Raw genomic sequence first — 71903 nt, 5'->3', positions numbered from 1 at the left:
GTCAGTGCCTGTCTAATCATCTCCCTTCTACCAGCCACTAAGCCCTGGTAGCCAGTGTGAAAATGCTACTGTTGATAAAGGTTAGGATTGAGAAAGCTGTTCAGGCCCCTGGTGAGAGAGCAGAGCTGGCTGGATCTCCTCTCTTCTTGGGGATCTATTAATGTAAGTAGTCCATAAAAGCATAATTTGGGGTGCAATCCAAACTTCCTGTGTGCTGGGCAGGTTAGGGGGTTGGAATGAGTAGAGATGTTCAATGCACTTGGCACAATGTGTGAACAGTCTTTATGACCAGCTCTTCAAGGCTTTCAGAATGTGTTTTTTAAAAAGTACTATTAGAAAGCTGAGATGGAGGGGAAGAGAATAGACTGGTTTGGGGAAACTGGTGGCCTCTTTTCTAGGGACAGAGACCTTGAAGTGGACCATCTCTCTAAAAACAGCTTTTTAAAAAAATATATATATATCACACAGTTAAGAGCTGTTGCAACAGTCTCTCTGCCCTCTCTTCTATTTGAATGTTTGGAAACGCTCCTAACTTGAAAGGTCAAACTGGGACACACTGAATATTTCACGGGGGGGAATGAGAAGGAGAAACAAGCAACCTTCATAGCTGATGGTGCCGATGGTGGCAGGCAGTCCGTGACGATGTAGTACAGTGAATAGAGTTTCAGATTAGGAGCTGGGAGACCAGGGTTCAAATCTCAACACAGTTCACTGGGTGATCTTGGGCCAGTCACTACCTCTCAGCCTAATCTATCTCACAGGGTTGTTGTGGGGATTAAATGTGGAGGGGGAGAACCATGTATGTCACCTTGAGCTCCGGGGGGGGGGCGGTGTGATAGTGTTGCATGCCACCCCAATCTCTGAGCATTGTGAGTTTCCAGTGGTTTGAGGAGTTTAGCCAGGGTTCAGATTCCTTGGAATGAGGAGACTGTGGTGTCTTTATGATATGTGGTTTATTTACCTCGGAAGTTGGACGGAATCCATTCTGGAAGTCTGTTTGACTTCCAAAACGTTCGGAAGCCCCATCAGACGTTCAGCTTCCCAAAATAGTTCACAAACCGGAACACTCCCTTCTGGGTTTGCGGCGTTTGGGAGCCAAAATGTTCAAGAACTAAGCTGTTTGAAAACCAAGGTACAACCTGAGGGGCTCACAACATTAACACCACAAGAAGGTCTTGTTTCTCCCATAGCCACAGAATTGGTTTCCAGCAGAAATCAAGCATTTCTGTCCCCTCCAGGCTTCCTTCCGCCAGCTGCCTGCTTCAAACTTCTAGCTCACGTACATCTCAGCCTCTGGTTTTTGTCCTTCTAACTACCAGCCAATTGAAGGAGGGAGGAAGGGAGGGTCCACACACTTCCCTCTGGCACAAATCCATTTTCTTTGCTATTTTCAAGATCTTTACTTAGGCCATTAAGTTAGCCTGGCTATTCCAACAAGTGAATCTTTGCTGGGTCCAGGCATTAGGAGGGACTTGGGCGTACGGCCTAACCCTGCCCCCAAACTCATAACATTATAAATGCAAGCAAGCAAGCAAGAAACAAACAAACAAACAAACAAACAACCTCCTCACTCTACTGCAAGGACCCGGTAGCTGTGGCTCTCCAGATATCGTTGGACTCTTAACTCTCATCAGTCCCAGACAGCATGACCCATCAGGGGCGATGGGAGCGGTTGTCCAACCATGTCTGGAGGGCCGCAGTCTCCCCATGTGTGTCCTCCGTTCAAGATTATGTCACAGTTCGCGATGGTTGCAGCTTTTCCTTTGGCCCAGATGAACAATAGCGAGCTGGGCTTCCCTTCCTCTCTGCAACCGCGCCTCCTCCTCCCTCTGCCTCCTCGCTTCTCTTCATCTATAAATTTGCCTGAGCAAACAGTTCCCAGGATCTGGCAGGAGGCTAGAACTGGGAGTGAGCTGAGAGATAGGAGAATGACAGTCTGAAATGAAACACAGAACTGCTGGGGCTGCAGCAGTCAGACAGGAGCCTGGCCCTCTCCCTTAAAGATTAGTCAGACTCCTTCGCTGGAGCCCTGTGCATTCCCCACACTCCTAGCAACAAAGTGCTGTCTCCCGGCCTCCCATGAATCATGTGAATTTAACCTTTCACCTGGCCGCAAGGAGGTTAATAAACCAAAATAGCCTCCTCCTGCTGCCCTTCCCCCACTTTATGGGCTCTGGGGGAGAGAATCAGGAAATTCAGGAAAGAAAGCCAAGTATTGTTGAAAAAGAGACACTTCTTTTATGGAAACAAGGGCAGACCCTCCAAATGTCCCTATTTTCCAGGGACAGTCCCGGATTTACAGAAGCCGTCCCAGTTTCTGATTTGATCCCGGAATGTCCCGCTTTTCCTTAGGATGTCCCTATTTTCATCAGAGAAATGTTGGAGGGTATGGAATTATCCGACACACACACACACACCCGAGGCATCTGAAGGCAGTCCTGTATAGGGAGGTTTTTTGTGTTTAATGTTTTATTGTGTTTTTATGTAAGTTGGAAGCCGTTCTGAGTAGTTGGGGCAACCCAGTCAGATGGGCAGGGTATAAATGGTAAAATTGTTGTTGTTGTTGTGTTGTTGTTGTTGTTGTTGTTATGGAATAGAACCTCCCTATTTTCATTACCACTGTATTGTTTTTAACTCTTGATTGGGAGCTGCCCAGAGTGGCTGGGGAAACTCAGCCAGATGGGCGGGGTATAAATAATAAATGTTTATTATTATTATTATTATTATTATTATTATTATTATTATTATTGCAGAAATGTTGGAGGGTATGCAAGGGTCATGGGATTCTGGAAAGCAACATCACTACAGCTTGGTTTAGACTGAGGGTGTTTTCAGACTGGCACAGTATTAGGGTGAGATTCATTCACATACCAGTAAATCTAGGTTGCTCAGTTGTAGCTGATTTGGTGTTCTTGCACAAGAAATCCACTTTCCCAAAAGACTGGAACGTTTTGCAATAAGGAAAGTGATGGAAGGAAAGCAGGAGGTGGTTCTTGCTTTGACGCCACATCGTCTAATCTCCCTGCAAACAAATCAGGATGGATGCTCACATGGGCTTAACCAGGATTTTTGTTAGGGGGGCAGGACTTGGGGGGGGTAGAACCATTGTGATTGGCCAGTTAAGTATTTCTACTGTTTTACTTGATGGGGCAGCTGCCCCTCCCTGCCCCCCTTTTGGCTACACCCATGGATGCTCAATAATGAGGTCATCTGGAAGCACCCAGATACAGGCAGCATAAGGATATCCCAGCTGTCATTTAAGGTCACATCCAGATTATCTGCTTATTAAGCATTCATTCTGACTAGTTTACACAAAGTTTGTGGGGAGGTTGGATGATGATAATAATAATAATAATAATTTATTATTTATACCCCGCCCATCTGGCTGGGCCTCCCCAGCCACTCTGGGCGGCTTCCATAAAAACCAAAAATACAATAAAATATCACACGTTAAAAACTTCCCTGAACAGGGCTGCCTTAAGATGTCTTCTGAATGTCAGGTAGTTGTTTATCGCTTTGACATCTGCTGGAAGGGCGTTCCACAGGGCGGGCGCCACTACCGAGAAGGCCCTCTGCCTGGTTCCCCGTAGCTTTGCTTCTCGCAAGGAGGGAACCGCCAGAAGGCCCTCGGCGCTGGACCTCAGCGTCCGGGCAGAATGATGGGGGTGGAGACGCTCCTTCAGGTATACTGGACCGAGGCCGTTTAGGGCTTTAAAGGTCAGCACCAACACTTTGAATTGTGCTCGGAAACGTACTGGGAGCCAATGTAGGTCTTTCAAGACCGGTGTTATATGGTCTCGGCGGCCGCCCCCAGTCACCAGTCTAGCTGCCGCATTCTGGATTAGTTGTAGTTTCCGAGTCACCTTCAAAGGTAGCCCCACGTAGAGTGCATTGCAGTAGTCCAAGCGGGAGATAACTAGAGCATGCACCACTCTGGCGAGACAGTCCGCAGGCAGATAGGGTCTCAGCCTACGTACCAGATGGAGCTGGTAAACAGCTGCCCTGGACACAGATTTGACCTGTGCCTCCATGGACAGCTGTGAGTCCAAAATGACTCCCAGGCTGCGCACCTGGTCCTTCAGGGGCACAGTTACCCCATTCAGGACCAGGGAATCCTCCACACCTGCCCGCCTCCTGTCCCCCCAAAACAGTACTTCTGTCTTGTCAGGATTCAACCTCAATCTGTTAGCCGCCATCCATCCTCCAACCGCTTCCAGACACTCACACAGGACCTTCACCGCCCTCACTGGTTCTGATTTAAAAGAGAGGTAGAGCTGGGTATCATCCGCATACTGATGAACACCCAACATGATGTTGGCAGTTTACTGAGCACTCGTTCTGATTTGTTTGTGGGGAGCTTAGACAAAATCACATCAAGCAGTTGTTATCCCACACTTTCCCTGTCACTTTCCTTACTGCATTAAGTCTAGTTTGGGGGGGGGAGTGGGTTGATTGTTCTAGAGCACTAGATCCACTTTAGCTGAAATTGCTGCCACGGAACTGAATCCCACCTGCGCATAGCAACAACCTAGAAGTGTCCTAACGTTTATCCAGCCCATCACGGCAGCAGAGGCCTTCAACTGGTCCAGACCCAAGACTGGCCTCTGATTCTCAAGCTGCAGCATGGGACCAACTTTCACATTTTCACTTTTTCATTCATTCATTCATTTTATTTGTATGACACACACAATCACACACATACAGTGGTACCTTGGGTTACATACGCTTCAGGTTACATACGCTTCAGGTTACAGACTCCGCTAACCCAGAAATAGTACCTCGGGTTAAGAACTTTGCTTTAGGATGAGAACAGAAATCGTGCTCCTGCGGCGCGGCGGCAGCAGGAGGCCCCATTATCTAAAGTGATTTGTCAGCAGCCTTTGACATGGTCGATCATGATCTTCTGGACCACCGCCTCGCAGACGTGGGGATACAGGGCATAGCCCGTAACTGGTTGTGTTCTTTTATCTCTGGTCGGGGACAGAGGGTGGCACTAGGGAGGGAAATGTCATCGCGCCACTCCTTGGTGTGTGGAGTGCCGCAGGGCGCAATTCTCTCCCCGATGCTTTTTAACATCTTTATGCGCCCCCTTGCCCAGATTATCCAGAGCTTTGGGCTGGGCTGTCACCAATATGCTGATGACACTCAGCTCTATCTGCTGATGGATGGCCACACCGACTCGGCCCCAGACACACTGACCAGATGCTTGGAAGCTGTGGCTGGATGGTTTCGTGGGAGCCGATTGAAACTAAATCCTTCGAAGACAGAGGTCCTATGGCTAGGTCGGGATGGCATGGGGATGAGAGACCAACTCCCTTCTCTTGCGGGGGCCCAATTAGTGCCATTGCCTTCCGTTAAGAGTTTGGGTGTAATCCTTGACGCCTCCCTTTCCATGGAGGCGCAAGTTACAGCAACAGCCAAGGCGACATTTTTCCACCTTCGCCGCATCAAGCAGTTGGTCCCTTACCTTTCCCGCCCCGACCTGGCCACAGTGATCCATGCAACGGTCATCTCCAGGCTTGACTACTGTAATTCGCTCTACGCGGGGTTGCCCTTGAAGCTGTCCCCGAAACTCCAGCGGGTACAGAATGCTGCAGCGAGGCTCCTCACGGGATCTCTGCCATGGGAGCATATTCACCCAGTGCTTTTCAAGCTGCACTGGCTCCCGGTGGAGTACAGGGTCAGATTTAAGGTGCTGCTTTTGATCTTTAAAGCCCTTCACGGCCTAAGACCCTCGTACCTACGGGACCGCCTCTCCTGGTATGCCCCACGGAGAGCCTCAAGGTCCATAAATAACAACACCCTAGTGGTCCCAGGCCCTAAGGAAGTTAGATTGGCTTCAACCAGAGCCAGGGCCTTTTCAACTCTGGCTCCGGCCTGGTGGAACGCTCTGCCTCATGAGACCAGGGCCCTGCAGGATCTGATTTCTTTCCGCAGGGCCTGTAAGACAGAGTTGTTCCGCCTGGCCTTTGGCTTGGAGCCAATTTGATTCCCTCCCTCCCTCCCTCTCTTTCTTTTTTCTTTTCCTTCTCCTCCTGCGATGAGGCTACATTTTAATATTTTAATGTTCCATTATTTTAATGTTGTTTTTTATTTTTGTTTTTAAGTTGTAATCATTCATCTTGTTTTTATTATTGCTTGTAAGCCGCTCTGAGCCCGGCCTTGGCTGGGGAGGGCGGGGTATAAATAAAAAATTATTATTATTATTATTATTATTATTATTATTATTATTATTATTATTAAAGTGGTGCTTCAGGTTAAGAACAGTTTCAGGTTAAGAACGGACCTCCGGAACGAATTAAGTACCATATTTTTCGCTCTATAACATGTACCAGACCATAACACGCACGTAGTTTTTAGAGCAAGAAAACAAGAAAAAAAATATTCTAAACAAAATAGTGGATATATGATTTTTGTGGTTCATGCTGTGGCCACAGACATATGATCTGACAGTGAGTTTGGAGTAGCCCAATGCAAAAATGCTGAGGATCCATGTGGATCCATGATTTGTAACCACGGAGGAGGGAAGGAAGGGGAACCATGAATCCTCTGCTCACGACTGCAGCAGATCCCCCCCCCCCGCCCCGCCACCAGCAGGCATTCGCTCCATAACACGCACAGACATTTCCCCTTACTTGCTAGGAGGAAAAAAGTGAGTGTTATGGTGCAAAAAATACGGTACTTAACCCGAGGTACCACTGTACCAGTAAATCTACATTGCTCAGTTATAGCTGATTCGGTGTTCTTGCACAAGAAATCCACTTTCCCAAAAGACTGGAACGTTTTGCAATAAGGAAAGTGATGGAGGGAAAGCAGGAGGTGGTTCTTGCTTTGACGCCACATCGTCTAACCTCCCTGCAAACAAATCAGGATGGATGCTCACATGGGCTTAGCCAGGATTTTTGTTAGGGGGGCAGGACTTGGGGGCGGTAGAACCATTGTGATTGGCCAGTTAAGTATTTCTACTGTTTTACTTGATGGGGCAGCTACCCCTCCCTGCCCCCCTTTTGGCTACACCCATGGATGCTCAATAATCAGGTCATCTGGAAGCACCCAGATACAGGCAGCATAAGGATATCCCAGCTGTCATTTAAGGTCGCATCCAGCTTATCTGCTTATTAAGCATTCATTCCGACTAGTTTACACAAAGTTTCTGTGGAGGTTGGATGATGTTGGCATTTTGCTGAGCACTCGTTCTGATTTGTTTGTGGGGAGGTTAGACAAAATCCCATCAAGCAATTGTTATCCCACACTTTCCCTGTCACTTTCCTTACTGAATTAAATCTGGTTGGGGGCGGGGGAGTGGGTTGGTTGTTCTAGAGCATTGGAGCCACTTTAGCTGAAATTGCTGCCATGGAACTGAATCCCACCTGCACATAGCAACAGCTTAGAAGTGTCCTAACGTTTATCCAGCCCATCACGGCAGCAGTGGCCTTCAACTGGTCCAGACCCAAGACTGGCCTCTGACTCCCAAGCTGCAACATGGGACCGACTTTCACATTTTCACTTTTTCATTCATTCATTCATTCATTTTATTTGTATGACACTTTTACACACACACATCATGCTCAAAGCAGCTTGCAACAAGGAAACTGAGATGCATTTCAGGCAAACACTATATACACAATGTCATAATAACATAGCAAAACAATAATAATGTCATAATAAGTTAGCAAAACAATAGCAAATGTAATAACTTACCAAAAAAACCACATTCCAATGCTATAAATATACCAAGATTACTTAATCAACATGTAGCAGCCAATATCAAAAAACAACAAGCGAGATTCAGAGCAGGCTTCCTCAACCTTGGCCCTCCAGATGTTTTTGGCCTACAACTCCCAATGATCCCTAGCTAGCAGGACCAGTGGTCAGGGATGCTGGGAATTATAGTCTCAAAACATCTGGAGGGCCAAGGTTGAGGAAGCCTGCTTCAGAGTTCCTCTCCTCCCATGATGTCGCTTGCAGTCCCTCTCCCGCAACAGTTTCTTATAAGGCTTCCGAGGGCAAGGGGTACGGTAGCTGGAAACACCCCTCCCATGATTTAATGGTTGCAACAGTGCATGTTATTAATCCTAAAATCCCAATATAGTAATCCTATATTGGGTCCAATAGCAATTTACATAGGACCCAGCTACATTAGCCAAAAAGCAACGTTTTAAATGCATTATAAACATGCAGCACCAGATGGCGCTGGAGAGCACAAAACTTTTCTATGCGATTTTACATAGAGATTTTTTTCTTTTGTTATAACGATTTAATTTATGAGTTATTTATTTATAGCGGGTTTTTCCTGTGTATAGATCCACCCGTAGTGTTACCTCAGCATTCCTACTTGTTATGGACTGCTTGGACACAGAGGAATGGTGAGAGAAACCAGCTGGGGAACCCCCAAGGGATGAAGGCTCAGAGTCCAGGGAGTGGTGGTGGGATGACGACGAGTGGTCAGAGGGAGAAGAATGGGATGAGGAGGTGTTGGACGCTAAAAAGGCAACAGGACTTAGTGAACTGGTGGAGTCTGTGACAGAGAGAAGTTCGGAATCAGGCAGAAGCTGAAGCAGGAAAGGGGGAAGAGGGAGGCCAAGAGGCAGAGATGAGTCAGGCTGGTGAAGAGTCATAGGTGTAATCCCACTCCATCCACTTGTCTCCCAGAACCAGAAGAGGTATGAAAAGGGCGGATGAGAGGTTGGCTTCACACAGGCACAGTCTCTGATTGCTTGGGGAAATCCTTGGAGAGGAGGGGACTTAGACAGCTGTGGGGAGGTGGGGACTTTCATTCTCAGCAACTGGTCCATAGGGGCACGAGTTGCTCTGCTCATTAGGCCAGACACTCCACCAGGCCTGTGGCTATTTCTGCATCTCACCCAGGATGGAAGCTGAGAAAGAGCTAGGGGTGGAGGAAAATTTGATTTCCATTCCCATTTGAATGTGAACCTACCTAATTTGCACTTCCAAAACTGTATGAGAACCAAAATCCCCCAGAGATAAATAAATAGATAAATAGGTACTGCTCCAGCGGGAAGGTAAACGGCGTTTCCATGCACTGCTCTCATTCACCACAAGTGGCTTAGTCATGCTGACCGCATAACCCAGAAGCTGTACGCCGGCTTCCTCGGCCAATAAAGTGAGATGAGTGCCGCAACCCCAGAGTCGGTCACGACTGGACCTAATGATCAGGGGTCCCTTTACCTTTTTCTGGCTGCTTTTAAAACATGTTGTAAATGAGGCGGCAATGTGCTCCTGTACAACTCCAATTCCAATTCATCCCAACAGAACTTGTGCAAGACAAGCTGTTCATTGGCAGTATGCTAATGGTTCAGAACTAGGATATGAGCGTCACTCAAAAAATGCCATTTTAACATGGCTGTCAATTAAATGTAGCATCCTGCACACCATTCCAAACAAAGTTCCTTACCTCCCAATTGATATCACTGAGAGTTGTGCATAGACTGAACGCTGCAATCCTACAGACAGCATTCAGCCCACTACAGGTTTCTAGATGTATGTAGCCATCCGGGCTACATCTGCTCCACAGACAGAGATGCCCTGTCAACCGTGTTCCACCAAGTGGTGGTGATCAAAATGGGACATTCCAGCCCAGGCACAAAGCCACAAAGTGTTCAGTCAGCTTCAATAAATCCTGTAATTGCAAGTTCAGCTGTCGGCTTAAAAGCTTTCTGTAGCCTAGGCAAAATAAAGCTGGATAGCTCAGTTGGTTAGGTAAGCGTAAAGGGACCCCTGACAGTTAAGTCCACTTGCGAACGACTCTAGGGTTGCGGTGCTCATCTCGCTTTACAGGCCGAGGAAGCTGGCGTTTGTCTGCTCCGCAGACAGTTTTTCCAGGTCATGTGGCCAGCATGACTAAACCGCTTCTGGTGAAACCAGAGCAGTGCACGTACCGGAGCAGTACCTATTTATCTACTTGCACTTTTGGGTGTGCTTTTGAACTCTTAGGTTGGCAGGAGCTGGGACCGAGCAACGGGAGCTCACCCTGTTGCGAGGATTCAAATTGCTGACCTTTTAATCAGCAAGCCCAAGGCTCAGTGGTTTATTAAGTTAAGGTAAAGGGACCCCTGACCATAGGTCCAGTCGTGACCGACTGTGGGGTTGCGGCGCTCATCTCACTTTATTGGCCGAGGAAGCCAGCGTACAGCTTCTGGGTCATGTGGCCAGCATGACTAGGCCACTTCTGGTGAACCAGAGCAGCGCACGGAAATGCCATTTACCTTCCCGCCGGAGTGGTACCTATTTATCTACTTGCACTTTGATGTGCTTTCGAACTGCTAGGTTGGCAGGAGCAGGGACCAAGCAACAGGAGCTCACCCCGTCGTGGGGATTCAAACCGCCGACCTTCTGATAGGCAAGTCCTAGGCACTGTGGTTTAACCCACAGCGCCATAGTGCTAATAATGCCAAGTTTGCAGGTGACAATGTCAAGGCTGCAGGTTCAATCCCCATATGGGACAACTGCATATTCCTGCATTGCAGGGGGTTATACTATCAGGGTTTCCCAAACTTGGGTCTCCAGCTGTTTTTGGACTACAACTCCCATCATCCCTAGCTAGCAGGACCAGTGGTCAGGGATGCTGGGATCTGCAGTCCAAAAACAGCTGGAGACCCACGTTTCGGAAACCCTGGACTAGATGATCCCCCAGAGCCCCTTCCATCTCTACAATTCTATGAGCAAGACTATAAAAGCATGTCAGGCTGTATGGGATCTAATATAGAAGATTCTTAAATGAATCAGACCGGAATTGCAAATATCTCTCCCCAGCATCTATTCCACCATCCCCAAGTGGAGCAGAAGAAAATGTGAAGCAACTGAACCTTGCTTCTCATTGTCATATTTGCTGTAATATAACCCTGGACTCCTTATTCTACTGTATTCCAGCTGACCTCCATTTACAGTCAGGTTGAAGTGAAGCCCTTGGATTTAAGGCAGCCAGGCACATTTACATGAAGCTGAACCCCACTGGCTTCGATGGAATGCCCAAAAGCCTTAAGGCTGATTATTTCACACACATTCAAGTTTAGGCAAACTTTCAGAAATATGATTCAGGTTCAGGAACTTCAACAAGTTTTGGAACTTCCTTTTGAAACACATTTTTAAGGTACACTTCGTTTTGGAAAAAAAACAGAGACCCCCTTAAATCTTAGATTTTGCTGATGAATTCTTTGGCAATCATGATGCCTAACCTGCAAGGGAAAAATACATCTTGGATATAATCCAAACAAAATTAAGCATTTTCAAGTCCCATTGCATTCAGTGGGAGTCCTGTATGCATGTTCTTAACTCTCTGCTTAAAATCAATGACATTTAATAGGGTTTTGCTTTGACTGTACAGTAGAGTACTTCTTGTTCCCCATCACAGCCCGTAAAACCTTTAAATCCATCAGGACAGCTGAACATTCAGATTCAGAATTCAGATTGGAAAAGCTTTTGGCAAGCGGGCTGAGACCAGGAGAAATTGTCCTTTCAGCACTCCTCCCCACAAATTGGTTCCCCTAGAGCAAGTGAATTGTGTTCTTCGTGCCTATCACCCGAAATGTGAGCAATGCAGGCCAGCATTTTCTACTGAATTGTTCACACGGTTCTGCATGAAGCTACGCATCACCTTCAAAGTGCAATGTTCTAATTAGCAAAATTGTGGGTGAGTTTGTTTTGTGCCCCGCTCCCAAGACCACGAGTTCTTTTCCTCCCTCATCCTCCCCATCTCATATTTAGAAATGTCAGGTGGGTCATCCCTCCCAAAAAAACCGCACCACCTCTTGCCATTTTCGCGATAGACTTATTGACTTTATGGAACTGCACGCCACTAACTTGACTCCATCCAGCGAGGGTTAACTGCATTTCAATTCCATTGAAATAAACGCGGGGTAAATTCCTTAGGCTGTGATCCTAGGCACACTTACTTAAGAGCTCCCTCGAACTCGGCGAGACTTACTTCTGCGTAAACAGGCCTTTTAGGGTATCAGGCATTGGGGGAAGCGATGCTACATACTGAGGAGTTATTCCCGTTAAAATGAATGGCCCTGGATTCTGAGTAAGCGTGGATAGGATTGCGCCATGGATTTCAGAGGAGCCCTAACCTAGGCCTCCATTGAGGCTGGCTATTCGGCACGTGCGCTTAGGATCTTAGGACCTTAGACGAGCTTGACTTCCTCCGGCCTGCGGACCTTAACGTTTAAGGTGTGGTAACTAAAGGATAGTTAAAGCTATGGTTTTCCCAGTAGTGATGTATGGAAGTGAGAGCTGGACCATAAAGAAGGCTGATCGCCGAAGAATGGATGCTTTTGAATTATGGTGCTGGAGGAGACTCTTGAGAGTCCCATGCACTGCAAGAAGATCAGACCTATCCATTCTTAAGGAAATCAGCCCTGAGTGCTCACTGGAAGGACAGATCCTGAAGCTGAGGTTCCAATACTTTGGCCACCTCATGAGAAGAGAAGACTCCCTGGAAAAGACCCTGATGTTGGGAAAGATGGAGGGCACAAGGAGAAGGGGACGACAGCGGACAAGATCGTTGGACTGTTCTCGAAGCTACCAGCATGAGTTTGACCAAACTGCGGGAGGCAGTGGAAGACAGGAGTGGCTGGCGTGCTCTGGTCCAGGGGGTCACGAAGAGTCGGACACGACTAAACGACTAAACAACAACAACAAACTAAAGGATCATAGAACCGTAGAGCTGGAAAGGACCTAAGGAGTCAATCTAGTCCAACCCTTTTGCAATGCAGGAATCACAATAAATAAATTTATTATTGGCAGGAAATCCTGAGAAAGCGATCCCTGCGTTAAGACTCCCTCTTGTCCTGCGGGTGGAGGGTGAGGAAACCGGACTGAGCCCGGTCTGGCATTTGCTCACCCAAAGGGAATCCCCGCCAGCCGGAGTCAAGCAAGGCAAATAATATTATTCCCCTGCAGGGCGATCTGTTTGTTTAACCCTTTCCAGAGACGGGTTTCTCCGGCTTCCCGAGATGCCTCTTCGGCCTCCTCCCCGCCGACCCTTCTTATCTTCCTTTCCTTCCAACCAGCCCGCGAGGCTGTCCCTTTTCACTTCGCGTAACATCTCTGCCTTCCCACTCCCTTCGGGCTCCCTCTCTCGATCCCTCTAAGTCTCTCTTCTCCGATCTTTTACTGCCTTCCACCTTCCAAAATAATCTCTCCTACTTTCCAAATAAGATGCATGTCTCTCTCCCCAACCCCCAGCAATCTTCTCTCTTTTTTCTGTTGCTGCGCGCCTGGCGGAAGCGCCTCCTCGCTTGTTCCTTGCAAGAGGCGCTTGGAATCGGGACCCAAAACGCCTAGAGAAAAACTACTCTGGACAGGTAGAGAGGCGGGGGGTGTGGGTGTGGATTTGAATCTTCTCTGGGCTTTCGAGGGAAAGGTTTGCCTCCTGAACTGATCCACCATCAGGTTATGAAACTGACGTTTCGATCGTCAGGTGTGCGCTATATAGAACACGCACTCTGGGATCCTAAATGTTAATTTCGCAGCATTGCAGTCGTCTTGGCAGTTTCAGGGCTTTTGCAAGGCTACGGTCTTAAGTCAATTTCACCGCGGAACGAGACCCGCTGAAATTGCTTCGCATTGAGCTAACAGCTGAAAAACATAAAATAAGCAACTGCGACTTCCGTGATTTAAGGGGATCGCCAAGTTTTACGCGGCCTGCGGGGTTTTAATTAAAGTTAGTAGCTTTAACCAGGTTACATTTCGGGGTGGGGCGGGGTCTATTATGCAAGGCAAGGGAAGAGGCAAGAAATAATTCAGCAGCCGCCCTCGAAAACGGTTTGCCTGCTCGTACATCTTATTTGGAAGGAAAGACATTGCTAGGTTAACCTGATTATAAGGCCGATCCTCAAACAGGCTAAGCCGAAATATGTGGTTGGTGCCTATGCATACATTTAAAGCACATTATTTCCCTCAAGGAATCTTGGGAGCTGTAGTTTTCCCGCCCACATAGCTATAATTCCCAGCACCCTTTCCAAACTATAAGTCCCAGAACTGTTTGAGGCAAATAACGTGCTTTCAGTGTATACAGCCTGCGATTGCGGAGCCCTAAGTCCTTCGCTGTCCGCTTATGGAGAACAGATTTTCTTTTCCCTGGAATAATTCATCCCCAGTTCCAATCAGTGTCATTCGCAATTTGTCCCCCGGAGTCGATCTTCTAAACAAAGTGCGTGAGTTGGTGCCAAACAAGTTTATTACTCGAAAGTAAATCCCAGTAGTCTGGGACTGCGCCTGAAGAGCTGGGCAGCTGTGCCCACGTCCCGCAAACCGCTTCCTGGTTGTTTTTAATCATTTGAGAGATCATGTGTGCCTTTGAAGAAAACAAATCTCAAGGCGTTTCATCGATATATTTAATATTTTTTATTGTTGTATTTTATTAGCACCGGGGGAGTAGGGAGTGATTGGTTTACTCGATAGATCTCAGCTTGCATTGGAGCCGGTATTCACTGACTATAGATTGGACAACTTCAGGAAAAAAGGGTTTTAAAGAAAAAGCTAGTTCTTAGATCTCTTGCGCAAATAGATGGACAGACAAATATATGGCAGACAAATCGCCTCATCGAGATATAAAATCGACTGGCACACCATCCTTAATGAATACAGTTCATCAAAGCCTAATTTAACAACCTAATGAAGAACTGAGTTGCTAACTCGTCTTCGGTTAAATGCTGCGCTTCGATCCCTTTTAACACTAACCAAATATTAAACATAATTTAACCGTTGCTGAAAGCTGTAAATAATGGTTGATTTGATCTGAACGGCTAACGCAGAGCGATCCCGATCACCTTAACTTGTCAGTGGGAATCTACGAACAATAGAAAACTATTTTGTACGTTTTCCAGAGAGGCTGCAACGAACACATAAAAATGAGTTTTGTGGCACCGCAAATACTAACAGATGTATTGCCCTCTGGAAATTGCTAGTAAATCACACGAGCGCGCACGCAGCCCATTAAAAATAAAAATAAAAATCTGTACGGAATCATATAAACATAAAATGATCGTGTGTTTTTTTAAGAAGCATTTTCTATTTTGCATACCTTGTCAAGTTAATAATGCTACCCAGATGGGAAACACATCGCCGTGTAAGAGTACAGATGTAGTTGACACAAAAAGTCTTGGTATGAATGGGTGTATAGTATTTATTTTAAAGATGGCGTGCATCTTTAAAATCTAGATCTAAAAATCACTTTAAACTGCATTAAGCTATTCTAGCGGCATACTTTAAAATAGACGATATATGTCCATGAGTTGCATACGGAACAATCGTCTGATGTTCGAAGATGGCTCATAATTCACAGACATTCTGCACAGATCCAATACATATCATTCTACCATGACAAGGGAGTAATTAAGACGGGCAGAAAATTGTCACTTAAGTTCCCAGAATCCCGGACTACTTAAGAGCATAGCAATCAGGGGGAAAAAATCAGGAGATATCAAGGATCTGCATTTTGAATTTGCTCTTTGAGGTCCTGCGTGATTTTTCAGCTATGAAACTGGATTTCCAGTTTTAGCGAAGCTCTGTGCTCAGGTTTTGGCAGCCAGATTTGAAACTTACGTTAGCCAGGTTTAATTAAGCGGGATAAAGGCGGGACAAGACCCAGCCAAAATGAAGTACTTTAAAGACTGCGATCCTGCTCCACATTTAATTGTGAGCAAGCCTCATTAAAGAAAAGGGAGCTTACTTTCGAGTCGGGCAACGCATGTCCTGAGACGTGGGAAAAACACCCTTAAATCTCTTCCATGTGAAATAAGTCGGATGGACCGAAACGGCCGTTTTTCAGACGCAAATGCCGACTTTCTCTTGCCCCGAAACCTGGAAAGGAACAGCGCGACGGTTTCCTGGAAGTTCCAGTTATTTGAGGGAGAATGGACAATTTCTAGCCTTTTTATAAAGTATTATCATTTGCAAATATATATACGCAGTGTATGTAACATTGGGAACCTATGAGAAGTACCGCTAGCTCAAAAAGCGAAGTTTCGTCTAACCCAGTTTTCTGTTTCCAACGACGGACAGTCAGATGTTTCTGGTGAGGATCACAAGAAAATACCTGATGCTGAATGTATGTTATATTTCATTAGAAGCGACTCCGCTGGGCATCGCTTCCATTTCAATGGACTGAGACTTCAAGGAATAGAGGTGGAAAGTCGCCACCCCGTGAATCTCCGACAGCCGAAGCATCAGCCAACTCCTAGGGGCCGAGGGGTCTTCGCCTCCACCCCCAATAAAATATTTGAGGGGGCTGCCCCCTCCAAGCTGATGAGCATTGCCACTCAAATGGTGTGCACGCACCGTTGTCATGCGATCAGTTGTGCGGGGCGGGGCTTACCTGGAAACATCCCCCAAAAAATATTTTATTCAAGTTGGCACCCCTTTCAGAGAGATACACAGAAAGGTGGTTGTGAAAGGTCCCCTTCTTGGGAGGGAAAAGCCATGCAGCAGCGCGACCACGTCTGCAAATGCAATACACTGCAATGCAGGTTGAAGGAATCCTCTTGGGCTGACTCGCATGGTTTTCATACTACGTGGAGGAGAAGGTCGGAGCGGAGGGACAGGGGACCTGTAGTTTTCCAGGCGCTGCTGAACTCCCAGCTCCCATCCTCCCTGACCATTGGGCATGCTGGCTGTGGCTGAGATGATGGGACCCCAGCTCTCCACCAGTAGAAGCTATAGAGCAGCTTTTAAGGGGAAATTCACAGGCAGAACTCCTGGCGCTTTGAGGGGAGGGTGGAGGTTCTCTCGAGGCAACCCTCCTCAATGAAATAAAAGAAGAATCTGAGGGGTCGGCTTCTATTTGGGACTGTGCACGGTCCAAGAAATGCGGAGTAAGGGTTAAAATAAAGACTTGCTGTTTCTTAAATAGGATAAATGCGCAAATATAGGTCAGCATGATTATTACCATATCGCAGAAGGAAAGGGGTGGTGAGAGAATAAGTCGCTTTGGCATAGTAAGATCGTGGAGGAATGGAGATTTGATATACTAATGTTATTAATTTATTTCTTCATATCCTACCAAGTGCAGAATAGGCTTCTCAGCAGTTCACACGTATAAAAACAAATCACACGTGCAACAATTAAAATATACAATTAAAATTAATGCCAAATAAAATCCACCCCGTTGCAACATAAAAATAGAATCACCCCTTATTAAAATATAAACCAAAACAATCCCATTTAAATGACACAGTACTGTAATTAAAAATAAGAGAGTCGGGGCGAGAGAGCCCCCTGAATCAATCAAGCCCCTTCCTGGGGCTTCCTGAATCAAGAAACTAATTGCAAGTTAATTAAAAAAAACTAATTGCAAAATGGGGTGGGAGGAGTGGGGGTGGGGATTCCTAGTTTGGTCTAACTTAGTTGGAGATTCTGGCATCGCAGCAGGAGACACGCACAAATGTGTCTCTTCTCCCAAGGTGAGGCTGAAAAAGGAGTTAGGAAATGAGGTTAACAACCCTGAGAGTACGTAAGGCTAGCACCTGAGGAAATGAACAGCACAGGTGAGTTCAGGAAGGACAGGGTAGGAAACTTGGGTCTTTTACTCTCTGCATTCTTCCAGGCAGACGCAACAGCTTCCAGTGCAAGCTAAGTTGTATCCCAACACTTTCAGCACGCACTGTGTTGAATACCCTAAGCCCACAATGCTATACCTACTTACTTAGGAGTAAGAACCCCCGAATGCAGTGGGGATTACTTCTGGGTCAAGACGCCCCTTAAAACATGCCACAAGTACAGTCTGGTACATAGTGGTTAAAGGTAAAGGGAATCCCTGACCGTTAGGTCCAGTCGTGACCGACTCTGGGGTTGCGGCGCTCATCTCGCTTTATTGGTCAAGGAAGCCGGCATACAGCTTCCAGATCATGAGGCCAGCATGACTAAGCTGCTTCTGACAAACCAGAGCAGCGCACAGAAACGCCGTTTACCTTCCCGCCAGAGCGGTACCTATTTATCTACTTGCACTTTGACGTGCTTTAGAACTGCTAGGTTGGCAGGAGCAGGGACAGAGCAACAGGAGCTCATCCCATCACTGGGATTTGAACCGCCGACCTTCTGATCGGCAAGCCCTAGGCTCTGTGGTTTAGACCACAGTGCCACCGGGTCAGGTATAGTGGTTAGTGCATTGCCATTACAGCAGGGGACTTAGCTGCAAAATCCCCACTCAGACGCAAAGTTTAGGCGACCTTAGGTCAGCTGATGTCTCTTAGCCTTACAGGATTGGCGTGAGGATAAAGCGGAGAGGGAGACTCAGCTCTTTGTAGGAAGGAGGCATTCGAATGTTATAAATATGTACACATATCACATATCACAGACTATGCTTCTTAAGCGCAGAGTGTGGCAGGGTGTCACTGGAGGTGTAAATGATTGTTGATAGGGGGCAGTGGCGTAGCGTGGGGGGTGCAGGGGGGGCCGGCCGCACCAGGCGCAACATCTGGGGTTAGGGCAAATCCATGGGTTAGGGGGCGCAAATCCATGGGTTAGGGGGCGCAAATCCACGGGTTAGGGGGCACAAATTACTTGCCCTGCCCGGGGTGCTGACAACCCACGCTACGCCACTGATAGGGGGACAGATCTGTATTGATTTTGATTGATTTAGGTGGGGAGCTGCCCCCCTTGACTTCTGTTGTTGTTTAGTCCTTTAGTCGTGTCTGACTCTTCCTGACCCCATGGACCAGAGCACGCCAGGCACTCCTGTCTTCCACTGCCTCCCGCAATTTGGTCAAACTCATGTTAGTAACTTCGAGAACACTGTCCAACCATCTCGTCCTCTGTCGTCCCCTTCTCCTTGTGCCCTCCATCTTTCCCAACATCAGGGTCTTTTCCAGGGAGTCTTCTCTTCTCATGAGGTGGCCAAAGTATTGGAGCCTCAGCTTCAGGATCTGTCCTTCCAGTGAGCACTCAGGGCGGATTTCCTTCAGAATGGATAGGTTTGATCTTCTTGCAGTCCCTTGACTATGTCCATGTAAATTACCTTCAGATTTTGAAAAGCTGGAATCATTGGATCAAGTTCATCAGTTTTCTTGAACTAATAAAGCTAAATAACTTTAAACTGGAGTCTGAATCAATGTGAAATTAATTGTTACTGTTTTGAAAAATGCTTTTTATAGGGCAGGGTAAAAGGCACTGGAACCAAGCTGGGGCGGGGGGCAAAGTTTGGGTGCCACAGTTTTAAACGCTCAGCCCCATAGGAACCAACTCCTAGGGGCCGAGGGGTCTTTACCACCCCCCATAAAATATTTGGGGGTGCCGCTCCCCAAGTTAATAGGCATTGCTATTTAAATGCTGTGCGCGCGCCTCGTCATGTGATCAATTTGCGGGGCGGGGCTTACCTGCCCACCCACCCCCTCAATATTTTATTAAAGTTGGCACCCCTGCTAACACCCCTGTTAAAAACAGATTCGGGATTGAGAGACTCAATCTCTGAAATGTTTCCATTTTGCGGGCAGAGAGAGGCATCTGGGAAGGAGTGATGTGCGCAAGGTCCCGGATTCTCCGGGTCCACCAAAAAGACAGGATTCGAACCCAGGGCTCTTCCTAATGCCAGGCCTGTTTTCCCTTTGAGGCGGCAGTTTGATTCGGGCTCTCCCCGCCGCCGACAAACAGCCCCGGATTTAGTGGAAAGCCACCGATTCCTATTCTCAACCCCTGCTAAGGACGCCACGTGTCTTTGTTAGGGCGAAAGGTCCACAAATCAAAAGCGAAACGTGTGGGGAGGGGATGGATTAGGCGTGGGGCGTCTAAAGGGCGCCGCTCTGTCTGTCGCAGGGTCCTGGAAGAAAACTTACCTGGACAGCTCAACCCTCCTAAATCTACTCTCCCCTCCCCCCCCCTCAACCTTTGCATTCAGCCCAGCTGCGAATTATTAATACCTAGCGCTTGGAGTACTTCTGGCCGTGCGCTGGAAAATAATGCTAGGGTAATTACGGTCCTTTATCTGGCCATGCTTTTTGTAAGAGGAGCAAGATAAAGAGGGGGGAGAATGAACTATCCTACATTTGGATCCTGCACTCGTTTATTTATTTTTTCTTATCTCCGCACACACGCACTCAAAAAAATCTGGCTTATCCATGTTACCGCATGTAATTGTGTCCTGGCAATGCATGCAGTTGTGTTTTGGCAATCCGAAGGAATTTCCCCCTTGCAAATAAAAAGTGGTTTGGGGATTTGATTTCGTTTCACTTCCAACAAGTGCTTGCAGAGGCTCGGTCCCCGGAATCATCTGGCTTTCTGTGTCCTCCCAGAGACTATTCCTTCTAAGATCTGCGCCGCCGCCACCAGTTTGCTTTTTTCTTAATGCTTGTTTAAATACTTCCCTTTATCTACACCCACGAAGTCTTATACTGCCATATTCAAGAATGACTCGCAAGATTCTTCTGCAGTATAGACAAGAGAGGCTGTGCTTTTGAAGATCAGTGAATTTCTACTAGAGTTGACAGTGCACTATAGCTGTCAAGGTTTCTTGTCGTCTGTGTACATCAATCTTAAAAACTTTGTCCCTCCAGGCAGGGTCCCCAGATGTTGTTGGACTACAGCTCCCATCATCCCTAGCTATCAAGGCCAGAGCTCAGGGATGATGGGAGTTGTAGTCCAACAACATCTGAGGAGCCACAGGTTGAGAACCGCTGCCGAGGTTGCCAAACTACAACTTTCATCAGCTCCAATAACACAGTCAATGACAAAGGATGATGGGAGCTGTAGTTGGAGGACTAACCATTGCCCACACCTGATATATAATATTGGATTGGGAGCGCCTTTGGTCTGAGGTGCAGCAAGGCAGGTCTTATAACCCGTTAGGGAAATGAATGGCTGGCCGGCCTATTAATGTCCATTAAAAACACAATAGCTAAAAATAGAACTTTAATGACTGACGCATTATAATTATATTTCCAGTGTTCAAAGGAAGCATGTACTCATTGTACAGAAAAATGGCATCACTCCTGCACAGACTGAAAGAATCCCAACATACTCAGAAGTAGGGGGCGGATTGAAAGGGTGGGAAAAATGAAGGAGGGGGACCCAGAAAAACTACCCAGTTGGTATGCAACAACAGCAGCAAGAATACTTATTGCAAAGTATTGGAAGACACAAGAGCTACCCACCCTGGAAGAGTGGCAGATGAAGGTGACGGATTATATGGAATTGGCGGAAATGACTGGCAGAATCCGAGACCTGGGAGAAGAGTTGGTGGAAGAAGACTGGAAGAAATTTAAAAACTATCTTCAGAAATACTGTAAAATTAATGAATGTTAAAATGATGTTGGATTGAAAATAAGTGGCATTAGCAACAAAGTTAATAAGAATATGCAAAAATGAATTGATAATGGATGAAAATATAGAGTTATAATATGTTAAGATACAGAGTTAAGATAAACGAAAGAGGGTAAGGATTTGCTGATTTGATTATTTAAATGGGAATACAAAAAGGGGAGGTGTGAGGAGGCCAAGGAAATAAGATAATGAGTTTAAAGTTACAAAAAATGGATTTGTTTTTAATTGTTTTTTAGCTATTTGTCTTCTATTTTTATTCTTTTTTCTTTTTCATGTATTTTTCTATGTGGTTTTTTTTTGTATCTTTTTCTTTTTATATGACCTTTTTCCATTTTGTAAATTTATGTTTTTGTAAAACTTCAATAAATATCTTTTTTTAAAAACAAACAGAAAAACTACCCAGTTGGGACTGGGAATGCTCTGTGGTTGTGGAATGCTGTTAGCTCAGAAATGAGTCCCATTGAGTTCAGTGATGCTACAGTACTTCATAGTTACAGTAGGTGGGTATAGAATTACAGTGTAAGTGCACCTTTCCCCATCACTGTGAAGGGAGAAGCTGGGACCTGTCTGGGACCTGTCTGTCTCGAGAGACAGTGGAGGAGTGTGCCTTTGGGGGTGAGGTCAAGCTGTTGGAAGGTTGAAGCCCCTGCTTTGGCTGTAGGGAGCGACATGTTTTGTTGCAGCTGGGGTAGATGAAGGCACCTGGTTGTGCTATAGTAGCCCTCTCTCAGGAGAGCAAGCTGGCAAGTTTGGCTTGTTTTGAAGGAGAACGTAAAAGACTCTGCTGAATCAAGCCAATGGCCCATCCAGTCCAGACGCCAGCATCATCTTCTCATAATGGTCAACCAGATGCCTGGGGAAAACCCTCAAGTAGAACTCAAGCACAACAGAGTTCTCCCCTCCTGTGGTTTCCAGCAAACCACAGATAAGATAATCCAGAGATCAGGAGACTTTCTGGTTTAGAGGAAAGGTGAGTCAGAGGCAACATGATAGACGTGTTTGAAATTATGCATGGTATAGAGAAAGTGGATAGAGATTTCTGCCACCACACCTCCCATAACACCGGAACTCATGGACATCCAATAATAATAATAATAATATTTTTATTATACCCCACCCATCTGGCTGGGCTTCCCCAGCCACTCTGGGCGGCTTCCAACAAAATATTAAAATACAACAGTCTATTAAACATTAAAAGCTTCCCTAAACAGGGCTGCCTTCAGATGTCTTCTAAAAGTCTGGTAGTTGTTGTTCTTTTTGACATCTGGTGGGAGGGCATTCCACAGGGCGGGTGCCACTACCGAGAAGGCCCTCTGCCTGGTTCCCTGTAGCTTTGCTTCTCGCAGTGAGGGAACCGCCAGTAGGCCCTCGGAGCTGGACCTCAGTGTCCGGGTAGAACGATGGGGGTGGAGACGCTCCTTCAGGTATACTGGACCGAGGCTGTTTAGGGCTTTAAAGGTCAGCACCAACACTTTGAATTGTGCTCGGAAATGTACTGAAATGAAGCTGACGGCTGGAAGATTCAGGGCAGACAGAAGAAAGTATTTATTCACATAGCCCATAGTGACACTATGGAATTCACTTCCACAAGTGGTAGTGATGGCCACGAACTTGGATGACTCTGAAGGAGGATATGTCAATCAATTCATGGTGGATAAGCAGCTTCTATCAATGATGACTATCTTCCACTCCTGTATGCTTCTGAATACCAGTTGCCAGGAATCGCAGATGGACAGAGCACTGCTGCACTCAGTTGCTGCTTCTCATAGGCCTCTGGTTGGCTGCTGTGAAAACAGAACACTGGGCTAGTGGTCCACTGCCCTGATCCAGTAGGTTCCTATGTTCTTATTGCTCTATTAATTCATTCAATTTTTCTCCCACCCTTCCTCCTGAAGGGTCCAAGGGCAGCAGACAGAGTGATGGTGAAACATTAAACCACAGCAACTAAAAACAGTTTAAAACATTCTGAAAAACAGCTAAAACCATTCTCAACTGGTGATCTCAGCGTTGCCAGGAACAATGTTCTTCAACCATCAAATGCCTGGGTAAACCAGAATGTTTTTAAATAGCTCCTGAAAGTCAATAAAGAGGGAGGCAGATGCACCTCTCGAAGGAGGGCATCCCACAAAAGGAGAACCACCACCAAAAAGGCCCTGTGGCTGGTCGCTGCCCCCAATGTCAGCACCACCAAGAAGGCTTCATCATCTGATCCTCAGATCCAAGGTGCTTGGTACTGGGCCAAGACATAAGATATTGGCTGGAACTAGGGCCACATTTTATTAAGTCCCGGGTTCTTCCAGGAGGTGGCAGAGGCACAGGAAGCCATCTGAACTGTTTTGGGTGAACAAGGCCCTGCCAGATTTATTTACTGAACAACATTTGTATACTGCTTAACTGTAAATAAATCCTAAAAGAGGCATTCCCTTAAGCCCCACTCATTTCGAGATAGATTATGCGCCTAGAGCAGGGGTGAGGCAGCTTTTGTTTTCCTGCCCAGGGCCACATTCCCTTGAGAGTCATCTTTCAGGGGCCACTTGCTGGCAGACCAAGGCAAATGGTGGGCAGGGCTAGAATCAAAAGTGCACTTCTCCTCTTTCGTCCTGTCCCTTAATCCTCTCTTTATGTGTAACAACATAAAAAGAGAGAATGGCCCATCTAGTCCAGCACTCTGTTCTCACAGCAGCAACTTTCTTCCCCTCACCCTCTCTTTCTCCACCTGTTTTTCTTTCTTTCTTCCGCACCCTTCTCTCACACACATTTTCTACCACACCCTTTCCTCTCTTTTCTTCTGTCCCTTTCCTGGCACCCTTCTGGGCAAAGATTACTCTTGCCAGAGGTCTGGACTAATTCATTACTGAGGACTTCCCCCCCCCTCCTCCTCACATCATTCCATCCATTTTGCCCCCCTCCCTCAGTTCCTCCCCATACACACTACCATCCATCTCTCCCTTTACTTTCTACCCACTGGTGCGAAATGAGGCCAAATTCCCTCCCCCCCCCCGCCTTGTAACCTTGCCATTGGGACATCAACTTAAGCTACACAAAGGTAAAGGTAAAGGGACCCCTGACCATTAGGTCCAGTCGTGGATGACTCTGGGGTTGCAGCACTCATCTCGCTCTATAGGCCGAGTGAGCCGGCGTTTGTCCGCAGACAGCTTCCGGGTCATGTGGCTAGCATGACTAAGCTGCTTCTGGAGAACCAGAGCAGCGCATGGAAACGCTGTTTACCTTCCTGCTGGAACGGTACCTATTTATCTACTTGCACTTTGTGCTTTCGAACTGCTAGGTTGGCAGGAGCAGGGACCGAGCAACGGGAGCTCACCCCGTCGCGGGGATTCAAACCGCTGACCTTCTGATCGGCAAGTCCTAGGCTCTGTGGTTTAACCCACAGCGCCACCCGCATCCAAGCTACACAAGGACTGTCCTAATAGGGCTGCTTAGAGCAAGCAACTTCCACTGCATAAATCACAGCTTCTACGGTAAACCCAGGGCTGGCCCAAAACATTTCGGAACCTAAGGAGAGCCACAAAATGGGGAGTGGAGATTTACATCCATACCAAGCGGGGAATAAAGATCTGCTGGTAAATTGACAACAAGGTGGAAGGAGACCTGCAATGCCTCCTATTCAGCAAGACGCAGCATGAGGAGCCTACAGAAAAGGTGGCAGATCCTACCTTCAAGGAGTGTGTTGCAGCCATTACTGTCACTCGGCAATGACAGCCTTCCTTGGAGGCCATATCTGCCGCCCCTGTGAGTCCTGCTGCCTCAGGCGGTTGCCTCACCTTGCCTCATGGGTGGGCCGGCACTGAGTAAACCTAGTGGGTTTGGGGTAACCTTGGGCATAGTTCTTCCTCAGATGTCTGAGCTGAACGATTTCAAGATTGCAGGTAGAGGCTCACATAATTCAAAAATCCCCTCCACACTGAAAACTAACTGCCAAAGAGAATGGTTCCAGTCTTGCCTTCCTCCTGACACACTTGTTTTCCATGTGCAGGGAATATTTTGGTATGGAGGAGAGTTCAGTCATGTGAACTGAAGTGGTCTTCTTCTTCTTTGGCGATCACTCATAGCTGAGTAAGATTGTCTTCCCCGAACACGGTTTTCAAGTGTTCTAAAGTGGTACAGCCCAGACTCAGTTTCCACCTCAGGGGAACAAGGCAAAACAATAAATAAATAAACCCTGGTGCAAAAGGATGATGCTGGTGATTTATTCACCAAAGGTCCATCTTTCGGACTGGTGGATTGCATGCGATTAGATGGCTCATATTTTGTAAAGAAGGTTCTGTGAAGAGGAAGGTGAAGGATTCTGAGACACTGTTGGCTGGGAACCTTAACCTGGTGAACCATTAAGAACCAATCCTGCTCTTATCTGCATAACTCCACCTCTTCATTTGCATCGCAACACCCAAGGTTCTGTTTCCTGGTGACACTAGAATGTGACAGAATGCAGGGCGAGTGAGATGGGATGCTGGGAAATGGCTCTTGTAATGCAAGCATCTTGGGCTGGGGTATTGCTTATTGGAGTTTGTTGGGGAGGGTTGTTGCTGTTAATTTTATGTCTCTCTATTTTGGATCTTATATAGAGAAAAAAATTAATTCCGTTGTGTACTAAGGAGAGGGAGGGCGTATGTTCCATTAACAATTGGATGGTCCAACCTCCACTTATGATTTGGAAAACTCTGAAGCCCATTCAGTCAGTCATTAGTCCACCTGTCTCCCAGTGAGGAACTCAAGGTGGATCACAACATAAACTAAAACAGATGCAACTAGAAAGACACAGTAATTAATATAGTGCAACCAAAAATGTCACAACAACAACAACAACAACAACAATAATAATAAATTATAATTTATTATTTATACCCCGCTCACCTGGGCTTTTGAGTTCAACAGGACTTTTCAGCAGGCTGGATATGAAGTAAAACCAAGAATGGGGCTTTACTGAAGAAGAGAGAAGTCTTTTTGGTCCAGGAGTCATAATGTCTTGCTTTAGTTGGTCAGAAGCTCGTTTTGGTGGTGCAGTCTTAGAAGTGGCTCAGCTTATTGAGGGCTGTGGGGTATCACTGCAGTACCACCCTGTGGGCACCCACCTCGGACCCCTGTCCCCCACTCTTCAGTCAAACCGTTGTTTTCTATTTTAATTCAAAAATGCTTTGTTTCGGAAAGGGCTGAATACAACAACACGAACCTCCATTGAAGTGATTTACTGGTTAAAGGGGTCAGCAAACTTTTTCAGCAGGGGGCCGGTCCACTGTCCCTCAGACCTTGTTGGGGGGTGGACTATATTTGGGGGGAAATGAACGAATTCCTATGCCCCACAAGTAACCCAGAGATGCATTTTAAATAAAAGCACACATTCTACTCATGTAAAAACATGCTAATTCCCAGACCGTCCAATTGGGCTGGATCCGGCCCCCTGGCCTTAGTTTGCCTACCCTTGGGTTAAATTAATTGGTGCCTACCATACCAAAATGCATTTTGAGCTGTAGATCTACAAAGCACCCTTAATCTGGATTGATAAATAAATAAACAGTTAAATTAAATAGCAATAGAATTAAAACTATATTTATGCAGTTATAAAACTATATATTAATATAGTTTCATTCTGGAATTTGTTTAACTGGTTTTTTTTAAAAAGGATTGGGGTTTTTAGCTGTTCTCATTTGACCTGTAAGCTGCCTTGATGTAAGCTGTCAATGAAAAAGGGTGGGATATAAATAAATATATAATCAAAATCATCATCCACGGAACTCAATAGGATTTCCTTTGGAGTGAGGAACTTTGTTCCCCACTGAAGGCCACCAGGACTGGTGGGGGGTGGGGATAATTCCACGTTCTGCTGCAATATTAGTAAATCTAAAAGGGGGGCATACCCCATCTTTAAGGATGAAGCCCCCGACATTGCATGCAGGAGCTGCAAGAAATATATCGTGCGCACTTACCTAGGAATAAATCCCATTGAGCAGTGGAAAACTGATCTTGGCTACAGTGCGTAGGATCGGGCTGCTGCAAGACTAGGCGTCGCAGGCCATTTTCTCCCCATTTTGCAGAGGGGAAAACTGACCAGATACATTAGCAAAGAAGCGATAAGGGCTTTTCCCAGCCCCAGGGACACCGTTGCCCCCTTATTCTATGCGATCATTTCTCCATACGCATTGCAAGACATCCACCGCAGCTTCGTGTGTCTGTTATGTTGCTCTTGTTATCTTGAGAGACTGTGAGTTGCTTTTTCGTGCTTTGAAGTCTTTTAAAAATTATTTTAAAGTAATGTGATGTATGCTAGAGAACCGGGAGATTCCGGGTTTGTGAGATCGACTTTTATTTTGGCTGGAAGTGAAAGATGCACCAGTCAGAGCCTGAACGAAAAGCTAAAGAATTTAAGGATTCTGAGCCCAGGAATTTGTTCTGAGTTCCAGAACTAAGTCATTCTGTGAAGTCCTTTTCCGTCCAAACTTCCATTTCAGCAGGGTCGTTTAGGGCAGGGAGAAGGGGTCGTTTTGCTTGGGGTCTTGCTAAATCCTTGCGGTTCTGCTGCAAATTATCCCGAGATCTGCCTTCTGCCCACCGTCTTCTAAAAAGCAGATTATCAACCAGCAAAATAAGGCCACTCTTAGAGATTTTTATTTCAAATAAAAGTAGCCAAGGACGATGCAATCGCAGTCCGTTTAATAAAACCATAATAAAGGGAGAATGGAGATGTAGCTGGGTGTTCATGCATGCTTATTTACGCGGAAGTAAGACCCCCGTCGGCCTCCGATGGGGTTTACTCGGAAGCAAGTGAGCAGGAAAGCGTAGCCCAAGGGAAATTCAAACGCCCTTTATGACTCTCGCTTTCTTGTGTTTAATCATCTGCCTCTGGATGTTTTATTTCTGTGAGTGAACGTGGTTGCAGGAAATTTTATATATATATATATATATATATATATATATATATATATATATATATATATATAAATAAATTCAGCAGAGAAGGGAGAGGAATTAGGAATAGTTAAGAGCTGAGGAAATTATAAATAATTTCCAGACTTTGAAAGCGAAAGATATGGACGGGAAGTATCTTGGGATTCTACATCTCCACAGTAATACCTGTTCAGAGCGAGATTTCATCAAGGCAAAGAGTCTGGTTTTAGAAAAATACAATAAGGTCTCTTCAGAACCTTTCCTGCAATCTCCGTCTCAGGAAATCACTTTCGGCTCCGCCGCGCAAGCCTAAGCAGGTCTACTCGGAAGTAAGTCCACCAATTGCAATGCGATTTACTCCCGGGAAAGTATGTCTAAGACTACAACAACCTAAACCCAGAGAGGTTAGGCTGCAGTTAGGTCTGTCCCGCTGAACATCCTGGGAGTTTAGATCTCGCCTCTCCGCCGCCACCGTCTTTCAAGGCGGGTCCCAATTTTAAAAATAGTAATAATCGACACTAAAACCCAGTGGGAAAATAAAGACTAAAACTAAGTTGTCCAAGGGACAACTGTCTCCAGCTACGTTACTGCTTGAGGCTCGTCAACACAAAGGTGCTGAATGCGTTCAAAGACAAATTGATTTTGGGGGTGGGGGCAGCTTCCATTTGCAAAAGTAATGCTACTTGACCATCTTTTTTCAGCCCTAAAAGCAGGGCTGTTATTTTTAACTGCGGACAAGGTAGCCATGATAAGCCACACCTGTTGAATTACTGTCTGACAGGCAACTGCTCATAGCAGAGAGCATTTGTTCTGGAGTGGGGAGGTGGGCGCACGCTTGGTTTCCTCTTTATTCGCTTCTTTTAGCTGGATCTATGGTGCTGCAGACCTCGCTTTCCTCGGCGGTTGAGAGGTTCTCGGTTTCCTAATTTGTTCTGCAGCGGGAGAGGAGGTTCAACGAACATTCAGAAAGTCAGGGCATCTTTCTGATTCGAAGTCACTTCGAAGTCACAAGCTAGTTAAACCGAAGTCACTTCGATTTTTAGATCAATAAGACCAACCTGTGGCTTTCAGTTTTAAGGTTCCTCGCTCATTAGCTTAAAATAAGTGGCAGCCCGATGAAGACGAGTTTCTTTGAACTTCGGAGGCCTCCTTGGTTCACAAATCTTTTCTTTAAAGGTGGAGCCTACTTTGATAAATGACCCTCCACATCCGATGGAATACTGAGCAATCCGATGGAATAATACTGGTTCGAGTCAGCTGGACCCAAGAAAGAGAGCAGGGCTGCTCTGGAAAGAATTGCGCGTTTTCCTGATCCCCTTTTAAGTCACATCCAATTCACTTTGTCCTTTAAGCAACTGAGCAGGGAGTCGTTATTTAGGACATTATTCGAGGGCATGCCGTGGAGAATAGAAGATGCCACCTCTAGTTCAGTGTTGTCTACACTGGCTGGCAGCGACTCTCCAGGTAGAGAGACTTTCCCAGCTGTACCCGCAGATGCCGGACCCCGAACCTGGAACCTTCTGCAGAAACCAATTCTAGCGCAAGAGATTTGCAAATTAAGGTCCCTTCGGAAGTCCAAAGAAACTGGTTTCGCCCTTAATTATAACTCCTAGCATTCCGTCTTTCCTGTAAAGAGCTGCCAGAGAGCAACAGGTGCTTGTGTTTAGACCACATAAAAGCAGGAACACTTATGAATTTAGGGCCTGCTCAGGGTACGACCCACAACCATTTTTCTGACGCCCCCCGAAATTATTTGAAGCTTCAGTTTGGATTGAAATCTACGAGGCTTTGATTGTCGTTTTTATAATGCAAATCAGAAATGAATAGGCTTCGGGTTTGGTGCACCTACTTACATTTTTACGCTAATTTCAAGATCGCCAGAGCCGGTAAATCTCACCTATGCGGATGTACGTATTTGGAAACAGCGCAAAATCCAACCCAAGTTTCCCAGCTAGCAGCCTCAACTCTCTGGAAGTAAACAATCCTAACTCCGCGAGTTTGTTCTTTAATGGGGCTTACTCCTAAGTAAGTGTGGCGATCCCATTGAAAGAACCTACTTCCAAGTAAACATAGTTGGGAATGTGTTGTTGTGGCTATAGGCTTTACGCACGGTTATTTGGGGAGCAAACTCCATTTAAACTTAACAAGACTCGAGACTGCATACAGAATAGGTAGAATCGGACTAGAATCAGCAGTGGAAAAGCCTCTTTCAGTCAGAAAGGAAAAGATTAACTGCTTAATGGAAATATATCAAGCTATGTAGTGTAATATTAGCTTACGATGATGTGGTTGGCTGGGTTGATTCGAAGCCCGGCCAAATCTGACAAATTCCTCGCTATCAGCCAGAAACCAGAATCGCTTTTTTATTTTCTTTTTTAAGGTCTTCCCCTCAAACTTTGACCTAGTAGAGCCTTCAAGGATTGGGGGAGGGGGCGAGATCGTTTTGAAACCACAGTATTTCTGCTTAACACTGTTGTGCCCGAGGCAGAAATATACTTTTTTAAAAAGTCACCCTGTCCTGGAGCTTGAAAATTCACGAGCTCTTTCGCGAATCGTCTTCTTTCCCTGACTTTTAACGTCTAAGGGGAAGAAGCGTTGCATCCTCTCTACTTCAAATTTCGGCTGCCGTCGGTTCCAGTTCCGCGTGGAACAAGCGAGCAAACTCGCTCAATGAGGTTTCGGGACAGTTTCGTGAAACTGATAAGCTCGCTTTACAGCCCAGTGGCACAACTGCAAAGCGGTCGGTCGGTTTTAATGCATCCTAAAAGTTGCAAGTTCAGGGGTAAGTGTGAGGGTTTTCTTCTGCGGTGGGAGAAAGCTCGGTTTTCAGAGTTTGTCAGCTGGTGCTAGATATCGCTTTCTCTCTCCCCCCCTCCTTTTATGGGTCTTCGAAAAAAACCCCAAGGCAAGGATGGTCCCCATAAGGGGGAAGATAAGTTTTAATCAACCTAGTGGATGTTACATATGAATATGCAACAATGTGAGCCTAGACCTGGTCGGTATCCGAAGCAAACCTTTCTGCTTAAGTCAAAACTTCATGCCGCTGATAATTTTGAATTGATTTCCTGGGTGAGAAAATCCTTCATATATTATTACATAGATTTTTTTTAAGGTTTCAAATGAATGATAGCAAGGCTGCTCTCTCACAATTAAAGCCGGTTTAATTCGAGTCACTTTTTTAAGCGTGGGGAATGGTTTAGTTGTCTTAGACCGAGAGAATTTGCAGAGATATAGATATATAGATGCATGTCAGTTCCAGAGAATTCAGACGGGAAGCGAATACGGAATAACTGGGATTTAACGATACGAAAAACTTAGAACCTAAGGGGAAACGTCGACAAGAAAGGATTGCATAAAGGGGGGGGAGATGTCGGCAAAATAGGGGTGAACGGTCAGAACAGAGAAAAATAATGAGGGGTGACTCCTGAGAGATTAGGGAGAGAGAAACCCCTTTAAAAGTCCCACTGATGTTAATGAGATTTCCCAGAAGTAATAAACGTAGCACGACTCTGCCTGCGTTGTTGACTCAACTAGAAGCCCAAGGGATTTATTCCCATGCAAAGGTGTTTAAGGGCTATAGCCTTCAAATTCCGCCCCCCCAACCTCAGTTTTAATTATAGAAATTGATTCTCATCGAAGCTGGAGGTGACATCAGAGGCCACAATTCCGAAGCAATCCGTCTTAAAAATGCTATCAAAACCGTAACTAGGTCTTTTCCTCCCTCCTTTCGTGGTGGGGAGGTAGCCGATTCGCAATCCAGTCTATCAAGTAACCTCCACGCACACCAGACATTTAAAAGCCAATTTCTCCCCTTTTATATATATATAAAAAAGGAAGAACCATGGGAACTATAGTTTTCCCCATTCCGGGCACCCTGAACAAACTACAGTTCTTGCGCTTCTTTGGGCGAGGCGGGTGGAGATGTGCTTTCATGTATGTTCACATGCACGCACGATCTTCTCTGCCAGCCGGCGAGGCAGCTCTGGAAAGGAAATAATCGAGGGAGAAATCAAGAGGCCTTGGCAACGCAAGAGAAATCCATACCCTGCTTTAAAAAAATTAAAAAAATCCCCTTAAATTACTTTCTGGCTTCGGGGCAGGGAAATCTCCCCAACTTTTTTTCCTCCTCCTTTTTTAAATGGTCGCCACCCAACCTTGCCCTACATGCCTCTCTCTCTCTCTCCAGCTTGCCAGGAGGTGGGGGGCGGTCACGTGACGCGGCCCCCTCTTCCTCCCCCCCCCCCCCGCCGTAAAGGGGCCGAGCCACAGATGAAGGGAATCACTTTAAGGCCGAGATTAGGCGAGAGAGGAGCTCGTCTCCCAGGCGCGATAGGCGAGCCGAGTCCCCAGCAGCTATCAGCGCGGCGGATCAGAGATAAGAGGCGCAGCCGGAGCAGCGGCGACGCAGCAGAGCCGCGCTTCAAAGGAATGGGCTGCTGAGCAAGAACCCCTTTTGCATTTTTTTTTAGGGGGTGGGGTGGGGAGATACTGGGATTAGACTCCCTTTACACGCACAAACCCTTTTCCTTTTGCCTGGGATTTTTCCCCCCCTTTTGGATTTTTTTTTTTAAATTCTTATACTTTGTTTCGAATCGTCTCAACTCAGAAGTTTGCCTGCTCCATCGTAAGTATCCCACTCTCTAAATTATCTCTGGTGCAAGCTGGGCTTATCTTCCCAGATAATGCCACACTCGGAGAAGTGGGGAAAGGGAAAGGTTGGGGGGGACTCTATTAGCTCTGCAAAGACCCACTATTGATAACCGTGTCTGTGATTTACGAGTTTCCTGATTAATTCCCCCATCTTTTTTATCTTTTTTTTTTTTTGCAAGGGTGGGGGAACCCTGTTCAGATAATGTTTTCCTACAGAAGAACTGATAGGGAAAGGACGCGCCCTTCTGCCCTGTTTAACGAGAGGATTGGTTATATAGGATGGGCCTAGGAAACACATTCCTTTTCCCTATTAGATAGATCTTGCAGGGGATCTATCTCGCCGCCGCCGCCGATCCCCTTTACTGAATTTGCTTTCCTTGGGTCCACCCGAATCCTAAAAGCAAAAACACTGGAGATTTTTACGTCCCATTTTAGCATTAATGGCTTTCTACTTCTTTAGAGCCTTTGCATGTATCCGTGCAAAAAAACAAAACAAAACAGCAGCAACCCCAAAACATTGCAATCTGATCTTGCAAATCCTGTTCGAGTTTTAATTCGGAGTTAAGCGCAGCTGGACTGACTTCGGAGTAAATCATGCTATCGTGAACCGCTTAATTCTGAGTTGGAATTCAGTGCGTTCAGCTCCTTCCTCGAATTTTTATTTTACTTTCTAGTAAACATGAAGCCAAGCTATGCTTTACTCGGAAGTAAGTTTACTTCTGAAGTCTGTGGGATTCTAATCCTCGAAACTAATGGGGGGAATTCTTGTTTCCGCAAGGAAACCTGCGTAGGGCACCGAAGTTGGTTACCGATCCTACAGCTCGTTGGAAAGAAAGTTAAATCTGCTCGAGAGATCCTCTCAAAGCGAGGTTGGCGCACTGGAAATCCCATTTAATTTCCGCGACAGCCTTTACTTTCGAGTGAATGGGACTGCAACCGAGGTCGCAGCCACACGAGCTGCTTAAGACCAGAGGGTTACTTTGGAGTAAAAGGTTATAGGTGTAGGTTTAAGTCGGCCTTCCGTAGTAACTCGTCCTGCTTTGGTCCCTGTGTTTCAGCAGCCAAAACCCGCTAACTACGTCAGAAAGTTTGCTGCTATTTTGTATTGCATAAAATTGTTTTAGTGAAATTAAAATACTGGTGCCCTCCAACTGCAGTGTTAATTTGCAGGGCATGGGGGCTTCCTATATATATATTTTGAATATGTGATGGATCAGAGATCTGGATTTCCTACTGAACTCTTCAAAAGGGTTTCTACTATTTTCATTTTATGCATTTTTCCAATTTATTTATTTTTGGACAACAGCTGAATTATTTGCTTCCATGTAAACATTCAGAGGACTGTACTTATTCTATGTTTCTTCACCTCCTCATACTTCAGCTACTTTATTTCTTTATTTACTTTTTGAAACTTTAAAAAGAGCCATAGGTTAAGCACCCATTTCCAAGGTCACTAAAGTAGTTTTTTGGCTGAGTGGAATTTGAACACAGTCCACCCTCACCTCGGGCAATTCCTAGTCTAGCACTCTTAACTCATTGCTAGCTCTCTGAAATGTTCTAGCAGAGTGTTGCTTTTATATCTGGGATGAGGTTTTGGGGTTGGTTTGAAAGTCTGTATTTTAATGCCACCTTCGTGGAAGTGGATTTAGTGCTTTTGGTTTTCTCCCTCAAAATTGTCATTAGGGTGGCAAGTGGCTATTAGGATAGTAGTGTAATTTTGGGGAGAGCTTTCACAGATCCAAATTATCCAAACCATTATGGGCAGGGGAGAGAGGACAAATAATTCAAGAGTGTTCCAAGAAAGAAGAAAAACTATGAACCCCTAGATTATAACACTTGGGTTTTCCTTCCAAAGTTCTGGGTCCAAAAATGGCTCACCAAATTTGGCACGACTTTTTTCCTTGTAAATGGCATGGAGCATGAACTGCAGTTCAATGGGAGCCAACTAACTGAATTTAGGCCCTGCTTCTGAGTAGACTGGCATAGAAATCATAACCCAAGAAAATCCTTAATAAAAACAATTAAAAAGGGGGGGAATCATCTGCAAATAGTCTTAGCAGCAGTAATATTACTAATATTTATTTTTTAAATGCAATTTGTTACTACATCTATGGTGGCAAACTCTGACGCCAGTTGATAACCCCTTTGAGGACAAAAAAATCTACATCCACTTACCTGGAACCTGGTTCTTTTCAAAGAAGCGGGACTTATTTACACATATATGTGATGATTAGGACAAAATCTACTGTGGATGCTGGGAGCACGCAGGATTAATTGTTAGTACTTTGCCCAATTCCAAACTCAGTTAAGAGCGACTGTGTTGCAGTGTATCCTGTTAAGCCGCTAGCTTTCTGTCTAAATATTATAGGCTGAGCTTTCGGATATAGTTCAGCGCACAGAAAGTATCCTATTTATGGCTTGCATTTATATCGGCGCAGTGTATTCACCACAACTGGGCAATGTGGTTGTAAACGGGCTTCATTATCCATCTGGGGCGATGCAACTTAACCCTGACAGCGCTTTTGGGACCGGGGTGTACCATAAATGAACTTGGAGGCTGCGGCATCAGTTAACACGCAATCCACTGGCCTAATAAGGACAGCCAAATAAGACCAAAAGTCCGTTCTGTGTTTGACCATGGCCAGCTGGATGGTTCTTGATGCTCTGTCTGGCCTCTCCTTGTTGCTCCTTCCTGGAACCTGGCCTTCCAAAAGCAATTTCTTCTGAATAGATTCCTGGTGTCCCTTAAGCACTTATCGCTCATTGTATTTTAGTTTTATATGTCCTCCATATATATATATATATATATATATATATATATATATATATATATATATAAAATCTTTTCCCAAAGTTGGTGGCTATCACAACATCTTCTGGGTGTAAATTCCACATGTTATTTGTGTGCTAAGTGTTTCTCTTTCTTATTCTGAAGCTTTCGGCCATGTGTGTGTGTGTGTGTGTGTGCGTGTGCGTGTGCGTGTGTGTGTTTGTGTAAGGGGCTTTAATCCTTTGCATTCGTAGCAGAAGGTAAGCTGAGCTCCTTTGGGAGGAGTTATAAAAATTAATTAATTACCATTAGCAATAAACATGCAGAGGATTGTACTGCTTTTTGTTTCCTTTTGGTAGTCTGTTCTATTCTATTCTGGGGGTTTAGGGGAAGTTACTGTATATGGTGGTTCTTATGATACACACACACACACACACACACACACACACACACCAAGAGCACCACTGCTTACTTATTTTAGTCGGACACATTTCATGCAAATGTGTTCTCCATACTCACCAGAAGTATTTGTAAGAGATTAGCTTTTCAACTTGGTGGCAAGGAAGAACCTTATCTGGATGACGCCTCTGGCTCTTGGTTAATTCGTAATAGATGGATCAATTCACTCACAGCTGAAGAGGATATTTCATCTGGTTAACAGTGTCGTTTTCGAGCCTCAAATGGGTTCCATGTGACTTTCTGTTCATAAATTATATTTCTGCCCCTGCAAATAAAAAATAAATCACTTAAAGTCAGAATGCTGTTATGCTTCAATTCACAACTTCTGAATATAGCAAATTCTTGCTGGGTGGCATATGAAGTGGATCCCCGTCCTTGAAAGTTTATGTCACAGTGAATTTGTTAGCCTTGAAGATGCCACAAGACTCTTCAATGAATCTGCTTGGAGTAGGACTTAGTTGGCTGCAACTCAGTAATATTTCATTTACTAATCGCTAGAGCATCTCAAAGTGGATTCAGCTACTACTTCTAGAGTAAACCAACTGCTGTGGTACTCAGGTTCTGCTTTTGGGCCTCCCATAGGCGTCTGGTTGGCCACTGTGAAAACAGGATGCTGGACGAGAAGGGCCATTAGCCTGATCCTGGAGGCTGTTCTTATGAGGGTGATAGGACTACCTCAAAATGAGTAGGCTTGAGCTCTCTGCCACTTGCTCCCTGTATAAGGCCCTGTCGGGAAGTGTATTTGGAGACTGCAATGCACACTTGCTAGGGGATCAGCACCACTGACATGGGTGGGTCTAAATTCCATGTAGCCTCGCAAAAGAATTTGCTTTTAGGGCACAAACAATGCATTCTTGCATTGTTCGTAAAATACTTTTAAAAATAGCCAATTGTTCCACTTCTCTTTCCGTCTGTCAGACTACAGATGCAGGCTGTAATCCTCAACTCATTCATTGCAACATAACCCTATGGGGTTCAGTGGGATAATGCTGGATAGGCATAAAGAAATTGAAGTCACCATAGTGTTGCTTATACACTGGGGGGGGGGGTGTAGTATAGGGATAACTGGAATCTACATGAGTTTGATGTTTAGTGGCTTGTGAGCTGCACCGGGGTCCAGATCTGAGAATGCAATCCTTTGCAGACTTTCTTGGGAGCAAGCCTTTTTGAACTCTGTGGGCCTTACTTCCAAATATACATGGATGGATGGCATCAGTGAGCTGCAAATGTCTCTCCTCTGGCTTCTGATTGCCAAAAGTGCTTCAAACACAGCAGAACTGGTCGGCTGGTGTCCAGGACAGAGTTGTCCATCCCTTTGCCCTTAGCAACAAAGCTCTCCAGACACTCGCCCTCTGAACCTCACAGGGATATTGTGAAGATTTTACCTTTTCCCTTAATTGTATAGCTTATATTTACTTAGCTTTATGCTGCCCATGCTGAACACTGAAGTTGTACATTTCATAATTTAAAAATGGCAACAGCAATGGGGTACCTGCATGTTTGCTACCTTGACCTAGTTAGAGAAAGGGCAAAAAAATATATATGAGAATAGGCTAGGATATGTAAATGGAATGTGCTGCCTCTTTATATTTACCAGCCCTTTTCAAGTCATTGATGCAAAAAAATTATAATATCCAGTTAAATAAGTTTTTTTAGGAGACATTTTACTAACTGATGATCTTTGACGGTCAAGCTGCTGTTACAACATGTGAGCAAAAGAAATTTTTAAAAATGTTGAACACTCTCCAAATTTCAAATGCTGTGAGTTCCAGTCTTCCTTCCCATCTTTGCTGTGATGTTCAAACCACTCTTGCTAAGTTTTTTAGGGCAGGGATGGAAGCTGCGGGAAGCAAAATGGATATGTTTGATTAGAGAAAAATCATTGTTTACATTTACTACTGATAATAATTAGAGAACCCCTTTTGAACTTTTTATGTGCAAAGGAAAATGAATGAATTTGAGACATTTGGGTCTGAAGATTGGGTCAATATTGCTTAGCAGATAGCAGAACAGCTGGATGTTACCCTAGAGTGAATGTTTTGAATAATTTGTTTTATGTAACTGACAGATGAGCAAAAGAGGGGGAAAGGAAAAGGCTGGATGAAGCAACTTGCCATTTGCTAGAAGGAGCCAAGATACAGGACTCAAAAGCATCTCTTTATTTCTCCCCTCTCCTGTGTTCCAGGTGCCAGAAACCTGCTTCAGTTGTATCGGCCAGGGGGGATTAGAGAAGTTCTTCATGTCAAACCTCCGACCCTTGCCGTCCAGCTGCCTTGTTTGTGCCCCACCAGCTGCGCTGCTCCTGCCCTGAAGGATACAAAATGTACCAGAGCTTAACTCTTGCCCCCAACCCTGGCCAATCGGCATACTCCCATGACTCCAGCAACTTCCTGCACTCGCCAGCCAGCCCGGCCGTCTACGTTCCCACCAGCCGCATGCCTTCCATGCTGCAGAGCCTGCCTTACCTGCAGAGCTGCGAACCTGCCCACCAGGGCCACCCCCTGAGCAGCCACCCAGGATGGGCGCAGCCGGCCAGCGCCGAGGCCTCGCACTTCAATGGCAGCAGCCCTCATGCACCGCCGGGCTTCTCCTACTCTCACAGCCCCCCTGGCAGTAGCGGTGCCGGACGAGAGGCAGGCTACCAGAGCCCCTTGTTGCTGGGCACTGGGGGGCGCGACCAGTATGGCAATGCTCTGGTGCGCTCGGTCAATGGCTCCTACTCCAGCCCTTATTCCGGGGCTTACGTCAGCTCTGCGGAGATACCGCCATCTTGGACTGCGGGACACTTTGAGAGCAGCGTCTTGCACAGCCTTCAGACGCGACAGGGGGGCTTGCCTGGCCGGAGACCCACATTCGGTATGTAGCGTATCTCCCACTAATAGAATTGTAGAGTCAGAAGAGACCCATGGGCATAGCTAGGGGGCAAGGGGGACAGCTGGGCCCCTAAATCAAGTAAATAAGTAAAGATGCTTAACTAAACATAGAAAGATTTTTGGCAGGTTTTTCTGAACACTTGGGGTCAAAAGAAAGTAATTTAAAACAACGGTTGTTGAGACATTTCATTCTGAATCTGCTGGACAGAGCCAGAAAGTGGATGTTAACAGGTGGGTGTCCTAGCCCCCCCCAAACATAAATCCTTGCTATACCCATGAAGAGACCCAAAGGGTTATCCAGTCCAACTCTCAGAAGCCATTCCAAGAGCACATGGTTCTCTGCTATTGAGGGCCTTTTGATCCCTGGTAGGACACTTTATTCAGACCTGAGGGCATTATGATGGAGGCCTTATCACCCATTTCTTTTGTCCAGAAATTATCATTAAAGCAGTTGCTTAAAAAGCACCATGAAAGTCCGCAAAACCTGTCAATGAATGTTAAAGAAGTGTGTGGTCTATGGCCCGGTTCATGCATAACATGAAGCTGAATGGTGGTATCATAACATGAATGAGGAAGCACACAGATGCCCAGATTGTCAGCCAGACTTGTTTTGCTTCTCCTCGGGCCGTTCTGTTTCTGCCTTGCACTAACTGAAGCCATGGTTTGGCTTAGTGCATCATCCAATCCCAGGGTTGTGGTTTACCTCACTTCTGATAAACCATGAGCTATAACCAAAACCTGTCCTTATGGTTTGCCTGGGAGTGTTAAACCCCAAGCTTGGGTTCGGCCAACATGCAGCTAAGCCAAACCATGGTTTCACTCAATGCAGCAGCAGAATGCCTGGAAGCAAACAATCGCTATCTCCTTTCCAGAAGCCTGCATGTTCATGCTAAGCCATGGTTTTACCTGGCATTCTATGCAAACAAGGACTATGTTGAGTGTATCACACTGTGTTCAGTACATGTCTGTTTGACCTACAATCTGTCTCTGGTCTTAATTTGTCATAAGCAAACCTACCCCAGTTCCAGAACCTGGAAAATTCTGTAAATCCACTTTGAGTCAAAATGTGCATGTAGTCAAACACAGGGATGGGGAAGCTATGGTCCTCTAGATCTTTTCAGACCCATCAGCCCCAATCAGCATGGCCAGAGGGTGAGGGATGGTCCAGCAACGTCCAGAGGGACAGAAATTCACCACCCATGGCCTAAGAGTGCTTTAATGCTGTATTGAAACCAGAATCTAGTTGATTCGTAATTGGTTCTCCTCTAAGGTCCTCTGGAAATTATAGGTCTGTGAAAAGGGGATTATTTAAGAAGAAGAAGCTTCCAAGAGGTGTCTGAGTGACATTGGCTATGATGGCTGCATCTGAAAGCCAAGCCAAGGCAAGAAGGCATTTGAGTCAACACTGTTGAAAACGGAAAGCTGAGCTAGATTGATGGCTCTCTTGGTGTTCTTAAGCTGGTTTGAAATTGGCTTCAAAGTTTGTCCCGGAGTTTTGTTTTGTTTTATGTGGGTGCATGCATAACTACATCATTCATTTTAAAAATGCTAAGTCTCCCTTTATGGAATAATCTGCTAGAGGTAGTATTGTAAATGGGGGGCACTGGAGAGAGGGATGAAATGGAATATTAGAAGAATGAAAACTTTGGCCAAGACAAATCCTCCCCACACCCTAGCATTCAAGAATCTCCAGCAAATGCTGCCTTGGCTTGGAAATGGTAAAAAACTATTTTGGGGGTTTTGTGTGCCTGGGACATGGCTTTGGATGCCAAATTCTGTCCTTGGTGTGGCTGCAGACAGGCAATATATGGGAACCCTTTGGTTTAGAATATGTGCCTGATCACTGTAGTTAGTGTTCAGATGCAAAGGAACTTGAAAAAAACACTTGGATATTTTTCATGCCCTATATGGGAAGGAGCAACGTAGATTGTTTCAGGCAATGAATTCATCTGCTTGTCTCTCAGTAAGCGCTTGTGTGCTGGATATATTTTGGCTGGCAGTAGCTTTCGATATATTCATAAACCTAGGTGCATTTTGCTCAGTGTCCAATTGCTCTGTGTCGTTATATATCTGTTCAGGTGTTATGCCATTTCCTAGGCAAAGTGACTTCTATTCAGTATGTGGTGTGTGTGTGTGTGTGTGTGTGTGTGTGTGTAAAACTGCCTCCAAGAGGGAGAAACGGCTTTGATGGCAACGCTCTGTATTGTCACACTACATTGTATCAAATGTTCACAGCACTTCTGAAGTATTTGTACGAATGCAGATAGCAATGGGGCTGACATGAGACTGAGAGTGCAGGATCTAGCCCAATGGTGTGCAGTCAAGTGGACCAGGGGGACTAGACTAGTCCTCTAAATGTTCCTGGTAAATTAAATTATCAAAGCCTGGCGCCTCCTTCCTAAAGCCTGGGAAGCTTCTGCCTGGCTCAGGGAGGGAGGCATGATGCTCCAACAGGGTCCAAGAGCTCTCCCTTCACCTTCCTGGTTTTGGGAAGGAGGCAGGAGGGCTGCAGTATCTTGTCAAGAGGCCTGGAGCGTGTGACTCCCCCACCCCATTGCCCCTGCAAGCTGGTGCCTCTGGCCTAACTGTTCCACTGCGGAAAATTTCACTGCACACCACTGGTCTAGCCTGAAGTCAACTCATTTGGAAGTGAGTTGGCGCTGATTTGCATGCGGGGCACTTGCGCCTACGTCTGCTTCTGAGTTCATGACTTCCAGATCTGAACTAGGGATGGAGTGTTCCCTGTGCCTCATCAGCATATTGCCCTTAGATCTTTACCCCCATCAAGAGCAGCACGAATGGGAAGGAATTCCGGGGTCAAATGCTCATCTATGTCAAACTTTGGCCTTGCTTTGCTTTGCGCATGGATTGGGTCTGTGTGGGTGGGTGTAAGTGTGCACATCTCTTATTTCTTTTGAATGAACAACTGCACTCCAGTGAGTTTTCCATCAAATTTCATTGGTAGGGGATTTCAGAATGGAACTGGGAAGTCTTGATTTAGCATCGGGACTAGCACTAGGCTATCAGCTATTTTATATGCCATTGCAGCATATTTTAGGATAATAGCATATTGTCCCATTGGGCTGGGAGGCAATTGGGCTTTCTCCTGGGAATATTTTGGAAGGGTTGTAGTTGTAGTAAGGTGGTGCCTGGTGAGGATTTTGCCTTTCTGATAACATTTCTTGTTAGCTGTCACCTGTTAACATAAAAAAGAAAGAGGTGGCACTCTTCAAATGAAGGGAAGTTTTCAGCACTGCAGATTAAAAATAGGACCATCTTCTGTTCTTTGGACATTTGACTTTAAAAATCCAGTTCCCTGAGATTTTATCTGTTGCTTTAAAAGAATCATTTCAAAAGAGGGGTCTGAATTCCAGTTTTAAATTGGTGGGTGTTTCTACTGAATTGGATTATGGCCCAAAGTTTAATCCTTGAAGTTGCAAGAAGAGTGACTGACAAGGGAAGATTGACAACGGAAAATGGGGCTAGTCTCCAAAACACATGCAAGAACTTTTATATCTGTACCTTGATGCCATGTAGCTTGGTCCTATGCATGTTTACTTGACTGTAAATCCGCTGAATTCAATTAGGCTTCCTCTTAAGTAAGCAGGCAGAAGATTCTTACATTCCATTCCACAACCAGCCCTCGATTTTGCCGGGATTCGTTGCTTCCAAAACCTTTCTCTCTCTTCCAAAACCCTTCCTTGCGAAACTTCAGAAGGGAAAAGATTTTTTGTTGTCGCGCCCTTCCAAAAGCTGCCTTGGTGAATAGCCTTTCTATAGTCACATATAGGCTATGAAAGAGCCACGGGGTTACACTTTCCCCATGGAGTCAGAAATAACAGCGGTGGTTTCGGGCGCCCGGAGTAATCTGCCTCCCTCCACAATATCCATGTTGTGCAGCTTTCAGAGGTGACGCTGTTTGGTGTTTAAATGAGGTGAGCAGATTTACAGCCGTTTCGCCTTTTAAAAGTAATTTATTGGGGTAAATGAGTTGAGATCTGAACAGACTCCAAGGCTCCTAATTCGCCTTCGCCCAAACAAATCTCTCGCCCTCGCCGGCTACGTGCGCCGTGGCACCATCCATCAACACCCGCTCAAAATCGCCCAGCCATAGGACCATCAAAGCCGCTTCGCTTCGCTTTGGGTTCACACTGCTTTTTTTTACAAAAAGAAAAGAAAGAAACAGAAACAGAAAAGAATCTCAATCAAACGCACTTTCTTAAGCAGGCGCTTGGTTAATAAAACCTGCCTCGATCTGGTTCCTGCAACTGTCGCTTCATTTGGGCTTTATGTTTGTTCCGAAGTCCCTTTTGAATCCTTTTGAAAGACGACTTAATCTTTTGTTATCTTGGTTGGATGGCCCTGTGTCTGCTTTTCTCCGCCCTTTATCTTTATCCTAAGAACAAAGCAGAATTAGTCCTCGACTCTTAAAAGGAGAAAAAGTGTTTTAACCTTGAGCCCCACCGCCAGAGTGAACGGAAAGGCTTCGGGAGTAAAATTTGGGGGTTGTGACCCAAATCCTACCCCCCACCCCGCACCGGGGAACGCCATTCTAAACACTGCCTTTCTCCTACTTTTCATCGCTGGAAATATTTTCGCATTCGAATAAAAGAAGCAAGCAAATAGCCCTTTGCGAAGTGAATTCGCCGCTGCCCTTTCAGTTCAGCTGGATTTTGCAAAACCCACGGCACCAGGTCTCCCTAGCATATCAGGAAATATTCTTGGATTACCAAAAGGCATTGTTTTTGTATTTAGGAGCTGCAACTTGTAGTTTAGACAGGTCCTGTGCATTTTTATTCAGAAATCCCACTGTCTTCAATGGGATTTACTCTCAAGTAAGTGATCAGAAGACTGCAGCCCTAATTAAACCAGTGGAATTTTTATTATTATTTTGAAATAAGTTTAATTGATTGCAGTATTAATCTACCCCCCCCCCCAAAAAAAGTATGGAGGTTCAGGCTTGCAGTTTAGGATTTACAAAATATTAACATAGGTGTTTAGTAGGCAATAAGACTGTTAATCCTGTGCCTAGGTGATCTGGGAGTCGATCCCTGAACACAAATTCCCTAAAAGTGGAATTTACTTTCGAATAAGCACATAAGAAGTGAGTTGAACTTAATTCTGTGGGGCTAGTAGGCTGAAATTCTGTGTACTAGTTGTGTGCATTATTTCCTTAAATTCTAAACTGATCTTCAGCGGAAGAGTCCAGAACGGGGTGTGAAATAATTCTGGATATGAAAGTGGGAAAATGCAACATTTTCAACCTGCAAGGAATTTCCACAATGTAACAACAAAAACAACAACAAAAAGTTGGGTCCCTTTACACTTCCATCAGTATCAAAATGGCATGTCTTTTCCCTCCCTGCTACTTGCATTTGGAATTTTCTCAGCCCTTTAAATCAATATATTAAATTGCAAAGGTGCATGTCATCAAGAACTCCTTGCAAACATAACCACCAGTTTTTCACTTGATTATTCTCTTTTCTGAGTTTGCGGAGATCAGAGTCATTGAAAGTATGAATTGTATTCCTAAGTCATGCTTAGAGGAGGACCGTTGAAACAAATAACTGAAGACTGTTGATTTTCAGAGTGTCTGCCTGGAATATGACATATTGTGGATGGCATTAAACTGCACAGCACATTTACATCCCCGTCAGTAACAGTTTTGCAATCTAAGTTACAGAATTCAGTCTACTGATCATTTTGTACAGCCATACGTCTGCTGAGGTTTGGGGTGTGTGGTTTTATTTTATTGTGTTAATGGAAATTGTTGAGCTGTAACAGATTAACTTCATCAAACAAGTGATCAACTAAATTAGTTAGATATTTGAAATGACTTGTCTTTGGATAGGGGTGCTAAATCATATTAAAAGTCATATCAACTGTTAAGCATATTTATAATTTTCATATCAAATCAATACATTTCCCCCCTGTGTATGTATCATTATACCTTCTAATAGTTCAGTGACTAGAATCAGCATTCTTGACAGTGCTGTCCTCTGTTCATTTACTCAAAATGCAAATCCTGGTTCCAGTTGTTCTTACATTCCAGTGCCTTTAGGATTGCACCCTTAATCAGGAAGTAAACCCTACTGAGCTCAGTGAAAGTTCAGAAGTAAACATATAATAAGACTGGGCTGTTGCTCTGTGATGTGAAATGTATCCACAGGGATTGATGGTGGGAGGGATCAGTTGAATTTGCACCCCTCGGCCAGTAAAGCGAGATGAGCGCCACAATCCCAGAGTCGTCTGCGACTGAACTTATCGGTCAGGGTTCCTTTTACCTAAATATCCTTGGAATGGAGCAATGCTGTGCATCACTGAAATAAATGACCACTGAGGCAATTCCTTTTTCATAAACTGTTTAAGCCTTGCTTATGCCTCCTTCATTGTTTGCTCTTAATGTTCCATGACCTGCAAGGGTTGGTTTCTTTTAATAGTAAGCATTCAGTACTGTTTTCTCAGTTTGTGAACTTGATACTTTTGTTTGTTTGTTTGTTTTTAACTTTACAATGGCTTGGCTAAGTACATATCCCTTGATTGCAATCCAGAGTTAAATGTCGAGATATGAAGCCCAGTCCATGTTTCACTTGGAAATAAACCAGTGGTATTCAATTAAACTTTCCCATGAAAGAGTTGAGGGTGGTTGTTTTCTATTTTCTGGTATGGGGACATGTGCACAACACAGTATTTACCTGAAAATCAAATGCTTTCTGGTTGTTTCCCTGGTTTGATGATTTTAACATAGAATATATCTCTACGTATCAGAGCAGGTACCCCTTTAACAGAGCAGCAGATCTGTGTATTTTTAAGTTGCTGTATCAAAAATGAAGGGATACGGGTGGCACTGTGGGTTAAACCACAGAGCCTAGGACTTGCCAATCAGAAGGTCGGCGGTTCGAATCCCCACGACGGGGTGAGCTCCCATTGCTCGGTCCCTGCTCCTGCCAACCTAGCAGTTCGAAAGCACGTCAAAGTGCAAGTAGATAAATAGGTACCACTCTGGCGGGAAGGTAAACGGCATTTCTGTGCGCTGCTCTGGTTTGCCAGAAGTGGCTTAGCCATGCTGGCCACATGACCCGGAAGCTGTACGCCGGCTCCCTCGGCCAATAAAGCGAGATGAGCGCCGCAACCCCAGAGTCAGCCATGACTGGACCTAATGGTCAGGGGTCCTTTACTTATCAAAAATGAAAGGGCTAAAACAAAACCATATAGGTAGTAGGTGACTTATTTTAAAACAAGGCTCTTCTTTGAAGTTGCCTGTGGAGTGACTTTTAAATAGATCCTCTTTACAACAATGGCCACTCATTGTATAGAAATGGGAGCTTATTGTCTAACTGGAGCTTTATATCAAGTGTATAAATACTGAAATAAATTGAACGTTATTTCAGTAACCAAAAATGAATAGAGGGGGAAAGGTGGTCCCTGATGTTTTATTTATAAAGAATAGATCACAGAATCTTAGCGTTCGAAGGGACCCTGAGGGTCATCTAGTCCAACCCCCTGCAATGCAGGAATCTAAACTAGTGTCCATGACAGGTGGCCAACCAACCTTTGCTTGAAAACCTCCAAGGAAGGAGAGTCTATCACCTCTCATTGGAGTCTGTTCCACTGCTGAACAGCTCTTACTGTCAGAAAGTTCCCCCCCCCCCGAATGTTTAGTTGGAATCTCCTTTCTTGGAACTTGAAGCCATTGGTTTGAGTCCTACCCTCCAGGGCACGAGAAAACAAGCATGTAACTGCCCTTAAGATATTTGAAGATGGCTATCATAGCTCCTCTCTGTCTCCTCTTCTCCAGGCTAAACATACTCAACTCCCTCAACCATTCCTCATAAGGCTCAGTTTCCAGACGCTTGATCATCTTGGTTGCCCTCCTCTGCACACGTTCCAGCTTGTCAACACCCTTCTTAAATTGTCAGTTTTCTCCTCCTCAGTGTTGCTCTGTCACCCAATAGCATTTCTCCATGTTCCCTATACAGAGGACCTACCGTTTGCTTGTTCTTCCTCTTCCTTCAGACATAGCCAAAGAAACCCTTTTAATTATTTTTAACCTCTCTATCGATTAGGGACGCGGGTGGCGCTGTGGGTAAAACCTCACGGCCTAGGACTTGCCGATCGCATGGTCGGCGGTTCGAATCCCCGCGGCGGGGTGACCTCCCGTCGTTCGGTCCCAGCTCCTGCCCACCTAGCAGTTCGAAAGCACCCTTAAGTGCAAGTAGATAAATAGGTACCGCTTTATAGCGGGAAGGTAAACGGCGTTCCGTGTGCTGCTCTGGTGCCGGTTCGCCGGAGCAGTTTTGTCACGCTGGCCACATGACCCGGAAGTGTCTGCGGACAGCGCTGGCTCCCGGCCTCTAGAGTGAGATGAGCGCACAACCCTAGAGTCTGTCAAGACTGGCCCGTACGGGCAGGGGTACCTTTACCTTTACCTTACTCTATCGATTAAGGGTGCATTCCTGTACAGTGGTACCTTTGGTTAGGTACTTAATTCATTCCGGAGGTCCGTTCTTAACCTGAAACTGGTCTTAACCTGAAGCACCACTTTAGCTAATGGGGCCTCCCGCTGCTGTTGCACCACCGCCACACAATTTGTGTTCTCATCCTGAAGCAAAGTTCTTAATCCGAGATACTATTTCTGTGTGTAACCTGAAGCGTCTGTAACCTGAAGTGTATGTAACCCAAGGTACCGCTGTATTGGAGTTTTTGGGCTATGTTTCTGCAACCCCAGATACATTCTACAGGCATCACAGCTACACCAGTCAAACTCCTCTGATGCCATGGCTGCAATGCAGCAATTTGGGTGATATACTTCACCATGCCTCTAGGACATGGTTATGTGCCTATCATTGGGCAATACCACCAGTTCTGGCACAGGACATTTCCCTCCCATTGACTTCAATGAAAGGCAAGACAACAAAAGCCACTCCTGTGTCAAAAGCCTCCCATACAACTTTACCATGGAAGTGCATAGGATATGGTGTATCTTGACACCCAATTGCTGGCCATCACCTTTTCAACTTCATGATTGCAACCTGGAAAGGGAAGAGGAATTCCCTGGTGCAGATTTGAACTGGAAGTCCCCTGAGCATGCCTGTACATGCTTTGCAAACTGCACCACAGGGTTCCTGTTTCTGGCTACTGTCAAGCTGTCCACCTTCATTTCATGCAAGATCAAAAAGCCCCCATGTTGGGACTTGCACCAGCAACCACTGGAGTATGTTTGTAGCTCCTTTGCATGCTTCTTGTGTATTGGGGTTGGGTGACCTGCATTGGTGACTGGGGTCCATTGGTGAGTGGTAAGGCAAGTTGAAGGAAGGTCCAAGAATAGATGGAGAGCCAGAACCAACAACAGGACCCCATCCTTCTCCCTGCTGTGTTCTACCAGAGCAACATTGAGACTGAGGAGGAGAAAGGTGACAGGCACTGCCACCCTATGGATTGGATGAAAGATATAAGATAGGCAGGTGGAGGCTGGCTGAGGGCAGACTCAGGTTGGTGTGGGGCAGTGCCATATTCACTCTAATGGACCAGCCTCCACTGGCATGATAGACGTCTCCTCTGGGTACTCTTCATGGGTTGGCTTCCTTGGTGTGTGGGTGTCATCAGCAAAATAGTCTTTGGGCATATCTGTCACTTTATGTATCTTTGCCCGATGCTCCACATAATTTGACTTTGCTTGGCCCATCAATCGTTTAAAAGCCCAACCGCATATAGAATCTGAAACTGGTGGGGAATAACACGCCACATTGTGTCTAGATCTCTAAATACAACTGGATGAGGGAGCATCTCTCTAAAATGCATGTGACTTCGTTCACATGGCACCAGAGAGGCAGTCATCTTGGTGTGTAGTTAACACACCCTATCCTTTGGATTGCATGTAATGCAATTCCATTTATAAATGTAGACTAGCATATGTTCACTTTCAAGTATGCATGCACATTTAACACTCTTCATATACATACCTTGACTTTTGTTTTAAATTGATTTTGACTTTGCATTTTTAAACTGCAGGGACCTTGTATTGAAGGGTAGGTAAGAAACTGAATAACTACTAATAATGACAATAAGAACACCACATGCATTGGTCTTCTTCATGTGGCCCCCACTCTAGTTATTATGACTTAAGGCTACAACCCGGTTCATTCTTTTAAAGGTAAAGGGACTCCTGACCATTAGGTCCAGTTGTGACCGACTCTGGGGTTGCAGCGCTCATCTCGCTTTATTGGCCTAGGGAGCCGGCGTACAGCTTCTGGGTCATGTGGCCAGCATGACTAAGCCGCTTCTGGCGAACCAGAGCAGCGCATGGAAACACCATTTACCTTCCCGCAGGAGTGGTACCTATTTATCTACTTGCACTTTGACGTGCTTTCGAACTGCTAGGTTGGCAGGAGTTCATTCTTTTAGATGGGAGTAAATTAAACATAGTAGGACTTGCTTCTGCCTGTGCACAGGATTGCACAGCTCACCTTGATTAAGCACTAGCTGGATGCAGCCCATATCTATATATTCCCTATATTTATCTTTCTCCTGGATAAAATGTGTCTGTCGTACCTATACCTCCATTTTAAGATGATAAGATTCAATCTCTATTTTATTTAATGGTCTCTTCATGCATCGCAGTGGCATTCAGTTCTGAAAGTGCATTGGTGGAGGTCGGCTGTGAATCTGCCCTTTTTATTTGGTCAAGAGCACCTTCTAAATTATATCCTCTTATGATCCAAGCCTATGTAGCTAAGGTGCATGTGAGGCATTCTTGGTGCAGTACCTGAAAACTGCAGTGTCCTCTTTCCCTTAAATATTGAGTTGCCCTTCTCCAAGCATGCAGACTTCCATTTAAAAAATAAATAAATGAGTGAGGTTAAGCCAGGAAGGGGTAGACTTCACTTACTGCCCCCCATCTGACAAGCTAAGTTGATCCTTACTATTAAAACTCTTGTGCCTGGTTTGGCTGTGGTGTGTATCTGCTGCAAGGAATGAAAGAGAAACCAGTCTTTGCTGGTATTTAACATGGGTTTGACTCCTTTAAGCAATGAAAAGCCTTGGCTTGACCTACCAGTTTAAAACTCGCAGCCCTAAAAGCAAGGCATAGGGCAAATGTGTGTGCCTGAAGGCTTAGCTCTGACCCTCCATCGGAGCAGAGCTCTGGAGTCCTTGCCTACCACGAGGTCAGTATTTGGCCGGCGTCGTGCTGTAAAACTGACTCCGAACCTCTACCCGGAGTCTGTCATTTGTCAGCTCTGAGCTGTCGGTGTGATTGATACCCAGGCCTCAGTATCCCCCAACCTTCTCCATCAGCCAAAGACATTCCAGCAGGTCTTGTCCAGTCTGCCTGTCGCCACCAGTCAGCAAGCAGCGCTGCTTGATTGAAATCAGGGAAGTCTCCCGATCTCCTCCGCCTCCCCTTTTATCATCTTAGAATAACATCATCCCGATCATTTATTTTTACAACCAAGCTGGGTCGCACTTCATCTCGCCCATTCAAACAGCACAAAGCAAGCGTTTTTCTGGGGGCAAATGGAAGCCATACACTCCTCCGAGTCTCCGCCAATGTCAGTGGCTATTAGTTATGGCTGCTTCATTGACAATACATTTATCACTAATTAAAGAATACAAGAAATTAACTGAAAAGGTGTGTGTGTGTGTGTGTGTGGACTGAGTGGAGGGGATGTAGATCATTTTTCTACTTGTCTAGTTCAGGAGACACATGGCTGCCTCTTAAAAACATAAGAAAGAGACAAGTATTGGAAATTTGATTGTTTTAATGCTCTGATCCTAAACCCCTTGGGCAAAATCTAGACACACCTCAGCTTCGTGAACATCAGTGAAATCCTAACAATCTATTTTGTTTGTATTTCTATCCCGTCTCTCATTGGAAGGCATAAAAAAATACAGTTAGAACTACAACAGTACACACAGCCACACCCATAACCCCAAAACAATCCATACAGCACATTGCAGATTGCAGGGACAAAATGCAATCTGGAAGAAGATACCAATGATACAGTAGGGTGGCGCTGTGGTCTAAACCACTGAGTCTCTTGGGCTTGCTGATTGGAAGCTCAGCGGTTCGAATCCGCATGAAGGGGGGAGCTTCCGTTGCTCTGTCCCAGCTTCTGCCAACCTAGCAGTTCGAAAGCATACCAGTGCAAGTAGATAAATAGGTACCTCTGCAGTGGGGAGGTAAACTGTGTTTCCATGTGCTCTAGCTAAGCGGTTTAGTCATGCTGGCCACATGACCTGGAAAGCTGTCTGTGGACAAACACCGGCTCCCTCGATCTGAAAAGCGAGATGAGCACCGCAACCCCTTTGACTGGACTTAACCGTCCAGGGGCCCTTTACCTTTTTTACCTTTTCCAATAATACAAAGTGGAAACTATTGGTTTTAAGTGTTCACTCCTCATATCATAGACTTGTAGAGTTGTCAGAGACACAAAGGGTCATCCAATCCAGGAATGCAATGCAGGAATCACAGCTAAAGTTCTATATATACTGATAGCAATACTGTAATTGAGTACTGATGGTACCTCATGCCTCTTTCTCCTTCCAACTCACCTCTCTTTTCAAGATCTCTCAACCTCTTGGCTCTCACCTAAGACACAACCCATCCAGACTGGTTCTCTCTCTCTCAGGGCCCAAGCACAGTCCCTTATCTTAAATATATACACACAGTGGTCATTTTCTTGTCTCTCGGTCATACTGATTGGGCTTCCTGCCCTTAGTCCAATGTTATACCCGACTTACAAATGTTTGTGCACACAATAACCCTGAGGCTGTGTTTGAGGAGAGCAGGAAGAAATGCCCTCTATGAGGTTCACCCTTCCTTGAAATTCTTTGCCCTTCTTTCACTCCCATGGAATGCAATGGATTTCTCTGGGGGAAGGTTGGGGGGCAGGTTTATCCTTTAACATTATTGACACAACAAAAGGGTGTTAGTGGCGAATTCCTTCCTGTTCATCAGTTGCAGTGCTTATAAGAATAATAATAATTAATAATAATTTATTATTATAGCCCGCCCATCTGGCTGGGTTTGCACAATAAAACACCAAACATTAAAAACCTCCCTAAACAGGGCTGCCTTCAGATGTCTTCTAAATGCCAGGTAGTTGTTTATTTCCTTGATATCTGATGGGAGGGTGTTCCACAGGGTGGGTGCCACTACAGAGAAGGCCCTCTGCCTCGTTCCCCAAGCCACCATTTTACTGCTGCCCCAAGAGGCTATGGCGTACCAAAAGGGGGACAAAAATAAACCCAGAATATTTGTGGTATGGATCCTGTGGGATTTCAGCAGGAAGTTAAGGGGATATGCACCAATTGGATGTGAAGCAATGAGGCAACCTCACCCAAAATTGAAGGAATAAGCAGTATTGACAGTGGGATCTCTTGTGACTGTCTTGCCCCATCATGAGCACAAATTTTCATAAATGCAATGGAAATGATGTCTGGTGGGAGCCTCTGTAAGGAGCTTCAAAACCTAGCTTGTAGGCTTTCTGATGCCATCGTTCCCATTCCATGACTTATTGTACTTCACGGTAGGAGATTTACCATTTCTGAGATGTGCTACGGTGTCTCTTGTCTCGATGCTGTGAAGGGACCGGGTCCCTACTTGAATGCCTAATGAAATGTGTCTCACCTTTTGTTTCACTTTCAGAGTTCTTGGAGGAATTCCCCGGAGATGGCAGAGAATGTGTTAACTGTGGAGCGATGTCCACTCCTCTTTGGAGGAAAGATGGGACAGGGCACTACCTGTGCAACGCCTGTGGTCTATATCACAAAATGAATGGCATTAACCGGCCTCTCATCAAGCCCCAGAAAAGGCTGGTAAGTCTGGCTAACCCTCAGTTGGCTTCTGTTTTACTAAAGGATTCTCCACATCCACCTTGTCTGGTCTTCAATATTGGATGGCCTCTTGTGTTTACTGCTTCTGGGGTCTTAGGTGTCAGGGGCAGGGTATTTTTCAAGCCAGGAGCCACACTCAGTCATGAGCAACCTTTCAGGGGCCACATACCTACATGCCACTCTCCATCCAGGTGAGCCAGAGGTCTTGTCACAGATTAAGGGTCTGGAAGAGGTGTGAGGTCTGGACAGATTTCTACGGTTTCAGATTGAAATGCCTTGGGGCCACATTTAGGTCTGAAATCCACATTCTCTCTGCTTGTGGATGGTACCAGGGGTATGGAATTCTCTTCCCAGTGAAATCAAGTAGGCATCGTCTGCAATGAGCTTCACAAGCCAACTTAATTCTTGATTATTTCAGCAAGCCGCCTTATTAAAACGATTTACAGTTTTCATCAGCTTCTTGTCAGATGACCCATTCCTGTATTTCCACTGGATTTTATTCCTTACATTGTTTAGTTGAGGTTCTGCACATTGCATGGGAGGAAAGAGGGAAGGAGAGATTTCCAATATAGAAATGAATAAATCATAAAAATTGTAGACTTGGGAGAGATCACGGGATCTAGTCCAATGCAGGAATCTTTTGCCCAATGGGGGGCTCAAACCCACGACCCTGAGATTAAAAGTCTCATGTTCTACCAACTGAGCTATAATACGATGGTCTGGCATGCATAGTGTTGATATTTTGAGTGGGCAGACTGATTTCCACACAGCACTTGCTTCCCTCTTTTGCTTCTAACCTGATAGGCAGGTTAGGTAAAGGGACCCCTGACCATTAGGTCCAGTCATGGCCGACTCTGGGGTTGCGGCGCTCATCTCGCTCTATAGGCCGAGGGAGCCGGCGTACAGCTTCCAGGTCATGTGGCCAGCATGACTAAGCCACTTCTGTCGAACCAGAGCAATGAACCGAAACACCGTTTACCTTCCCGCCAGAGTGGTACCAATTTATCTACTTGCACTTTGACATGCTTTTGAACTGCTAGGTTGGCAGGAGCAGCGACCGAGCAACGGGAGCTCACCCCGTCGTGGGGATTCGAACCGCCGACCTTCTGATCGGCAAGTCCTAGGCTCTGTGGTTTAACCCATAGCGCCACCTGCGTCCCTTCAATAGGCAGATTAGAACCTCCATTTTCAGAGTCAGTAAAATCTACACGCCAGTTGCTATGCCTTCCTGTTCTGGTTAATGGGCTTCCTGGAAGCATCTGGCATTATACTAGTTAAAACAGGGTGCTGGACTCCTCTCTCTCTCTCTCTCTCTCTCTCTCTCTCTCTCTGTGTGTGTGTGTGTGTGTGTGTGTGTCCTACCCCCCCCCACCCCCCCACCCCATGGGTCTGATCCAGCAGGTGGCTGCTTATATTCTGAACTCTTTGCAAACTGAGTGGATGCCTGCACAAGGAAAGCTGCCTGCCAGAACCCCCCTGGATCAGGCCCAAGGCCTATTTAGTCCAGCATTCTGTTCTCATAGCTGCCAACGAGGTGCTTATGGGAAGCCCACAAGCAAGCCCCCCGGGTGCAAGACCCCTCTCCCCACTTGCGATTTCCAACAACTGGTATTCAGAGGCTTACTGCTGCCAGTACTGAAGGCACAAAGCCATCCTGGCGAGTAGGCTTTTCCACCAGAAATCTGTCTAGAATCATAGAATCATAGAGTTGGAAGAGACCACAAGGGCCATCGAGTCCAACCCCCTGCCAAGCAGGAAACACCATCAGAGCACTCCTGACATATGGTTGTCAAGCCTCTGCTTAAAGACCTCCAAAGAAGGAGACTCCACCACACTCCTTGGCAGCAAATTCCACTGTCAAACAGCTCTTACTGTCAGGAAGTTCTTCCTAATGTTTAGGTGGAATCTTCTTTCTTGTAGTTTGGAACCATTGCTCCGTGTCCGCTTCTCTGGAGCAGCAGAAAACAACCTTTCTCCCTCCTCTATGTGACATCCTAATGTCTAATAAGCTTAGTCTAATAAGCTAATCTGTCTAATAATTTTAATAAGATTGAGTTTACATCCAGAGACTCTGGAAGCTGGGTGTAGTTCCTGTATCTTGGAGATGGGTGTGTTGTCAGTTTTAGATAGCGTTGCATTCTCTATGAAGCAGCAAATACAGTCTGTGGGTTCTCTTGGACCCAGCTTTTTGCTTAAGGCTCAGGTTACTTTGGTGGCTAGGTATGTTTCTGACCAGCTTTGGTTTGCGAGTCAGCTGCAATCTTTCCTGGATCAGCTTAGCTGGTCTATGATGATTCAAGTACTGGTAATCTTGAAGATAAGGCTGCTCTCTTGGCTGGTTTGGAAGCCATGACTGGTGCAGAATTCTGCAGCCTGTTTGCTATTGGCTGTTGGCTACTGTCAACATGGGATGCAGGTGGTGCTGTGGGTTAAACCACAGAGCCTAGGATTTGCCGATCAGAAGGTCGGCGGTTTGAATCCCCGCAACGGGGTGAGCTCCCGTTGCTCGGTCCCTGCCAACCTAGCAGTTCGAAAGCACGCCAAAGTGCAGGTAGATAAATAGGTACCACTCCAGCGGGAAGGTAAACGGCGTTTCCGTGTGCTGCTCTGGTTCGCCAGATGCGGCTTAGTCATGCTGGCCACATGACCTGGAAGCTGTACGCCGGCTCCCTCGGCCTATAGAGCAAGATGAGCGCCGCAACCCCAGAGTCGGCCACGACTGGACCTAATGGTCAGGGGTCGCTTTACCTTTACTTTTTACTGCCAACATATAACACCTATTATTATTTATTGTTTATTAAATTAGTATACAAACCACCATCCATAGATCTTGGGGTAGTACACTGCATAAAAATACAAGATAAAAACGCAAAAGACATAATAAAAACAAGAACAAAACAAACCCATAACACCCTCTTCCACAAACACATTTAAAAGGAAAGAGAATGCAAACCAACCAAAGGCCTGATTGAAGAGGTATGTTTTTGCCTGGAACCTAAAGATGCATAATGGAGGTGCCAGGAAAACATCCCTGGGGAGAGCATTCCACAAACAGGGAGCCACTGCAGAAAAGGCCCCGGCTTGTGTTGCCACCCTCTGGACCTCTGGAGGAGGCACACAAAGAAGGACCTCGCATGATGATTGCGGGGTCTGGGTCGGACATTGAGTTATTGTGGTTCTGAGCTGTTTGAGTTGAGGTTGCTCCACTGACTGCCAGTATGTTCTTGAATGTACTTGGAGAAGAGCTGTGGCTCAGTGGCAGAGCATCTAGCTTCCCTGCAAAAGGGCCCAGGTTCAATTCCTGGCATCTCCAGGTGGGGCTGGGAGAGGAGCCTTGGTCTGGAACCCTGGAGAGTTGCTGCTGCCAGCCAGTGTAGACAGTACTGAGCTAGACAGAACAATGGATCTCACTCCACCAACCTATTTTCAAGGTCTTGCTATTGGCATACAAAGTCTTAAGCAACCTGGGGCCAGTGTGCATATGAGATCACCTTATTCCCCATTCCTCTGCCTGATCTTTGCATTCTGCCACTGAGGCATATCTGAGGATGCCTACAGGGTCAGACTCTCTTCAGCAAGAAAGTGTGCATTCAGTGTAGGAACTTTTGTGGAACCTTTTGCAAAATGTTCTTCATATATGTGACTTTTTCCACTTGCAATTTTATTTTGAATACATCCAAATGCAGGTTTTAAAACCACGTGACTGCTACTCCCTGCTTTGCTTTGCTTTTGGCCTGCTTTTCAGGTTTGGGGTTCCAATTTTAGGTTTCCTAAAGAAAGCCCAAGCTTTCAAAAAGCACAGCCATTCCCCAGATTCAGTCTGCAAAACTCTGGCGCCTCATGGTTGGAGTCAAGACTGCCTATGTTTACATTTAGCAACTTCACACTTCATCTAATTTTATACCCTGTGGCTGGACTCCAGCTAACTCGGAGTAGACCCACTGAAAGTAATGACCCTAAGTTAGTCACGTTCAGTAATTTCAGTGGGTCTACTCTGAGCAGGAATAGCATTGGATACAACCCAATGCATCTTTCCCTTCCACTGTTACTCACCAAGCTTTAAAGTATAACATTCTTCCCTCCCCCTTCAGTTGTTTAGAGAATATATCTTACATCCCTGGCAGCAGAAATGTTGACTTGTCCTTGGGATTCCAAAGGTATTTCCCATGACCTTCATCTGTCTTTGCTGGATTAAAACTATTGAAGCCGTAAGCGTAGTATTGGAAAGGGAGAGGAAAATACACGGTGGCAGCTGGTCAGTATGCACCTGGAATCTGCCTTAATCAAAGTTAAAAAGGAGGAGATTGTGGGCAAATTGTCCAATTCTAATCGCAGTGGTGAATGAAGATAAGCCCTTTCCTAGTATTGCTGTTTCTGTTTCTTCTTCTTCTTCTTCTTCTTCTTCTTCTTCTTCTTCTTCTTCTATCACTCGTAGCTGAGTAAGATTGTCTTCCATAAACACGGTTTTAACAGTGAGTCCATAAGTGACTGCAGAGGCCAATTCTGGATCCTTCCACAGTGGGGGCATAGGTTTCCGGGCAGGAGTTGATCATGGTGAGGGTTTGCCAAGTATACCTTCCTCTTAGCACGTTTCTCCCTTGCGTCCTGAGTTTGAGTGTCTTCAAAGCCCATGACACCTTTGGTAAAGGCTGTTCTCCAATTGGAGCTCTCACAGGCCAGTGTTTCCCAGTTGTTGGTGTTTACACTACATTTTTTTTTATTTGCCTAGAGAGAGTCTTTGAACCTCTTTTGTTGACCACCGGCATTACGCTTTCCATTTTTAAGTTCGGACTAGAGTAGTTGGACATGAAGATAAGATCTAACCTAATATTGCTAGTTAACCTCCCCTTAGCCCCCTCTCCTAACCAAGCATGCATCTGGAATCAGAGTTTGACTAAGAATTAAAGTTCTGGGGAAGGTTAGCCAGAGGGGAGAGTTGTCCATCTCTTTCCCTCAGAATCATAGGAAGGGACCACGAGGATCATCTAGTCCAACCCCTGCAATGCAGGTATCTTTTGCCCAACATGGGGCATGGACCCATGGCTGTTCCTTGGGTGCTCACACAGTATGTTCAACAGATGTACAATTTGTGCACACAAATCGTTGAGCTGCACACTGGCACGTTTATTCACAGGTAACATTCAACAAGTGTACACCAGAGTACAAAAGAGTTGAGCTGCCTTTCACACAAACGCTTGTGTGTGTGTAGAGTCAACCATATAAAGAATGGGAGAAAATAATTGTTCAGCTGAGTATCGTGTGTCGTTCGAGCCACAATGACTCTGGGTGCGACTCTCCATCTTGGTTCAGTCCTCTGGCTTTGTAGCTGAGGCCGCGTACGAGCCTTTCCTGCGTGCTTTGAATGAAACACATTACAAAGTCCACGATACCAAAAGCTTATCAGCTGCATTTGGCTGCCGAGCGCAGTCTGGGGTGGACTTTCTGTTTTAAGGGCTCGGTCTGGTTTTGTATAAACAAACACATCGGGGCGCAATGTTGAAGTCAACAACTTCCTAGCCAAGGTCAAAGCTCCGCAAAGGCAGAGTGGAATAGGAAGAGGAGGGAGGAATTCACTTTCTCTTTTTAAAAAAGCACAGTAAGAATAATGCTGGAGCTGTTGCAACAAATGTGCCTCCCTCCCTCCTTCCCTGACAACCAAAATAGACCTTAGTCTTTTACCACTATTGCCAAATGCTGGAGAGAATTTGTAATCTGACTGTTTCTCTTCTGGAAGAGTAGTCCTTTTCCTACAGGGCTCATCCGCTATGGTCACAGTCACACCATATGTTTCGATCACTCTTATATGTCTTTAAACAGTCATGGCTTCCTCCCAAAGAATCCTAGGAACTGTGGTTTGAAGGGGGCTGATAGCTGATAGGAGACCCTTAAGAAATGGCATTTCTTAAGGATTTTGTTTTTTGGGGGGAAGCCATGCCACTGTTTGATCAAACAGTATCACAGCAATCCTTATAGTCCTAGTTGATTTTACTTTAATTGTGATTCTGTTTGTTTAATTGTGATCTGTCGACACTTTTTTCCATTATCGTGATCACAGTGTTTAACCAATAATTTTGTTGAGGTCTGTAATGCTGGCCATTTTTGCTACAGCCGCTGTAGAATGTGACCTGGCAGGGAAGGAGGGATGACCCCATATTACATATTACTATATAAAGCAGTGGGAGAAAACAAACACAAAACATTCAGGCCTGGACCTGGAAATCCCAAACCTGTGCCTAGAAATGGGGAACAAACATGTGGGTGAGCATTCAGGAACTTCACAACCAGAATGCTGAAATGTGTTATTCCACTATGTCTTCCTGAAATGCCGGTCACCACTGTGGTCTTTGCAATACTTCTCGTTCTGATTCCTGCTCCCCTTCACTTAATTCATCATTTGTGGGGACCAAGTTTTTAATAGCGAAACAAACGGATGTACAGGGTTTTTTTGCATTGTGGGTAATTTCCAAGGCAATGGGTGATGCTCATGAAGAACTGATACTTTAAGGCTGTGAAATATTATTGAAGCACCTAAAGTGAGAGTATGTTAGTTCGCAAGATGTATCTGCTGCAGGACTACACAATATCAAGCTGCCAGTTTGGGGTGGGGGGTTAGAGAGCCTTCCCTCATCACATAGAACTGTAGAGTTGGAAGGGACCCTGAAGGTCCTCTAGTCCAACCCCCTGCAATGCAGGAATCTCAGCTAAAGCATCCATGGCAGACGGCCATCCAACCTCTGCTTTAAAACCTCCAAGGAAGGAGAGTCCATAACCTCCCGAGGGAGACCGTTCCACTGTCAAACAGCTCTTACCATCAGAAAGTTTTTCCTGATGTTTAGCTGGGATCTCATTTCTTGTAACTTGAATCCATTGGTTGGGGTTCTACCCTCCAGAGCAGGAGAAAACAAGCTTGCTCCATGTGACAGCCCTTTGGATATTCAAAGATGGCTATCATATCTCCTCTCTGTCTCCTCTTCTCCAGGCTAAACATACTCAACTCCCTCAACCATTCCTCATAAGGCTCAGTTTCCAGACCCTTGATTGTCTTGGTTGCCATCAAAGCTTCCTAAATATTTTTAAAACACTTCTATACACACACACACACACACACACACACACACACAGAGAGAGAGAGAGAGAGAGAGAGAGAGAGAGAGAGAGAGGGGGGGGGTAACTTTTCATGTGAAAGGAGGAGTACTTGTTTCACCAGGCACAAATCCAATGGTATGATTCTCACGCTGGCATCTCTGAAGCAAATCATCACGAACTTCACATGGAACTGCTGACTGCATGTAGCAGTCAAAATATGTTTCTCTGTTTGGATCAGAGACTTAGCAGTGGAACGAGTTGGGCTCCATAATTCTAACTCGTGAAACTTTCTCATTTGAAGCCCTTAAAAGTGAAGGGGTTGCAACAGAGCCAGAGAATCTCTTAATTTTCTTCATGAACATGGGCACATGTATGAACACACCTTGAAGAAGACACCAGGGGCTGGTGAGAATTGCCTTGGGTGATAGTGGTAGGAGATTCAGCTCATCCAGGTACCCTTAGCATTGTCAGTTCTTGCACTGTAATTTTTTACTACAGTGGTATCTCGGGTTAAGTACTTAATTCATTCCGGAGGTCCGTACTTAACCTGAAACTGTTCTTAACCTGAACACCACTTTAGCTAATGGGGCCTCCTGCTGCCACCGCACCGCCGGAGCATGATTTCTGTTCTTATCCTGAAGCAAAGTTCTTAACCTGAAGCACTATTTCTGGGTTAGCGGAGTCTGTAACCTGAAGCGTATGTAACCCGAGATACCACTGTATTCTGCTTGTTTACACAACCATCGTGCAAGGAAGGCCACTGGGTTATTTCTCTCTCTCTCCCTCACTCCCTCACTCACTGTGTGTGTATATATACTTTTTGCATCATAAGACGCACCAGACCATAAGACGCACCTAGTTTTTGGAAGAGGAAAACAAGAAAAAAAATATTCTGAATCCCAGAAGCCAGGACAGCCAGCGGGATCACAGCGCAGCGATCCCACTGGCTATCCTGGCTTATGGGATAGCTATGCGCAGCCTCTCCCGGGCAAGGGGAGCTTTCATCCCACTGCCCAGGAGTGGCTGCGCATGGCTAAGGCTCCCCCAAGAGCCGCACTCCCTTTAAAGAGCGCGCAGAGTGTGTGTGCAGCTCTTTAAAGGGAGCGCTGAGCAGAGCCTCCCGCCTGCATTCGCTCCATAATGCACACACATTTCCCCTTACTTTTCAGAAGGGGAAAAGTGCATCTTATAGAGCGAAAAATACAATATATACAGGGTGAGTCCTTTAAAAGAGGCCCTGTGGATATAGAGTACACATGTTCCACGGGGCCCCTTTTAAAAGACTCACCCTGTATATTTCAACAGTTAACAAATTTAATAAAAAAAAACATAGTTTTCCATTAATATTCAGTTACCTTCTCCACCCAGTACATAGTTATATGCTATGGAATTCATTCCCCCAAGATGGTAGCGGTGACCGCCATCCTGGATGGCTTTAAAAGGCAATTAGACATGTTTATATTTGATGTCACATCAACCCCTCATCTTCTAGGAAATGGGCTTTATCTCAGATTTGATCATTTCCTGCCTGATGCAAATGCAGCAGTGCTTCAGCACCACCCCACTTATATATATTTCTTCGTTTTCAGTCCTCCTCTAGACGCGCCGGTCTCTGCTGCACTAACTGCCATACGACCAACACTACGCTCTGGAGACGGAACGCAGAAGGGGAGCCAGTCTGCAACGCATGCGGATTATACATGAAATTGCATGGGGTAAGGAGCATGTATTCATTAGCCTGGTATTCTGAGCATGTGTCTCTTCAAACACAAAGCCCCAGAGAAATAGTAAATGCAGAAACAAGTACAATATATAGAAATAAATACAGGCACACATACCTCAGTTTACACCGGAGTTACATTCCAGGTCACCGCATGCATTGGCAGAGCGCATTAAGCCGCCCGCCCCAGCCCTCCTCCTTCCGGTGCTGAACATGGTACATGCGTGCATCAAATGCACACAAATTGAGAGTGGCCTGTATGTAGTTAAAAACAATGACTCTAAAAGTCAATTCACAAAAGAATCAGACACAAAAACCCTTCTACCCAACAACAGGATGGACAAATACTGCCATAAAGGCAGCACAATATAGTGGTCTCCACCAGTTCCCAAATACAGTGGTACCTCAGGTTAAGAACTTAATTCGTTCTGGAGGTCTGTTCTTAACCTGAGACTGTTCTTAACCTGAAGCACCACTTTAGTTAATGGGGCCTCCTGCTGCCACCGTGCCGCTGGAGCACGATTTCTGTTCTCATCCTGAAGCAAAGTTCTTAACCCGAGGTAATATTTCTGGGTTAGCGGAGTTTGTAACCTGAAGCATATGTAACCTGAAGCGTATGTAATCCGAGGTACCACTGTACTTGAGAAAGAAACGTGTATTTGCCTTCTTGGGGAGAGTGTTTTGCAACTGAGGGGCTACCACGGAAAAGGCCTGTTCTCTCATTGCTCTCCTCCAAACTTTTCTTGAAAAGGGCACTGAGAGAAAAGGCTTCAGACAACTATTTTGGGGTCTGGGTCAGTACTTATGAGATAAGGCAGTCTATAAGGAATCAGGGTCCTAAGCTTTATGCACCAAGATCAGCATTTTGATTTGAGTTCAGAAGTGGAATCTGCCGCCGGGCCAGAACCTGTGCCAGTGTGCTTTGCGTCTTTCCAAAATGTGGACCTAGGTTTCACCTGTCCCAGAGACAGAAGACTGTCCTTGTTCAAGAAGTAAAAATACTGTAGTCATCAGCCACAGCTATTTCTCCTACCCCAGTAGTGTAGGAAAGAAACTGGAGAAAATATGGGTGTGTGTGTGTCTGTCGTAAGGTTCTCCAAATACTCTGCCTCATGCATCTACTAGCCCAAGGACTGCCAATGAGAAAAATGAACCCCTTTGAAGAACAAGGACACCGTCTGCATTGCACAGATACAGTGACTATAAAGCGAATACTGGAGTGCTCTGCAGAAAAGCAAGTCAAAGCCGGTACTGATGATTCTTCCTCTTTTTGATGTCAAGGTACCCAGACCTCTGGCAATGAAAAAAGAAAGCATCCAGACGAGGAAGAGGAAACCTAAAAATATCACCAAAGGAAAATCCTCAACAGGTATCAATAATAATAGTAAATTATAAAATAAATGACGTCTCGGTGCATGTGTGGCTGTCCTGCTCCAAAAAGCTTACAATCCAACCTTCTACACTGCAGAATTAAGGAAAGGAAGGCAGTATCTGCATGATTTGATCCTTCGATGTCGACTCTTTCTACCATTGTGAAGCAGAATTCATGAAGTGTTCACACAGTTCATACACACTATGGAGTCAGCTACATTAGTAAAAAAAAAGTGTTTTGAATGCATTATAAAGATGCAACACCAGATGGTGCTGGAGAGCAAAAAAAATATTTGCGATTTTTCATAGCGTTGTTTTTTCCTATAACGATTTAATTTATGACTTATTTATAGCATCCCCCCGTGTGTAGATCCACCCCATGTGTTCACACAGAGAGTTCATCTTTCTCTCTGTGTGTGATCCACAGTTCAGCCAAGGTTTCTCTCTCTGTGTTTAACCTTCACCCTCACACACATCCAACCCTAGCCAAGCCCACAGTCCGAAGAGATGCAACCCAGAAAGAATTATTTCTTATGATTCTGCTGGCCGACTAGTTAGACCCTCTGTGAAGGATAAGGGTTAAAGCAAGGGCAAGGGTGAGCTTGAAGGACAATTATAAAAATTAAGATTAAATTATAAGTGATAAAATTAAAGTGCTTAGTCCTTGTTTGGCTATTTGGGGTCGTCGTCCCCATTAAGATCTTCTAAGATTTACTAAAGTATTTTCTGTTTGTGCAAACCTTGGGGACTGCTCCTCTTGTGTGTGGACGGTACTGTTTTGGCTGCAAAAGGATTGGCACTCAGTGGGTTGAGTTCGCTGTTGGTAATGGGATAAAACAACAGGTAGGGAGCCTATTCCAATCTGAGGGCTGTATTCCATTGCAGGAACTTTCTGGGGGCCACATGCAGTGATGGTAGGGGCCAGAGGCGAAAGCAGGGAAAGCAATGGATGTGATTGTTGCCTTTGTACAGTAGGCTAGATTCTAGCAATACAGAAGCTATAGATTCCCCTCCCTGCCTCTTCATCCTTCATCCCCAAAGCAAGAGCCATTATCACAGTTCCAGAAAATGTGACATCTAGGCAAAAGTTCTCAAGTTACACGCAGAGGAGAGCCAGTGAGAAGTATGGGGTGGGGTAGGGTCTAGGGAGGGTCCCAAGGGCCAAATAGATATCCCTCAAGGGCCACATTCAGCTCCTGGACCTGACAGTTCCTCACCTCTGAGAAAGAAGCAAATGTTTGGTCTCAGAGGCCTTGCACAGATGTCAGAAGTTTGAAGGAGATGGAAATATGAATAAATCATATGGCCTATAACTAGCAATAATAATGCAATCTGCTTCTGCTTCACACTTCCATTAATGTATGTATTCTTTAAACCATTTTATCTTGCAGGGTCCACCAATTCAACCACCAATTCCCCTTCCTCCATCACAAATTCTGAAAGCACCGTCACTTTAAAAACAGAACCCTCTGTAACAGCGCAATATCCAGGGCAGTCGATCGTGGCAGCTTCCCAGGTAAATGGATGATAGGAACTGCAGTACATCTTGACAAATGATACGATATGATATGTAGCATGCTCATGGATTTTGTGCTGCTGGTGGAGATGATAATGATGAACTCCTCTAGCAGTCATTGGCCAAGCTGCCGTAATTTCAGAGTCTCCTGGGCCAGTTAGAAATTGGGCATAGTCTTAGAGTACGGCAGGCCGGAGCGGAAATAAAGGCCTGTATTAAAAATGGAGGTCTATAAAAGGGGGCAGTAGACCAAAGGAATTATGGGAATGGAGATGAGTCCTGCAAAAGAATGAGTGGGAGACCTGAAGAAGGAATACAAGAGATTAGTGTTTCTCCCCAGCTGTTGGACCAAACTCCCATCAGCCCTGACTACTAGCTAGGGATGATGGGAGTTGTAGTCCAACCACAGCTGGGGACCCAAGTCTGAGAAACACTGAAAGGGAAACTAGAAGCAGGGAGGCATAAAGAAGGGTGTGTGTTGGGGATGGAGAACCTGTGGCTCTCTGGATGTTGTTGGACTCCAATTCCCATCAGCCCAAGCCAACAGTGGCCACTGCTCAGTGATGATGGGAGCTGTAGTCCAACAATATCTGGAGGGCTACAGGTTTCCCATTCTTTGTGTATACAGCCAGGAGCTGCAGAGATCAGGAAGACTGGAGGTCTGACCCATGTTAAACATCTTAGTCTTTACGGTAGGGGTTAAAATAACCAATGCAATAGAAATTTCACCTGTAATGGGGACAGCAAGCCCATTCATTTCTTTGTTGCAAATCCTCGTAGGGTCCAAGCCAATCTGAAGACGCTCTGGCTGACAGCCACACCCAGTTCAAGTATGAGCCAGAGGACTACGCCTTCTCTGCGGCCACCATGACCCAGCAGTCGGGACTAAGCGTTCCTCTTCGCCAAGACTCGTGGTGCGCCCTGGCACTGGCCTAGGAAACTGGTCTTCCATTTTTAAAATTGAAAGCAGGCAGCAGATGAACCTGTTGTTCCCATGACATCAGTGGATAGCAGGCCAAAAAAATGGACCTTCCTACCTTAGTACTTTGGGTGATCACTGTGGGTCTATGTTTTCTAAATGCTGGCTTCTTTTTCCATGGAAGATGCACCATTTGAACTGAATATGGCCAATTGCCTCCCTCTTGACACATCTGACTCTATGGGTCTCTTTTGCTCTCAGAAAGTTTTCAAATTTTACCAGCACCAATCGAAAGTGGGAAGAAACCCAGACCTCTGTTCAGAGGAGGAGGTATCTATCTTCCCCATGATCCATTTTAAAGAAATAAATCTCAGAATCTATACTTTTGTTCACAGTGATTTCAACTCCCCTCTTTTTATGACTCCCCTGTGTGCAATTTTACTCCACTTCCCAATAAAGACTATAATAGAAAGTGACACCAAGTAACTTAATTTTATTAAAATGTAAACAAGTCTTGCCTTCCTAATGTTTATTGGCGTGGGCAAGGCAAAGGGGGGAGGAAGGAGAGGGAAATAAACCTGTTTTAAAACATTTGCTGTTTTATATTAAAAAGAAAATACTTCTGATAGTGTGTTACCTTCTGGAGTGTCTAATTTATCACCATTTTAAAAAATAAATCGCACAGAGAAATTCTCTTGAACTGCTCTTCCAAGCATTCTGTTGAAGGAAGTTTCTCAACACACCAGCCCATCACACTGTAGCAGAGGTGGGACCACTCCCAGTCACCAGTCTAGCTGCCACATTGTGGATTAAGACTTCCATTGCCTACTTGTCATATTATACACCCAGGGTATGCTCTGAAGGCACATGAGGTCACCATCTTGCTGAGGTTCAGCAGGTCTGGGTCTGATCAGGGCCTGGAACCCCATGCCCAGCACCCTGGGCTCCATGGCTGAAGAAAGGTAGGGTACAAATGTAAGAAAGTAAATGAATCTATCTGAGGTTGTACGCCTCTGAATGCCAGTCACTGGGGAACATGAGCCAGAGTTTGCACTGATGTTCCACATGGGGGCTTCCTATAGTCATCTGGTTGGCCCTTGTAGGTTCAGAAAGCTGGACAAGATGAGCCTTTGATCTGATCCAGCAGAACTCTTCATTATGAACTAACTACTATGGAAAATGGTTTTGGGAATTTAATTTTGACTTTCCAAATTACAGGCATTTGAATCTTTGTAGCTCAGCTTTGCTCTTGCCCTCAAAGACCAGTCAAACGTAAACTGAGAAGCTTGGGGCCAGGAGATTTCACAGCACTGCAAATACCTGACTGTCTTATCATACAGCAGAGGGCAAAGACTTGTTCTGTGTGATCCTTGAGGACAGGACGAGATCTAATGGGCTTAGAGGAGGAGGTTGGAATTTTAGTTGTCCATTAGGGTGGTAAGAGCAGCTCAACAAAGGAACTCATAACCTAGAGATTGGTGGGTTCTCCAACTCTAGAGTTTTTCAGGCAAATATTAGGCAGCCATGTCTTGTTGTTTGTTGTTGTTTAGTCGTTTAGTCGTGTCCGACTCTTCGTGACCCCATGGACCAGAGCACGCCAGGCACTCCTGTCTTCCACTGCCTCCCGCAGTTTGGTCAAACTCATGTTCGTAGCTTCGAGAACACTGTCCCACCATCTCGTCCTCTATCGTCCCCTTCTCCTTGTGCCCTCCATCTTTCCCAACATCAGGGTCTTTTCCAGGGAGTCTTCTCTTCTCATGAGGTGGCCAAAGTATTGGAGCCTCAGCTTCAGGATCTGTCCTTCCAGTGAGCACTCAGGGCTCATTTCTTTAAGAATGGATAGGTTTGATCTTATTGCAGCATATTGGACTCTCAAGAGTCTCCTCCTGCAGTGGAGAATCTTGTAACCAGCCATGTCTTAGAGATGCTCTATCCCTGGATTTGCTGGGTTGAGCAGGGGGTTAGACTAGTAGGTCTTGGGAGATCCCTCTTACTCTTGAAGAACCCCTTCAAGTTTGGGATCTGCCAGTATTCAGTGAAAGTATATTATGTTCAGTGACCTTGGGTTCCTTTCCAGACCAGCTTCTGTAAACAAGTGAGGATTTTCCAAGATTATTCAGGGACCAATATAAGGAGATTTGGAGAGACCCAAATTTACTGTTTTCTCCTGTTGAAATGCTCTATGGAAACAGAAATGGGAGTGGGAGAAGTGAGTGGTGAGGTGTCATCAGCTCAGCATGACCAATTGTGTGTCCAGTAACTTTGCTTCAATCTAGCAGGAGCTATTTATAGCCAGGAAGTTGTCAAGGAATTACCCATTATTATGGAAACAATCTGGTCCAGGGCTTCCTGCACTGGTTGTTTTCCTTGTCAAAGAGAAATATGTGGTTTGGTGGTGGTAGTGTTGTTTTTTATGATGTCACACACACACAATGTCCCACGGTACTGAAGGAGAGAGGAGATGGAGAGGAGACTGTCTGTGAATTATGGGGACATTGTTAGTTCCCCGGGAAGAGGGATTGATCATTAAACCACTCTGCCAATTATAGCTCTATGAGGGGAATAGGGAGTCTCCTAGCAATTCTCAGCCCCTTTAACAAACTACGCTTCCCAGGATTCTCTGGGGTAAACCATGGCTATTTATAATGCAGATGGTGCCTTACGTCTGCCACCTCTGTACTTGTTGGAACTCCACAGCATCATAATAGGTGAATAACCTCCTGAAGCAAAGAGCAAGAAAATGCCTGAAGGTGTGTTGGATTTGATGAGAGATGTTGGAATGAAGATACTGGATGCTTTAGACTTCTTGAACAAAGGGGGACACACAGAGAGAGAGAGCTATTTTAAATCCATTGACCATCAATCTTTTAGCCAGCAGCGGGGAATGGGTGGACCTGCAGATGCTGGGCTCCAGTTCCCATCAGCCAACAATGGCTGCTGCTCAGCTCCAGCCAGCATGGCTAATGGTCAGGGATGGTGGCCTTTGGACTTCAGCAACACCTAGCGAGCCACAGCCATGTCCACAGGCAATAGCCATGCTCTCAACCTTGTCTGCATAAGTCATTTTGTAAAGTGGGCACAGAGAGAACCAAAACTCTGCCAAGAGCTGACTCCCGATGGCTCCAGTAGAGTTATTTATGGGCTGCTGGTAAATGCAGACTGTACACTTGCAGCTTAAGGAAACAATGACAGCATGAGGAAAAAACGAAACAGTTGCACTGCAAGCCCGACCACTTTTACAGAGGGCTGCAAGGAAGCTTGTTGCAAGGTATCCATTTTTACACCTGAAATATAATGGAGCAGCGTTCCTCACCCAAAGGCGATGCTCATGTGCAGTCAGTCTTGTAGCCTTCAGAGTAGGTTTTACACAATAGTCTCCAGTGTAGCGAACGGAACAGTTCCTTTTCTGCAATGGGCAGGGGCAGGAAAATTAACCCCTCTCCCACACCATCTCTATCCTGGTTCCCATATGTTGTCAATGTGTAAAAAGGTAAAGGGACCCCTGACCATTAGGTCCAGTCATGGCCGACTCTGGGGTTGCGGCGCTCATCTCGCTTTATTGGCCGAGGGAGCCGGCATACAGCTTCCGGGTCATGTGGCCTGCATGACTAAGCCACTTCTGGCGAACCAGAGCAGAGCACGGAAATGCCGTTTACCTTCCCGCCAAAGTGGTACCTATTTATCTACCTGCACCTTGATGTGCTTTCGAACTGCTAGGTTGGCTGGAGCAGGGACTGAGCAACGGGAGCTGACTCCGTCGCGGGGATTCGAACCGCCGACCTTCTGATCGGCAAGTCCTAGGTGCTGTGGTTTAACCCACAGGGCCACCCGTGTCCCTCTCATCCATGTGTAGAACAGGCCTAAATGACTGGGAAGGGGGAAGCGGGCAGTTTCTGTCTTCAGTTTTATACAATTACAACATGAAAACAACAACAATAAAGACACAAATCAGTACTCGTGGTCCACATCCTGGACTTGACAGAGCCTGAATGCGATCTTTATTTATAAAGGTATTTATATACTGCCATTTATATACTGCAACGTCAGGGTGGTGTACAATGATAAAACGTCATTTAAATGGTACGAAACAGTAATTGAAAAGATCACTTTAAAAAAAACACCATTCAAACAGCAACATAGGCCTGTTCACAGAACATCTTCTTAAGCAACTGCAATTCAAGTTGGTATTGAGTGGACTTTACCAACTTTAGTTGGGAATCTTTAATTTTAATCACAGCAAGTGTCTTCTCTGCCAATTTCCAGATCTTCCACTGCCACTCTATAATTTCTGTTGGTGCCTGTTGTACTCCTCCCTTAGACAAAAGCTACTTCAGCTTAAACACCCATTAAGATTAGAGCTGTAGCACATTTTTGCCTTCAGAACAGCATATGCAAAAAAAGTCCTTTTTGCAGGGGTGCAGGTATGGGGGGGGGGAACCTTACCCGTTGCTTTTCCATGCCTATTTGCAGCCATCATTCTCCAGCTCTGCTGCTGCTTCAGTACTGGTTTATCTTTAACAAGGTGGCTGCTTCTTTTGCTACAATATCCTAGCCAATCAGGGACCATGTAAATGTGATAAGATAATACGGTTAAATCATTGAGGATCAATGAAGCCCACATGTACATAGGAATGCATACAGAAGCATGCACTGAAAGCAGTATGGAATGATTTGATTGCTGAACTGAGCAGAGTTTCCCGAGAGTTGAAAGCTTTTGTTGCTTAAATTAAGGCACTAGTCCTCAAGCTAATGAGGAGGAACTTCATTCCTGATACCTAGATTTCTGGGCATGGGGAATGCATATGATGGAAGCATTCTAATAATAATAATAATAATAATAATAATAATAATAATAATAATAATAATAATAATTTATTTATTATTTATACCCCGCCCATCTGGCTGAGTTTCCCCAGCCACTTTGGGTGGCTCCCGATCAAGTGTTAAAAATAATACAGCATTAAATATTAAAAACTTCCCTAAACAGGGCTGCCTTCAGATGTCTTTTAAAGATAGGATAGCTGCTTATTTCCTTCACATCTGCTGGGAGGGTGTTCCACAGGGCAGGCGCCACTACTGAGGAGGCCCTCTGCCTGGTTCCCTGTAACCTCACTTCTCACAATGAGGGAACTGCCAGAAGGCCCTTGGCGCTGGATCTCAGTGTCTGGGCTGAACGATGGGGGTGGAGACGCTCCTTCAGGTATACTGGACCGAGGCCGTTTAGGACTTCAAAGGTCAGCACCAACAATTTGAATTGTGCTCGGAAATGTACTGGGAGCCAATGCAGATCTCTCAGGACCTAAGCATCTAGGTATGCTTGCCTAAAGAAGAATGCTTTTAGCAGGTGCCCAAAAAAAGTCTAGCAAAGGAACACGCTTTGTTGAAATTTCAGCCTTCACAACACAGGAAAAAAGGGCCAAATAAACAGCTATTTTCATGGAGGAGGGTCAAGATATTAACTGATATGCATGAAATTTCATATGTAGCCTTATAATCCCTAGTGTAGTATGATAAGACCTTTGGAGCAGGCATTTTTTTTTAAAAAAAGTTTTTTATGAACCGCCCTAGTATGTCAGTAATTGTTCCTTGATCATTTGTCCCCCCCCCATGCAGACCGCCCCTCTTTTCCTACGCCCCTGGCACAGATCCTGTTCATTCCAATGGTCCAGAATAAATTCCTAGTGGATTGGGCCTCACTCTTCAAAGCAGTACAGATTACTGTGAAGGTACAAAGCTACCAAGTGGAACTGAAGTTGCAAAGGTTCCTGGTGGGATTGAAGCAGTAATGTTCCCTAGAGATAACTTTGAATTTTTATTTTTTTTTAAGTCTCCCAGGTTAGTTCAAGATTTATTGCACCATTAACATGACCATAAACAAGAACAACCTGCATTGATATAGATGTGAGAGCTTCGTTGTGCTACTTGCTGACTTGGTGAAAATTCAGAGGCATCAGTGTAAAGGGCAGGACGAACAGATCGCTGCAGTTATGTTGTAAAACCATCTGGGCCAGTGGCCTTTGGACAGTGACAATGCATAGCCTGAAGGTGGCTGTGCAACAACAGCAGAGCGCGTCCACCAACGCACGCGGGGTGACGGGGTTGCACATATTGCACATGTGCTTTAGGTTAAGGAGGTGTGGCAGGGACACAGTTCTAAGTCTTTAAGCCCTGTGCATGCATAACAGGACAGCAAGTAATAGGCAGAAGAGGCATCATAGCTGCAGGCAGAGAGGTTCAAGCTAGACCATTAGACAGTCAAAGACGTGTGGTTAACGTTCTAATGGATTATAGACTGAAGGTTCATCTATAGGATGGATGGCGGCTAACAGATTGAGGTTGAATCCTGACAAGACAGAAGGACTGTTTTGGGGGACAGGGGGCGGGCGGGTGTGGGGGATTCCCTGGTCCTGAATGGGGTAACTGTGCCCCTAAAGGACCAGGTGCACAGCCTGGAGTCATTTTGGACTCACAGCTGTCCATGGAAGTGCAGGTTAATTCTGTGTCCAGGGCGGCTGTCTACCAGCTCCACC

At 45.5% G+C, this 71903-nt stretch overlaps 1 protein-coding gene across 3 annotated transcripts; it reads left to right on the top strand.

Annotated features, from left to right (window-relative positions):
* Positions 1-13064: 13064 nt before the first annotated feature.
* On the top strand, positions 13065-66001 carry GATA5 (GATA binding protein 5). Of its 3 annotated transcripts, none has more exons than XM_083618982.1 (7): positions 13065-13325; positions 38238-38908; positions 52574-52743; positions 61437-61562; positions 62849-62936; positions 64330-64454; positions 65235-66001. In XM_083618982.1, exons 2-7 carry the CDS (start codon positions 38374-38376, stop codon positions 65388-65390), a joined length of 1200 nt encoding a protein of 399 aa, XP_083475108.1. In that variant the 5' UTR covers positions 13065-13325; positions 38238-38373; the 3' UTR covers positions 65391-66001. The 3 variants fall into 3 exon arrangements, with proteins under 3 accessions (XP_083475108.1, XP_083475109.1, XP_083475107.1); XM_083618983.1 differs by lacking the exon at positions 13065-13325 and adding an exon at positions 31109-31242; XM_083618981.1 differs by lacking the exon at positions 13065-13325 and adding an exon at positions 31622-32797.
* The last annotated feature ends 5902 nt before the right edge of the window (positions 66002-71903 follow it).

Source organism: Podarcis filfolensis (assembly GCF_964270895.1).
Source record: "Podarcis filfolensis genome assembly, chromosome: 6".
NCBI classification, from domain to species: Eukaryota; Metazoa; Chordata; class Lepidosauria; order Squamata; family Lacertidae; genus Podarcis; species Podarcis filfolensis.
Note: the sequence above shows the minus strand (reverse complement) of the source record. Positions and strands in the feature narration are given on the sequence as shown.

What these genes read in the sequence shown, in the direction of transcription:
- GATA5 (XM_083618982.1), top strand. Translation starts at nt 38,374, where the DNA reads ATGTACCAGAGCTTAACTCTTGCCCCCAACCCTGGCCAATCGGCATAC. An exon ending in CAAAGGAAAATCCTCAACAG is followed by an intron (nt 62,937 to 64,329) that starts GTATCAATAATA and finishes TTTATCTTGCAG; the next exon opens with GGTCCACCAATTCAACCACC. An exon ending in CGATCGTGGCAGCTTCCCAG is followed by an intron (nt 64,455 to 65,234) that starts GTAAATGGATGA and finishes AAATCCTCGTAG; the next exon opens with GGTCCAAGCCAATCTGAAGA.